Source organism: Musa acuminata, chromosome BXJ3-4 (genome assembly GCF_036884655.1).
Source record: "Musa acuminata AAA Group cultivar baxijiao chromosome BXJ3-4, Cavendish_Baxijiao_AAA, whole genome shotgun sequence".
Taxonomy (NCBI): Eukaryota; Viridiplantae; Streptophyta; class Magnoliopsida; order Zingiberales; family Musaceae; genus Musa; species Musa acuminata.
In genome coordinates this window covers 5635786-5706572 of record NC_088352.1, presented here as the reverse complement: position 1 = coordinate 5706572, position 70787 = coordinate 5635786, and the positions used below count along the sequence as shown (strand labels likewise).

The 70787-nt window shown below is 36.6% G+C and overlaps 6 protein-coding genes, 1 long non-coding RNA gene and 2 other non-coding genes across 18 annotated transcripts; 5 read left to right on the top strand and 4 right to left on the bottom strand.

The window, feature by feature from the left end:
* The first annotated feature begins 6529 nt into the window (after positions 1 to 6529).
* Positions 6530 to 7481, top strand: LOC135634834 (transcription repressor OFP12-like). Its single transcript, XM_065145483.1, has one exon. The coding sequence runs from the start codon at positions 6567 to 6569 to the stop codon at positions 7206 to 7208; it is 642 nt and encodes a 213-aa protein (XP_065001555.1). The 5' UTR covers positions 6530 to 6566; the 3' UTR covers positions 7209 to 7481.
* Positions 7482 to 14176: 6695 nt separating this feature from the next.
* Positions 14177 to 24410, top strand: LOC103980869 (myosin-12-like). 2 transcript variants are annotated; one of them, XM_009397394.3, is made up of 40 exons: positions 14177 to 14408; positions 14488 to 14616; positions 15333 to 15476; positions 15576 to 15721; positions 15804 to 15960; positions 16082 to 16140; positions 16236 to 16395; positions 16557 to 16706; positions 16787 to 16923; positions 17013 to 17159; positions 17385 to 17486; positions 17588 to 17645; positions 17726 to 17827; positions 17926 to 17963; positions 18197 to 18323; positions 18420 to 18590; positions 18672 to 18803; positions 18908 to 19014; positions 19116 to 19176; positions 19288 to 19465; positions 19542 to 19747; positions 19841 to 19960; positions 20078 to 20176; positions 20260 to 20475; positions 20658 to 20797; positions 20905 to 21006; positions 21112 to 21226; positions 21299 to 21346; positions 21444 to 21509; positions 21854 to 22024; positions 22120 to 22275; positions 22577 to 22783; positions 22870 to 23016; positions 23113 to 23183; positions 23312 to 23411; positions 23534 to 23590; positions 23670 to 23726; positions 23804 to 23884; positions 24055 to 24137; positions 24278 to 24410. In XM_009397394.3, the coding sequence occupies exons 1-40, from the start codon at positions 14406 to 14408 to the stop codon at positions 24408 to 24410; spliced, it is 4683 nt and encodes a 1560-aa protein (XP_009395669.2). In that variant the 5' UTR covers positions 14177 to 14405. The 2 variants fall into 2 exon arrangements, with proteins under 2 accessions (XP_009395669.2, XP_009395668.2); XM_009397393.3 differs by having other exon boundaries at positions 19107 to 19176.
* Positions 15190 to 24422, bottom strand: LOC103980868 (uncharacterized). Of its 4 annotated transcripts, XR_010495551.1 has the most exons (8): positions 24283 to 24422; positions 23310 to 23447; positions 21059 to 21167; positions 18429 to 19185; positions 17903 to 17999; positions 15801 to 16017; positions 15582 to 15725; positions 15190 to 15491 (listed from the first exon to the last, which is right to left on the bottom strand). It is a non-coding gene; the product is annotated as an uncharacterized LOC103980868 (long non-coding RNA). The 4 variants fall into 4 exon arrangements; XR_010495549.1 differs by having other exon boundaries at positions 15190 to 15725; XR_010495550.1 differs by having other exon boundaries at positions 15190 to 15725; positions 23310 to 23450; positions 24283 to 24420.
* Positions 24423 to 25382: 960 nt separating this feature from the next.
* LOC135634944 (probable NAD(P)H dehydrogenase (quinone) FQR1-like 2) lies at positions 25383 to 28647 on the bottom strand. 2 transcript variants are annotated; one of them, XM_065145702.1, is made up of 4 exons: positions 28490 to 28647; positions 28228 to 28392; positions 27422 to 28134; positions 25383 to 25866 (listed from the first exon to the last, which is right to left on the bottom strand). In XM_065145702.1, exons 3-4 carry the CDS (start codon positions 27961 to 27963, stop codon positions 25641 to 25643), a joined length of 768 nt encoding a protein of 255 aa, XP_065001774.1. In that variant the 5' UTR covers positions 27964 to 28134; positions 28228 to 28392; positions 28490 to 28647; the 3' UTR covers positions 25383 to 25640. The 2 variants fall into 2 exon arrangements, with proteins under 2 accessions (XP_065001774.1, XP_065001775.1); XM_065145703.1 differs by having other exon boundaries at positions 27422 to 28119.
* A 3634-nt stretch (positions 28648 to 32281) lies between these two features.
* On the bottom strand, positions 32282 to 33826 carry LOC135637205 (phosphoserine aminotransferase 2, chloroplastic-like). Its single transcript, XM_065149735.1, has one exon. The coding sequence runs from the start codon at positions 33731 to 33733 to the stop codon at positions 32468 to 32470; it is 1266 nt and encodes a 421-aa protein (XP_065005807.1). The 5' UTR covers positions 33734 to 33826; the 3' UTR covers positions 32282 to 32467.
* A 5372-nt stretch (positions 33827 to 39198) lies between these two features.
* LOC135636716 (DExH-box ATP-dependent RNA helicase DExH3-like) lies at positions 39199 to 52545 on the top strand. The gene is made up of 19 exons (XM_065148652.1): positions 39199 to 39555; positions 39941 to 40092; positions 40190 to 40277; positions 40365 to 40601; positions 41270 to 41365; positions 42395 to 42583; positions 42698 to 42857; positions 42966 to 43096; positions 43909 to 44079; positions 44152 to 44424; positions 45970 to 46164; positions 47495 to 47698; positions 48902 to 48971; positions 49123 to 49271; positions 49664 to 49972; positions 50068 to 50127; positions 51000 to 51152; positions 51229 to 51339; positions 51719 to 52545. The coding sequence occupies exons 1-19, from the start codon at positions 39319 to 39321 to the stop codon at positions 52202 to 52204; spliced, it is 3471 nt and encodes a 1156-aa protein (XP_065004724.1). The 5' UTR covers positions 39199 to 39318; the 3' UTR covers positions 52205 to 52545.
* A 3072-nt stretch (positions 52546 to 55617) lies between these two features.
* LOC135586426 (uncharacterized) lies at positions 55618 to 60870 on the top strand. 5 transcript variants are annotated; one of them, XM_065147031.1, is made up of 10 exons: positions 55618 to 55776; positions 56769 to 57030; positions 57133 to 57337; positions 58035 to 58125; positions 58236 to 58381; positions 58788 to 59031; positions 59114 to 59218; positions 59648 to 59830; positions 59916 to 60117; positions 60223 to 60870. In XM_065147031.1, exons 2-10 carry the CDS (start codon positions 56811 to 56813, stop codon positions 60699 to 60701), a joined length of 1875 nt encoding a protein of 624 aa, XP_065003103.1. In that variant the 5' UTR covers positions 55618 to 55776; positions 56769 to 56810; the 3' UTR covers positions 60702 to 60870. The 5 variants fall into 5 exon arrangements, with proteins under 5 accessions (XP_065003103.1, XP_065003105.1, XP_065003104.1 ...); XM_065147033.1 differs by having other exon boundaries at positions 55618 to 55805; positions 56811 to 57030; XM_065147032.1 differs by having other exon boundaries at positions 55619 to 55776; positions 56811 to 57030.
* A 2153-nt stretch (positions 60871 to 63023) lies between these two features.
* On the bottom strand, positions 63024 to 63096 carry TRNAR-CCU (transfer RNA arginine (anticodon CCU)). The gene has a single exon. It is a non-coding gene; the product is annotated as a tRNA-Arg (tRNA).
* A 420-nt stretch (positions 63097 to 63516) lies between these two features.
* LOC135637419 (U4 spliceosomal RNA) lies at positions 63517 to 63673 on the top strand. Its single transcript, XR_010496269.1, has one exon. It is a non-coding gene; the product is annotated as a U4 spliceosomal RNA (small nuclear RNA).
* The last annotated feature ends 7114 nt before the right edge of the window (positions 63674 to 70787 follow it).

Here is a 70787-nt window from a genome sequence, read left to right as displayed (position 1 = left end):
ATAAAAAATATATATAAAAAGAAGAAATATAAGGGGATATATCATGATTATTATTTATCATTGTTGAGCGAAAATATCGTTGATGTCATTGTCAGTACGACGTGGCTATGATCCACATGCGTAAAGTCATTCAAAGTAGACAATACATTCTCCCTAAGTGTCACCAATGCAAAATCGAAATCGAGAGAGGTTTCTTGAGCTTGTCTTTTCGATGTTTAAGTTAGTCCTGAGTTCAATTTTTCTATACCTAAATTCTTGATTTTAGTGCCCTTTATTTGAAGTTGAGAGTGTGTTTTTATTTCTGATCTTGAAAAGATAGTATATTTCATAGACTTTGCAAGGAGACAATTTGTAATAGACGTTAGTTGTTCCTTAGACTCCCGAGAATATTCTTATGAATATTTCAAAGATGAGACAATTTATAATCGATCCAAGCTACCCCTTATATTATTTCTAGGAATATTCCTATGAATATTTCAAAAGGGAGACAATTGGTAATTAACACAAACTATTCGTTGGAATCCTATCTACGCGAGCAAGTAGGTATCAGGTTCTCTAGGTCTCTTTCTCCTATGTGCCTTACATGGTGTTTACGTAGCAACTGATGATGGATTGGTTATATATTCCTTATCAATGATTATTGTTTTCTGATTGATAAAATATAAGTCATGTATATGCATTAACATAACTTATTTGGACACTTAATGTAGTTAGTAAACTCAAAATCAATTTGTATATAATATTCTTCCATATTTGCGATCTATTATCAACATACGCGATCTATTATCAATTACCTATTAAAATATGTACTACACACTGTTATAGGCATATTTATATGAGATTGGTCAGTCATATTGAGACCATAAATTTCTTGGACTTTGGGCCTATTCAACTCGCTTGTTTAATCATTTGTACTTATAACTATATTAAATTGGTTGATCCGGTTCGATTACTCTTTTTTATGTGTACTTATAACTATATTAAATTGGTTCTTTTTTGTCTTTCAAATGCATGCAATGGTTGGTATGGTTTAGTTCCAACTATTATTCTCATTTATTGTTGAGTTTATTTCAAGTTTTTGAGTTACAAAGATTAAAAGAAAAAGAAAAATTCTTTTCATATCTATCTAATGTCTATCAAGAAAATGCAATACAAAGATTTAAAGAGGATTAAAAAATTGTCCTCATCATAATCTTTATATACCTATCTAATATAAGATAATCTCTAATTTAGTTGTTGACAATCCTCCACTCTTTTCTCTTTTATCTATTTAAGTCTATGTATAGTCGAGATGAATATATATGTGATTCTGATTATAGCTAAAAAAATATGATCATAAAGAAATTTAATCGACTACACCAATCGTATTTTGATGAGACTAATTAAGCTAACATCTTCGTCCATATTGATTCTCATTATTATTAATCCTAATTTTTATATTGATTTATTTTAAGGAGATCTAATGGAAGATGAATCTTTTCTTTTGAGAAGACCTAAGGGAAGATGAATATTCCTACATGTGTCTCTTTCCGGAGATATCAATCGGTATCGGCTACCGAGGCCTTTTAGCTTCGTTGGAGTGTCCCTAAATCAAGCATTTCCTATCTAAGAGCATTATGAATGTTAAGTGTGGATCGTACGAATCTTAGCCATTTGTAGGCTATGTTATTAGATAAATAACATAGAGTAGTAGACACAATCGTCCATCATCACGCACATTCGTACACCAAAAAAATATTTAATTATACTTTCATGTTCAACAATATGGCCCAAAGAGAGACAACGGTGATTAGAAAATGATTTCTTCTTTTTATATTCCCAGTCATTGTTAGATGGGAAAAGGATCTTAATAGTCATCTCAAGATTCCTCTTTTTAGTGACTCTTATGGACATTGTTCGAAAGGATGAAAATGAAATGTTATGATATATATATATAATCAAATGAATGAGAAAAAGAAAAGGAAGTCGAATCAATGATGTTAGGATTATATGTATTAAGAGAGGGCTAATTATATATTACATATTATACTTCTATCATATTAGTATTATAATTTTTATATTTAAAAATTTATATTGGGATCCCTATAATTCTAAAAATAAAACAAATAATTCTATTTATCATAATGTCATCAATTGTATTGACAAAAAATATAACACGTGACACCATATATTAGATCGATGTAAAAATAATACGTAAAAAGATAATTTTAATATTCCTTTCATTTCTGATGATTTTACTAGTAAAAAAATAATTTCAATATCCCACATGTTGAAAATAAAAAAGAAGTTAAAATTATTTTTTTACGTGTCACTTTTGTGTCGATCCATAGTATTATTTTTCGTCAATGCAACTGATAATATTATAGTAAATAAGATTTATTTATTTTATTTTTTAAAATTATAGAAATCTCAATATAATTTTTTTAAATATAGGGACTACAATATTAATAGGATTCAAGTATAAGAGCTAATATATAATTAACCTATTAAAATATTGTATTATATTGATCAATTTACTGTTGCATTCTATTTTCCTATTGCTGTAATCAAATTAGACCATATGATGAATAACCATAGTAATAGTGATCTGTTAATTTGATATAGACAACTCGATTAGGTCAAACAAAGGAAGCCCGACCAAAAGCATAGAATCTCCTGCATCATCATCAGATATATAGGATTCGAATGAAATAAAAATGTAGTGTTGGGGATATCTATATACTGAAACAAATCTCTTGATCATGTTTAGGAATCGTGTTATTACAGTCTTGGCAAATCGATCAAGCTACCAGCTCCCATCATGCATGCATGAAGAAAACAACTCATATAGTACACGGAATGCTACAAAATTGATTGGAATATTGTAGACTTCAATAGTAGTAGTCAATGGAGAAGGCAGATAATGGAGGACACTACACTCTAAAATCTTACTTATCCTCACCACCTTCTCGTAGTTTTTCATCACTAACATATAATTGACATCCTTTGGAAATCAAATATTTGTTGTTAATAATAACTATTTATTTATGAAAATTTTATTATAAAAAAATATTTATTGTTATGACAGATCGTCACAAAATATATAGAATAGAGCATGACACAAAAATGATGAGCAGTTTGGTCAAAATGACTCTCGTGATGATCAATGAATAATTCTATAAAAAATAAATCAACAACTTTACATAGAAATTGTGGGTCTATTATTAGTAAGATTCAAATCGAAAGTGATACCAAATTACCTCCACTAGAATTCAGGGATCCGTTTCTTGATCTCTTTATTTAAGGCGACGACTTCGGTGTTGGAGCTAAGTTTGGTCTGTCAAAACAAGTCAATCTGTACCTGTTTTTACTACTTGTAGAACAAAACAAAAAAGAAATGTACAATTTTGCTATGATTGTTGAATGCTTACCTAATGGATCCAAATATATATACTGGTCATAGAGGATAAAGAAAAGAGTTATGTTCCTCTCATATTTGCAGCTCTTCGTCCAGTTCCTATCAATCCTCATCCCAATCCTGCAAGTTTGTCTTACATCTCAATCACCTGCCAACATGAGATGAACCCACCCACCATGACTGTGAGGTGATGGACTGTGCATCACCGCACCAGATCAAGAAGAAATCGATTTTACTGTTGGTTGTAATTAAGAGTTTTGTTAGGTATATTTTAATTATCTTTTTCGTGCAGAAATGAAAAGTCTTTCTTGCGAGTGTAAAGAATATAGAATTCTTTTGAACAGGACGCATATCTCTTCCATTCTAGGGTTTGTCATCAAAATGTGAAGAGAGGAGGGAGGGAGGGTGGAGAGAGGAGGTGTCGTTTCCGAACTCCATGTTTGGAAATGGGATCTGAACTGCGGATTCTGAGAGGGATCACAACGTCAGTGCATCATTAATGAACACAACGCAGCGCAACGTGACAATCATCGATAGCCACTGTTGAGGACTGTCGGTCAACCAACAAGCACACTCACTTGTCATTGTCTTCAACTAGCAGATCCCCGAGCGCCTCCTGCAACTAACATGCATGTAACGCTGCAAGCTCGTCCGCGCCTAACACACGTACCACGGCCTAAAACGACCCTTCAGAAAAGTAAGCGAGCAATCCTCCAAAGCCACACTGTCTCCCCTTGCAAATGAGACATGGCTGCAGCAGTAGTTAGACAGCGATAAGACGCGAGCAGCAGGGACCAGGCCAGTCAATACTTCACAGATGCCTTTTGATCCTTATCTGACTGCTCATTTTGTGAGGGAGTAGTGGACAGATGCATACAAGCTTGGAACTGCAGTCACGTACGTAGGAGCAATGGAGCATCAACTTTTGTGAGATGCTACTGCTGCTTCTCCCCCAACGCATACAGTCAAAACTCACGGAGGTTGTCTCTGAGATTACTGTCGCGGTGGGAGACAGAGACTGAGCTCGGTGTTGGCGGTTTGGCCGGTGGGGAGGCTTCTATAACCGACGACCTCTCACTCGTTCACTCACCCACCCACCCACTGTTCCTTCTTTTGGAGGAGCTGGAATGGCGAGCTCACGAGCAGCCAAAGGAGGCGAATCTCTCGTCGTACGAAGCTGTGCATTAAGGAAATGGAGCTTCTGTAGAAACCGAAATGATGGTAACGTGGATCAAGTGATCCATCCAACCGCGAATCACGGATCTTGCTCATATTAGATCTGTATATATATTGCACCTTGCGTTTTCACTCGCTGCTACTACTTACTTACTCCAAGCTCATAGGTAGCGTCAGTGTTGGCTTTTCCGGCTCTGATATTTTCTGTTGTCATCATTTTATCCTCTCGTAGGAAGATGTTAAGGTGTTCAGAAACAAAAATTGTCAGAACCTTTGTTGGGAGGAGGTGTTAAGGACGTGAAGGACAGATTCGATAGAGGATTTTTGGGCCAGCGGAGAATGAGCATAGATAGAGCTTAAAATGACGAGAGGATCGATGAGGAAACACACTACAGAAAAGTAAAAACATTTCGGTCCTAGAAACTGCGGTTCCCACTGGGCAAGGATCACGTTTCAGTAAGCTGCCATCAACCATATGAGCCACAGACTTGAAACCTTCCTTTAGACGTACATTTCCACCTCATGCATTACACTACTGTATGAGACGTTAAATTAGTCCATAATCTGTTGATATTTCTTCGTCGCGTCATCTGATCGATGGATGTCTTCATCTTCCTGTTAAAAGAGTCATATATTAACCACAAAAATTGGATGTGCATGGAGAACTGGTGATTTTTGTGCTTGTGAATGTTTGCTTCAGCGAGAAAAACGTAGAACACTGAGACTAACAAACAAGACAAGGATCTATTGTTTTCGGAATTAAGATGTCAACGGTTTGACCGAATCCATCATCCATCAAGTCATGTATCTCGACCGTCAAATTATCATCCAACGGTCAGAAACTTGTTAACAATCCATGTTTTCATGTACTAGTTGGAAAACACAGATCCCACCAAGAAAATAACTTTATCTAACAACAGATTCCATCCATCCTCAAGTCGTATGAGGTTTGTGCTGTCCTCTAAAAGGCTAATTATCACGTTGAAGCTCACTTGGTGGTACGATGAATCCACTAAAATTAATTTGTCGGGCTTAACCGATGCATTATGATTACAACGTAGGAGTCCACTCATCGAGCATGTTTCTGAGGAAGAGAAGAAACCTTCTAATTGCACAACTCAGTAACCAGGAAAAGGTAGGTCCGGTGTCAATCACGGTTTTCTTGCCTGTGTATATGATGGAATTTAATATTATGATTGATTTAAGAAAACAAAAAAATTGGTACAGTTGTAGAATCATAAATAGCTTTAATTAAATAAATATACTTTCATTACTGTAGACGGAGATGACTGCCCAACTCCCATCCCTCGTTCCTTTAACAGTACCAAGATCCACTTGATGGGACTCTGAACTTGCATTATGAGCTTCTCACAACATACGTGGATCCAAAAATGCATCTATAATGGTTGTTTTTATGATAATATATTGGTGGCTACGTGAAACTACATATATTTTGTATAGGTTAATTTAGCTAAAATTACTATATAGTTAGATAATTTAGCTAAATATGGTGTGACACTCATGATGAAACAATCGTTTGGAAATCATACCTAACAAAATTGGAGAGAGATCATATCCTACCGAATTTTTACTTTCATAGCATGCGCTGCATCTGAAGCATCTCCATGAAACATGGCAGACACGAAGATGCCGACAATTAATGACTGGATGCAATCTTACTACACACTGCATATATGGCCTCCTCAGATTTGATCTCATTCCGTGCAAAATGTGCCACGAAATTATTCTCTCTCTCTCTCTCTCTCTCTCTCTCTCTGTATTCGTGTAACTCGTGGGACCGTAATCGAGAACTTTTCCTAAGGAACATGATCCGCCGCCCATTTTTTGCTGTAAGTGAATCCCATCCGTCCATCGAATTGGATCGTGTGTTATTTATCTCCGCGGTTCTATAAATATAACGGCGACTCTCGCTTCGCTTTACATGGTTCGGTATTTGCTTACATTCATTCCAGGGAGGACAGAGGAAGAAGAGATGTTTGGCGATAGCTTGTACAGTTGCTTCTCCGGCCACCGCCGCCCTTCCCATTCTGCCCCTCTCCCGATTTCCCTGGACGCCCGCGCCGCCGCCGCCGCCACCACCTGCTGCTCATCCTCCTCCTCTTGTGCGTCCTCCGTTGCCTTCAAGAACTTTAATTCCCTGTATGACCCCGGGTCCGACACCGAGACCCTCGCGCTCACCCTCTCTTCCCCCGCCGCCGCCGCCGCCGGCTCCTCCTTCTCATCCTCTTGCGACGCCCCTGACGATGCCGACGCCGGTGGCTCCTGCCCCTCCGAGCGCGACCTCTCCACCGCCATCGCGTCGCGCCGCCTGCTGCCGGCTTCTCCCGGCCTGTCCAACTCCATCGTGGACTCCGCGGCGGTCACCGTAGGGGTGGGCGCGGGGGTGGCCGTGCCCACCTACTCGCCCGACCCGTACTGGGACTTCCGGCGGTCGATGGAGGAGATGGTGGCGGCGCTGGGCCTCGACGCCGGCGCCCACCGCGCCCACCTCCACGATCTCCTCCTCTGCTACCTCACCCTCAACCGGAAGCACGCCCACAAGTACATCATCAGCGCCTTCGCCGACCTGCTCCTCACCCTCGCCTCCGCCAAAGGCGCCCCCGGTGACGCCTGACTTGGCGAAGCGGATCACGCGGTTTGCAGGCCGTTGTCTTGCGCTCATACCTCTAACGGCGACCTTTTTTTGTTTCTGTTTCCTGTTTCTGATGTGTTATTTCGCTTATGTTTTCGTTTTTTATAGTATTCACTAATTTTGTGCATATTTTTGACATACAATTTTAAGATCACTACTGTCGATCATGCACGAAATTGACAGCTAATTCTGTAACATGATATTGTACTCCGTGATCCGATGTATTATTTGAGATGGACTTCTATTTTGCTCCTCTCTTCTTTTGGGAGCTTAAAGAGTTCGGTGGAATCTTCTTCCAAGGAAGAAAAAGTTGATATGATTGGTGGGGTTAACGGGTGCGGTTGCATTCGTTGTAGTCAGACTGACAGATTAAATGGTGGACAAGAATGATAGATTGGGTGGGTTACGCGTGGACTCAACTGAGAAGGTATTGGCGGTGGAGTTTGAGTTGCGGTGGTGGTAGTGGTGGTGGTGGTGGTGGTGGGCGCAGCCAAAGACTGTGTTTAAGTCAATGGGACTAAGTGCACTGCAACCGATGATGATGCTGTGCAGCATATTCTGGCATAAGCAAAATAATAATAATAATAATAATAATACATATCAAATAAGTTTTGAAAAATATATTTCATGGAGATAAAGATTAAAAATATATATCTTAATAATATATTATAAAATCTTAAGTTTGAATCTATCTTTGCCACTCCTCTTTAAAAATAATAATAATAATAATTTTTTGATATCCTCATCAAACTAAATGGTTAATACTATTATTTGTTGCAGGTTTTGTATTATTAAAGGACAGCTAATATTTCACATCTTTCGGCCATAAGAGTAAATATGTGGGAGAAAAATATAACTGTGTTTATTCCAGCATCAATATAATATAATATACATTAGAACATATTTAAGCTCTTGGAATTGTGAATAACCATCACGATTCTTCCTACTGTAGTGTCATTTCAACCCACAAAATTAGCGTGGCTGGATCCGTAGAGTCAACTTTAGCTCCATCAATTATAATATCTAATTTTCTGATATGAGTGATAAAAATATTTTACAATTCATTCATCAAATATACAGACACATGTTGTTACTTTACATAAATTTGATATATAATTTTGTTGACGGTATAATTATTGTTGATGTTTATTATAAGCTTAGTCCATCGCGTATTATAACATAAAAAAAGAACCCTAAATATATTCTTAACAACTGATTTTTTTTTTGACAAAGCAAAATATTCTTAACAATATATATTCTCTGACTAATGCTGTGTCTAGGAACATAATTATATTTTTAATATACAGTTGAAAAAAATGTTTTGAGTGAATGCCCAATTGTGAAATATTTTGAGTGCTGGGTAGATAATAGATGAAAATTATATTTTAAATATACATTGATATAAGTTTTGTTTGCTAAAATTATATCTCAAAAATCAATTGAATATTTTATGATAAATTTATTCTTTTTAATATTTTTAATATTTATTCAAAATAAATAAATAAATAAATAAATAAATAATGTAATCGTATAAAATTTTCATATGGCCTAAATATATAATAAATAAAAATTCGTATAAATAAATATAAAAATAATTTTAATATATATATAAAATATATTTTCTCCTTATAGAAAATATAAATTATGTTTGTTTATCATTAAATCATTTTGATAATTTTAAAATTTTAGATAAAATCATAAAGTACTTTTAAAATTTAAAAAATTATATTACCATCCAACAAATAGTAAAATACTAATGCTACCTTAACATAGCATTCGCATTTAAGTATTTCCAATACAGCATTATAGATGCGATTAAAAAAGAACAAATATCAATTCACATTTTAGATGTGCATTAGGCCTTCTATGCACATTTTGAATATGTTTCCAAACATACCTATATTTGATTGAATCTTTTGAACTCATACTAAAGTATTTAAAGAGTCTTATTAGATGCACTCCCAATACGGTGTTTATATGACATTGAATCAATTTCTCGATGCCTCAATTTGAAACATATTGAAGTAGATATCAACGACTCCAAACCCCCCATGTCAGATAACCACAATATATTTTGATAATTTTAAATTTTTTGATAAAATCATAAGGTACTTTCAAAATTAAAAAATTATATTAGTATCCTATAAATAGTGAAATGTTACTACTATCTTAATATAGCATTAGCATTTGAGTACTTCCAATACAATATTTAGGCTAGGTGTAATTTAAAAAATATAAAAAAAATCAATTCACATTTGAGATGTGCATTGGACTTTATATATATATTTTAAATGTGTTCCCAAACATACTTATATTTAATTGAATCATCTGAACTCAAATTAACTTAAGCATTGAAAGAGACTTATGAAATATATTCCCAATATAATTTTTATATGATATCGAATCAATTTTTTTAATTTTTTTAGATTTCAATTTGAAACATATTTGGAAATAGACAAGAACAACAATAAACCCAGCACGGATAACCACAATATATTTAGTCATAAGATTGTTAATCTTTCCTATATTACATGTTTAATTGTGATTAAAGGAATGAGTTATATAATAATATTCTAAAATAACTAATGATAGGGTTTACTATAACTTTTATTAGTTGATCACAAACTCAGTTGTAAGGTTTAACAATATAGAATTCAAGTTCTTAATTGATATTAATTATTTTTAATTTTTTTCTTTAATCATTAAGTAATTTATACCATAGAACTATAACTTAACAACTGAGGTCGATCGAAATATTTTATGATTAAGTACTTTAATCAACTGAGGTTGATCATACGAAGTCTTCGGATAGGATTTTATAATTATAAAGGTTAATTATTAGCCTCAAGACATGTCACCAAATTAACTTTTATTATTAATAATATAGTAATATATTATTTTATATTTTTCCTATAAATTGCTCCTTTAACTAACATAAATATAAATTGTAAAATAGACTTTCTACTATTAAGATAATTTATAAAATAAATATTTAAAATATTATTATTTTATTTCATATATGTGAGCATATAATTATTTGTTTTTTTCCATATAAATTGTATATACTCAAGTTATTTACAATAATTTAATCTAAAAATATAAAGATATTTATAAGAATGTAATAAATAAAGTACCACTATAAAAAATAAAATAACTTAATATTTTTAGTTTTTAAAATATAATAAACTATTATTATAATCTATATTTCATATTTAGGTAAAATATTAACATATATAATGTTAATATTAAAAAACGTTAAAAATGTTAAAAAACGTTGGGCATCACCACTGCCCAACACAGTTTCGAAACCTTCGACTACATGCGATTTCGGAAGACCAAATCCAGACCCTCCCGACAAAATCTAATGGGACGGCGGATGATTCACACTTGGAACAAGAGAAGCTAGTGGAGTTCATTCGGACAATGGCAATCGAGTCAGAAAAGCATAGTGGAGCGATTTGTTCACGCCCGTAGATTGAGATTAATATTTTCCTATATTTACGATGTGATCTTTTTTGTTCATACGTAAGAGATGGAAGCAACGAGATAATTTGATTCCCTTTATCCAGTTGGAAGCATGTCTCGATTCAATGAGCATTGGAGGATGTGTTTATTGGAGAAACAAAAAAAAAATATCGAATTAGAAAATAAAATTACAGCAATTAAGAGTATAAATATCTATCTTATTATCTTTGAAAGAGTATCATCTTTTACATAACGTAAAGACTTCTATTAACTCTAATGGTTTCGAGTTTTTATTGTCTGACTGACATGACCACTACTTGGCTTTGGGGACTTGTCCTGTTGTCCACTCGAAACATAAATGGAATACACAAGAACAAATTAGTTTTTGCTCACGTCTTCCTGCAGATAGCCAACAAATGGGAGAATCCAGCCTGACATGATGCAGCTTTTACTGCCTCCCTTTTCTGTCTCGGGTTAAATAGTTTAGTCACCGACCATCTTGCTAGTTTCTTTGCTGTGTAAATTCTCAGTAGACGGAAAGAACCCCACCGGTTTATCTCGACAAGGAAGCATGTGGTGGTGGAGTCCGTATTGCTGCTAAGCTTGAGAGATGGCTTTTTCTCTCTGTCTTTACTTTCCATGGTTATTCAGCGTTTGTTTCCTTACAGTAATTAAATATTCATCCTCTCCAATGTTTTCACGTCGAAGGTGTTTTTCTCCTGACAAGATCGGATAAAATGATTGCTGATGCAGAGGAGCAAAAAGGGATTATCGACTCGGTCCTTAACTAGTGGTGATGACAAGATCGAATAAGCATGACTGCAGCATCACATCCGTGGTGGATCCTACGAAGATAAAATGGTTCTTGACTCGGTCCTTGATTTCCATGGTGTTCACTCGAACTTGATCCTTCGCAAGAACAATATCATTCATCATCTCAGGGTGGAGATGAAGCCAAATCCCAGGATTTAGAGGGCATACAGCGTCAGTCCTTCCATGGTCGACAACCGTGTGCTATTTCGCCTTCGGATCATGTCGGTGCACGCTCTCTCGTCCGCGCCACTACTGCGAATCCAACTGATGGCTCACTGGTAATGACGGCACTACTGTGTTTCGGTGACCTGCCGATTGTCCCACAGGCAGTGTGATGGAGCCTTCCTCTTCACTCCATCCTCTCCTTTTCGTTGCCATTTCTACTCTCGGCTACTCTCCTCGGGATTGCATTTGCATTCCTACTTCTTCTCTCTTCGATCTTGTTCGTGCTTCAAAACATGGAAACTATAGACAATAGATGCAGAACACTGAGAGTATGATTGAGCACTGAATTGGCCGTGGGTTGAATGATTCAACAGCTTATAAAATAGCAGCTATTGGGTCCAGCCTAGATTCCTAACTTGTATCAGACTTTTGGTTTGTGATCATGCCGTATCATGTCATCGTGACCCCATTACTTCTTTCAATGACCACCCTGCTTGCCTTAGGCAATACCTGAACCTGTTCTGGGGGAGCTCCTGCTAACTCCTTCGTTTATTACCTCATTTCTCGGGGGAAAAAAAGAGAAATTTTACCCTCTGCTTACATGTTTCATTCTTCCTGCTCTCCCTCATGTATCGGTAAGCATGTGTATATATATAAACACTGGATGCTAGAGAATAAATGGTTGGATTAGGAGAACATGCTCCTTTTGCCATGTAAGAGCAGGTCAAGCACTGCTTTTCTGACCCCTTTATGAAAAGGTAATGCTTTTCACAACTCTAATCCAAAAGCAACAATGAGTCTTTGTTGGCAGTGCATTACAATCTAAGACAACAAGGTAAGGATTCTAATGCCCTGTTTCTGGATGGGAGGCAACCATCATTTCACTTTAGCAATCTTTTCACTAGTTGCTATTGGCAGGGAATTCTTTAATGTGCTCAGAGGATTTCCAGTTAGTGTTGCTTACATAATGAATTGGCTTTATGGAAAGTAAAAGTGTTGCTTACATAAAATTTCTGAGTGCAAGAAAATCGACCCTTCTCCGCATTCATTGTTCGAAGTCTTCAATGTGATAGTCCAAAATTGATAGTTGACCTAATTTTCCTATGAGCTGACTGGCCAAAGAAAGGAAAATATGCTGATCAAATTGGAAATAGAGATTTTATGTCGATTTCATGAGATCATCAGTTTTGGTTTAGAGTACTGATGAGATCTAGCTTGCTAGGTGGGGTTCCTCTGACTCAATTGTGGTGATACATACATTGGTTCCACAACAAGGACTAAACATCATTGGAAATTATTCTAGTTCATGTTAATTGCCAAAGCGTCCTAACACTACATTCACTAGATTTTGCTGTCCAATGAGACATAACATCTAATTTGAGAAAATATTCCTTTTTAGGGTTTCATGAAAGGTAAAGATTATAAATGAAAACTTTTGTGGCACTTCCACATGACACCATCCATAATCATGAAAATTTTATTTTAGGCTTTTGTTTAGTGTTTGAGCACATGCCGTGCACCCAACTCAAGGATGATCTGTATGCGGTCGCAATCTGATAAGCTCAGAATAGATGCAATCTTGAGTTTGCCTTGGTCACTTCTCCCGTTTCTGTTTACTATCTAATTGATATCATCATAAATGTTTCTAATTTCGCTGTACATTGCCTATTGCTATTGCTCATAATAAAAAAAGACTAGTCATGCTTAAGCTTGGATCTAATATATTGAATTGATGACCGATTAATGGAATTGAACCAATCATATTAAATAGAATTATCCAATATCATAACTATATGTAGGGAAAAAGTCCACCGATTCCATAATGTAGATATGAATTCCTCAAAACAACTCGAGAGAATCAATCACACAGCATCCAATTAGAGACCTCAAAATTACCAAACTGCAATAGAATATATTCATTCCTGAGGAAAGCTTGCAGCTTTAGAGTAGGCCCAAACTATTTATTTTATTTATTTTTCTTTTTATTTTGGGTGGGGTTAAGCTGGCGGGGAGCCAGCCAGCCAGCCACGCGGAGCCGGCGCCTTACGTAGCACGTGGGCGGGGGATGGGAGACGGTCCGATCCGACGGCCGTGATGTGAAGAGCAGAAAGGCTCGCCGGGGGCCACCACATGTCACAGCCCCAGAAAAGATCTCAGGGGCTAAAGAGGTGGGGCCACCTCATCCTTTAAATGTGGGAAACCTCTCCCCACCTGGAGGCAGATTTGCTCGGCTCGGCTCATAGCTGGCTTTAGTTGGGATCCAGTCTACTTGGATCTCGGATTTCCGTGGCCGTGGCTCACTGCGAATCCAGCAAGCAGCGGTGATAATCCAACCGCCGCCGACAACAAAATCTACTCACGCAACAGGGAATCCAAGTCCAAAACCTCCCACAGCGCGCGAAAACTAAGCCACGACTCCTGCCGCTGCGCCGCCATATCGATCCGCCACGTCAGCCTGCGTCCTGGCCTAGCTGATAGGTTGGCGCTCGACTGTCTCGTTCTCCCCTCAACTTTTCTTGATTTACGACCACATCACCACCCCCACCACCTTCGTTCCCTCCCTGCTTTCCTAACCCCTACCCACCTCTCCCCCTCGACCATTGCAGTCTCTCCTCTCATTTCCCATTCTCGTTAAAGATATCACACAAGTCTCTCTCTCTCTTTCGCTCTCGTTCTCCTTTCTCTGACGTTAGCGTTTCGTGTTTGAATGATCGATACGTGTATCGGGCTTGAATTATGGTAAGTTGTGGATCATCGAACTCTGTTCTTGGATTGTCTTGGAGTCTGCATCGGCTGATTGCTTGGATCTTTCCGCCAGGGGACTCCGGTCAACATCATCGTCGGGTCTCACGTGTGGGTGGAGGATCCCCAGGCCGCTTGGATCGATGGAGAGGTCACGGCGATCAAAGGCGGCGACGCCACCATTACCACCGCTGATGGGAAAACTGTATGTTTGACGTTCAGTATAATCGGCTGATGGAAGTCCTTTGGTTTTTGGGTCTATGATGGATGTCACGTCGATCTTCTTCTAGTGCATCAGTTCTTCTTTCTCCAAGTCGTTCTTGATTCGTATGACAGAACTAATAATTCTTCAAAGAAAACATTTGAGTTTTACTTGGAATAGTTAATATAATAAAGCAGAATGATTTCTCTGGCTCTGCTATTCTTAATGATCAGCAACCAGCAACCAGCTTCCAGTAACATATCAAATCTGAAGAAACTAACGAACACAAATGCCAGAATATACCTCGATGATGCCAGAACAATGTAGTGGTTCAAAGCTCACAATTGCGACTGATCTTGAGCTTCCTTGATTCAAATTATTTTGTCTCACTGTTTGTGAACTGCGTTCTTTGATAAACGATTTTTCAAACTTCGAATTCATCTAGTTTATGATATATTGTGTTTGAAGAGGGGGATATTGTGGTGACTCTGGTGCTTAAGATCTTGCCAGATCACATAGTTTCTTCTGAATTCGTTGCATTTCCGAACAATTGTCACAGTGATGTTCGTTGTGCAATTCAGATACAAATAGCATCATATTCTGCATTTCATATCTGCTTGATGTGTACAAATTCTGATACCAAAATGTGATAGTTTGCTCCACCTTACAGTAATTCAACACTAATCAAAGACAACTATTGTTGTTGATCCTATGCACAGGATGTGGCTAGTCTGTCGAGCATATACCCCAAAGACACAGAGGCTCCTCCAGCTGGGGTGGATGATATGACCAAGTTAGCTTACCTCCATGAACCAGGAGTGCTTCACAACCTTGCGTCCCGCTATGCTCTGAATGAGATATATGTATGTTTCTTCCTCCTAATCAACCTCAAAGCAACATTGTCTCACTAGTTAGAGACAGAGGAACCTGGTACCGAAACAATTTACTAACTTTTTTGACAGACATACACTGGAAATATATTGATAGCTGTGAACCCATTTCGGAGGCTTCCACATCTGTATGATGTCCACATGATGGAACAGTACAAGGGAGCTGCCTTCGGTGAGCTAAGTCCGCATCTTTTCGCCATCGCAGATGCTTGCTACAGGTATCTGCAAGGAATTTGAGTGCCATTGTCATAATTTACTTTGAAGTTTACTGATATGAAGCTGTCATTGAGTCTATACCAGGGCAATCATAAATGACCAGGGAAGCCAGTCAATCTTGGTTAGTGGCGAGAGTGGAGCTGGTAAAACAGAGACCACAAAGATGCTCATGAGATATTTGGCTTTCATGGGTGGGAGATCATGTACGGAGGGCCGAACAGTAGAGCAACAGGTCCTGGAGGTAAAATGCACTTCCTACTCAGCATTCATGTGATACCCATTATGATAATTTATGTCCCTGAAAAGCATATAAAAACAGAAAACAATGTCAATTTTGATGAATGTAATTCTGTATCATGCAGTCTAATCCAGTGCTTGAGGCATTTGGGAATGCCAAGACAGTAAAAAACAACAACTCAAGGTGATAGTAGGCTTCTGCATTTAATGTTCTGTAATTGCAAGCAAACAATTTGACTCGGTTGAGTTCTGATATGATGAAACAAACATTTTTTCCAGTCGGTTCGGTAAGTTTGTCGAGATCCAATTTGATAAGTATGGGAAGATTTCTGGAGCTGCAGTCCGTACATATATTCTTGAGCGCTCCCGAGTTTGTCAAGTATCTGACCCGGAAAGGAACTACCATTGTTTTTATATGCTGTGTGCTGCACCACCAGAGGTACTTGTATATTGTTGCTTATTTTCCAACTTTTCTTTGGGTAGCTGATCTTAATTGCAAAAACGTTACATGTAGTGTTCTATTTGTCTCAACGGTAAGTTACCAAGAAAGTAATTCTATGATCATCTAAGAAGGTTAGTTCCATTGTTTTCTGCTTTCAGGATGTGAAAAAGTTCAAGGTGGCTGATCCAAGAACATTCCATTACCTAAACCAAACAAACTGTTATGAAGTAGCAAATGTGGATGACGCAAGGGAGTACCTGGAGACCAGAAATGCTATGGATGTTGTTGGAATCAGTCAGGAAGACCAGGTTAACATCTGAGTTGTGGACTTGGATTGATCAAACAATATTATGATATCTGAATAAGCATAAGATGTCCCAAAATGCAGGAAGCTATCTTTCGTGTAGTAGCTGCAATTCTTCACCTGGGGAACATAAATTTTGACAAAGGGAAAGAAACTGATTCCTCGAAGTTGAAAGATGAGAAATCAGTCTACCATCTTGAAACAGCTGCAGAGTTGCTAATGTGTGACACAAGAATCTTGTGCATAAAAATATTTCTCAATGGTTTTATGTCCCTTCTTTTGCATGTGATAAAGATGATTGTTCTCTCAGGTGTGATGGTAAATCACTCGAGGATTCTCTTTGTAAGCGTGTGATTGTTACACCAGATGGCAACATCACAAAGCCTCTTGATCCAGAGTCCGCTGCACTAAGCCGTGATGCCTTAGCAAAGACAGTATACTCGAGGTTATTTGACTGGTATGACTGAATATGATCCAATGTTCATATTTATTTATTCTAGAATTTGCATGCTTAGTTTCAGCTATTTTAGCTTGAGTTGTCTTGCAGACAAACTTGATTATGACAATGATTAATTAAAGACAGTTTGACTCTACAATTCTGGCTGTCAGATATTTTATTGGTTTTGATTAATCATCAGCAATGCATTTGTGGTGAAAACCATGTTCCATAATATCATTGCAGGATAGTGGACAAGATCAATAGTTCAATTGGCCAGGATCAATCTGCAAAGAACATTATTGGAGTGCTTGATATATATGGTTTTGAAAGCTTCAAGATTAACAGGTAAGCTACCAAATAATTTTCCAGATAAAAGTGCATCAATTATATGATGAAGATTGTTATATCTAACATCAATCTTACCCGGAAATCAAATTGTCCGGCAGTTTTGAGCAACTATGTATCAACTTAACAAATGAGAAATTGCAACAGCATTTCAATCAAGTATGTACAAATTGCATTTCTTCTAATGCTTTGATTAATGAAGACAGCATCGTTATTAATACTAATTATGAAAATTACAGCATGTATTCAAGATGGAGCAAGAAGAATATACAAGGGAAGAAATTAATTGGAGTTATGTAGAATTTGTGGATAACCAAGATGTCCTAGATCTCATAGAAAAGGTGCATATCAACACAAAATCTATAGTAGCTACTAAATATGTTGCACTAATAGTGAAGAAACAAAATATTGCTTACTGATTCTTATCGTTTGAATGCAGAAACCTGGAGGAATAATTGCGCTACTTGATGAAGCATGGTACATCTGTTTCCTTCTTTTTGTGCAGAGAGTTCTCTGTGCACAAAAAATGTCACCATAAGATGAATATATTATTCTTACATAAAAAATCAAGATGAAATTTATGAGAATATAATTGTTAAGAGTTTAACTCTCTTGTGTAGCAACCAGTAAAAAATATTTCTTTTTCTGTTACAATTTAATGTTTCAGTACATCATATGATGGATATTGATTCAAATAAACTATATTGCAGCATGTTTCCAAAATCGACTCATGAAACATTTGCTCAGAAGATGTACCAAACATACAAAAATCACAAACGTTTTAGCAAGCCAAAACTTGCTCGCACTGCATTCACCATCAACCATTATGCTGGAGATGTAAGGAAAAGAAAAAGATGATAATCATGAGATAAGTAACTCTAAAGATCACTTGTGCTGTGTATGGAACTAAAAGAACAAGTTGGTTACTAACAGGTTGCTTACCAAGCTGATCAATTCCTTGACAAGAACAAAGACTATGTCGTTGCAGAACATCAAGCTCTATTAAATGCTTCAAAGTGTCCCTTTGTGGCAAATCTCTTTCTGCCATTAGCTGAGGAAACTTCAAAACAGTCCAAGTTCTCCTCAATAGGTACTCGTTTCAAGGTGTGCAGGTGATATAGATTTGAAATTCATCTGTCCAAGTGTCTTTCAAATTTCTGATAGTTCTGTAGGTGAATTTTGCAGCAACAACTTCAATCACTAATGGAAACTTTGAGCACAACAGAGCCACATTACATCAGATGTGTGAAGCCCAACTCAGTCTTAAAACCAGGCATCTTTGAAAACGTCAATGTACTCAACCAATTGAGATGTGGGGTCAGTAGCACATTTGCACTGGAATTTTATAGTAATTTATAGGAAACTATGTGGATTGAAATGCACCCGTAACATGTCTCACCACTTCTCTGCTCCAAATCTAGGGTGTGTTAGAGGCAATCAGGATCAGCTGTGCCGGCTATCCAACAAAGAGGACATTTGATGAATTCGTTGATCGTTTTGGAATTCTTGAACCAGATCTTATAGATGGGTACAAAACTTCTCCATAAGAAATTGAACTCAGCTTCTCTTAAGTGCATGAAACCATGGATGTTGTGACTGAATATACTGATTTCATACTAGATCATGCAGCTCCGACGAAAAAACAGCATGTGCAGCTATATGTGACAGGATGGGCTTGCAAGGCTATCAGGTGCATTCACTAAATAAACAAGAAACCAAGAAAATTTATAGCATAGGTAGAAAATATCTTAAGAACTATGAGTTATATATTCCAAACACAAGTTGCATATCTTGATGTTAGATTGGAAAGACAAAGGTGTTCCTCAGAGCTGGTCAGATGGCTGAGTTAGATGCCAGACGAATGGAAGTCTTGGCTAATGCAGCAAGACTTATCCAGAGGCTAATACGTACATATCTTGCTCGAAGAGAATTCCTCATACTTCGCAAAACCTCAATTCAAATGCAAAAGATGTGGAGAGGTTTGTTGCTATGACTGCCTTTGTAGTATAGCAAATTAGTTTAATAGATAACTTGATGTATTTTTATTTACTGCAGCACGTCTTGCACGAAAGCTATATGAAAGCATGAGGAGAGAACATGCCTCAATCCGCATACAGAAATATGCGCGTTCTTATGCGGCTAGAAAATCTTATACAAACCTAAGGTCATCTGCAATAGTTATACAAACAGGACTTCGAGCTATGGCTGCTTGTAATGACTACAGACATAAAAGGAGAACCAGGGCTGCTATTATCATACAAGTAAGTAATTAACTACAGGGCGGGAAATGCTGAATATTTTGTGAAAAGTAATGCGTGAACTGACGAGAAGTCTAATAAACCTATGACCTGCAGACGCAATGGCGTCTATATAAAGCTCTTTCTGCCTACAAACAGCAAAAGAAGGCAACTTTGACACTTCAGTGCCTCTGGAGAGGACGTATTGGGAGAAAGGAACTTCGAAAGTTAAGAATGGTATGCTGCCCTTAGATATTTAATATGTAGTTATCTCATGACAACTTTAATTTTTAAGTTGTGATGCATAGACTTTTTGAAAATGGAAGCACATATAATGACAACATATGTATATAGGCTGCAAGAGAGACGGGAGCACTCAAAGAGGCCAAGGACAAGCTAGAAAAGAAAGTCGAAGAACTCACTTGGAGATTAGAAGTTGAAAAACATATGAGGGTATGCAATCATCTTAAGTAGACATTATCTGCAGCATACTCGTATAATAATAGAATGAAGGATATTTCTACCTTATTATATAGATTGACCTAGAAGAAGCCAAACAGCAAGAGATTGCAAAGTTACAAACTGCATTACAAGAAATGCAGGAGAAGCTTGATGAAGCCCATGAAGCAATCATCAGAGAAAAAGAGGTTGCTAGAGTAGCAATTGAACAAGCACCACCAGTCATTAAAGAGGTTCCGGTAACAGACAACACCAAGCTAGACTTGTTGACAAGTCGCAATAAAGAACTAGAGGTAAATAACACATCAAGTTTCCGTATTGCTACTCAAATAACCTAATCTAGATATACCTGAATGAACTTGAAGGAATAAAACAAAGCAATGCTTTAGGTCATCTGAGTTGAAGCATGTCACATTCTGACAAGTAGCACAGAACATGTTCTCTTGTTAGCAATAAATTGTTTGATCTTTTACAGGATGAATTAAGTATATTCAAGACTAAGGCTGAGGAATTCGAGGGAAGATATACTGAGGTCCAACAACAGGTGGAAGAACTACTAAAAGACACAGAGGAGTCCAACTCAAAACTAAATCAACTGCAAGAGATGATAGAGAGGTAAAACATGAGAGTATCTTCTCGTCCTGCTGTTTGGACCAACAGAAATGCACCAAAATCAAAATGCAGTTTGCAGGATGCCACTAATTAGCTACATGATCATGCAGACTTGAAACAAATTTGTCTGGCCTAGAATCTGAAAACAAGGTTCTAAGGCAGCAAGCTTTAATTGCTTCAACAAATGAAGACTTCTCAGAACAAATTAAAAGGTACATCTGAAATGGGAAAACACATGCCTTAGCTTAGGCACTGAAGTTTTACCTCTAAAATGTATTCCTAATGAGCTTGACTTATGTATTGCAATTATCCTCCAGCCTTGAAAACAAGATCAGCACATTGGAGTCAGAGAATCGGTTGCTCCGTGATCAGCCTGTGGTAGTTTATCAACCATCAGTCACTTCTGAACTAATTAAACCACAGCCAATCAAGGTATACTAATCAGCATTCTATGCAAAATTTTAGTAATTGGTTCAAATTGTAAGTAATGATTTAATGATGCAGAACCTTGAGAATGGACATACAGATGGAGAACCTAATTTAAGCAAAAAGGTTTGTCAGATATCTACTGAAGTATTTCATGATTATAAAGGTAATAAACTGGAATCTAAAGCAGAAATTTCACCAAATGACATACTTCAACTTGCAGGAACCAGAAGCCACACCCCTTGCACCAGATTTAAGCAAACAGAAGTCTCTAACTGATCGACGACAAGTATGTAATAGAAATCTAAATTTAGCATGACAGCGATGACAGTTAAACTTGTAGATGTAACAGTAATTTACTTAAAGGAAGGATATAAGAGGCATAGATACGAACGATGTGTTATGGCCCTATACAAAACAAGGGCACGTGCTTCGCGCAAGAACATTTCTGTGTGGTCCTTATTGTACTACACTGTGTGTTTTGTTCCAGTAGTTGAGAGGTACCATAGGACATATGGAGTGCCTAAATCCTTAATAATTTCATTTCAGCCATATCTAAAAGGAACCATGCTTTCTCAGATATTACTCTTTTTCCATTCTCTGATTACATGATTTACTGCTTTATACTTACAGGAAAATCATGATGCACTTGTCAAATGTCTCATGGAATATAAGAGGTTTGACAAGAAGAGACCTGCAGCAGCATGTATTGTCTATCAATCATTGCTTCAATGGCACTCATTTGAAGCAGAGAAGACAAACATTTTCGATCGGATCATTCAAACAATCAGGTCGTCCATTGAGGTTGTGATCTGACTTAATCATTTGGAACTCCCACAAAATTTCTTCTCCTTACAGACAAGGAACTCTTTTATGTGACTATTTTTTTCTATGCACAGAACCAGGAGAATGTTGGTGAACTTGCATATTGGCTTTCAACAACATCTACCCTTCTATTTCTTTTACAAAGGACTCTTAAAGCAAGCAATGCATCAAATACAGGATCACACCGCAGTCGAGCAACAGCAGTCACATTGTTCAGTAGATTGGCATGGGTAAGAAAATTGAAACAGAAGTTAGATATGTTTCTGAGAACCACAGTAATGAACATAGTATGCAATTGATTCTTTGGCTATTCAGTCACAATTGGTGTTATTATCTAACACTACCAGCACTTAATCTTAAGCCTGCCCAAATAAGGAATTGGTAGATTTGGAAACATCATATTTCCATTTTTCTTTTAAATTGACTGAAGATAGACCTATTCTCAAAAGATATCTGATAAAACATCAGTAGTTTTTATGTGATTCCTTACCATTTTCAATGTTTATATTGTTGGTCAAAATATAATTTCAGAGTACCCGTTCATCTTCATCTGGAATGGGCATTTCGAGTGGCTACAGTGGAATGGTAGGCAAGTCTGAAGACCAATCCAGGATGGAAGCTAAGTATCCAGCGATACTTTTTAAGCAACAACTAACAGCCTATGTTGAGAAAATTTATGGAATGATACGAGACAGTCTGAAAAAAGAGATCAGTCCATTCTTAACTTTGTGCATACAGGTTTGCCCCAGGAGCAGGTGCATAATAGTGATCAGTATCATCTAGTGTCTGCTGTTAAATGAAGTTGTAAAAATCCTTATCTGCAGGCGCCAAGGTCTGCCAGAGCTAGATCAATTCGAGGATCATCTAAGAGCATTCTTTCCGGTATTGTAGCAAAGCAAGCATCAAGCATTCACTGGCAAAGCATTGTCAAAAGTATGGATTGTTCATTGAATACATTCTGTGAAAACTATGTAAGCTGGCCTTTCACCTTTTTTAAACACTTCATCAAGGGGTTAAAACTATAAGATATGCACTATTTCATAATATTTTCAACATAATTGTCACAGGTGCCTTCTATGATAATAAGGAAGACTTTCAGCCAAGTGTTTGCATTCATCAATGTACAATTATTTAATAGGTACCATTCCCCATCTTCTCTATTATGCATTATTTACAGTGGCTAGATGAACAGGTTTGAGTACTGTGGTTTGATAAAAATAGATCAAGATTTGCATCTCATATGAACATAATGTAACTGACGTACAGCTTGCTACTCCGCCGAGAATGCTGTTCATTTAGCAATGCAGAATTTGTCAAGGCTGGCTTGCAGGAGTTGGAACAATGGTGCTCCAAAACAACAGACCAGGTCAGTCAGTATGACAAGCATCAAGCAGAGTCACTGCTGCTGCCACAAATGCACAAAAGAACAAATAAACAGTGGTAGATGGGAATTCTAATACAGTGCTAATAGCAACTATCTACTTGCAGTTTGCTGGGACCTCATGGGATGAGCTCCAACATATAAGACAGGCAGTCGGATTCTTGGTAAGTGTGATATCATAACCATTGTCAACTACCGATAGTAAATACCAGACAGGTAACCAAAACACACTGTTTTATGCAGGTTTTGCACCAGAAACCCAACAAATCCTTGGTGGAGATCACGAATGAGATCTGCCCGGTAAGTCGGAAGCGAAATCCTGGGGACAAAAACTATTGGTTTTCACAATATAATAAGATCAATTGCGTTCGTTCCAGGTATTGAGTGTTCCTCAAATCTATCGGATTGGAACTATGTTTTGGGATGACAAGTACGGTACACATGGTGTATCTCAGGATGTGAGTATAATCATCCCACTTCCTTCTCATTATAAATATCTCCTCTTGCACCCTTCGAAAACAAACGAAAAAAAAATTAAACCTGTTGATACCTCTTCGACCAACTCAAGTTCGCAGGCAAACATAATATTTTTCCTATATAATCAACCTATTTAATCTTTTGATTTCAGGTCATTGCCAACATGAGAACTATGATGACCGACGACTCCATCACCATGCCAAACAATTCCTTCTTGTTGGATGATGACTCGAGGTAAGAGCAGCATAATCCCTTTATGTTCAACACAATAGAAAGAGAAAAAGACAGCCTTTTGATGGTGGTATCATGGACTAGACATCGATTGATTCAACTTGTATCTAAAATTGAAACGAAAGTTACAACTACGATGGCAGCATACCATTCTCTCTGGACGACATATCGCGATCAGGGCTCGACATCAGCCTCACCGACTTGGAGGAGCCGCCGCCGCCGCTTCTCCGGGAGAACCCTGAGTTCCTCTTCCTGTTGCAGCAGCACCAAGGTTGAGGAATTTACCTTTTCTTTCTTCTTTTATTTTTTCCAGCAAAAGAAGAAAAGGAATGCAGAATGCGCAGTTATGTGGTGCAATTCTTTTTGAGTGTTAAAAAATGTGTCCCTTTTACTTTTCATTTTGGATAATTTTATTTTAATATTTTCTTGTTTTGGAAAACCTTCACATATTCTTTTTTTCCCTTTTTTTTTTAAGATGTGTTGTGGGGAGATGGATTTGTTGAAGTTTCACTTTAAAAACTACAAATTATGCTAAATAGAGAGAGAGAGAGAGAGAGAGAGAGAGAGAGAGAGAGAGAGAGAGAGAGAGAGCACTGAAAGGAATTTTTTTATCCAAATAAGAATGATGCAAAATTTGGGATTATATGTTTTGTGTTGTAGTTTTTTCACAGGATTATATGTTGTGTTCTCTAAAACTTTAATTAGTTTGTAAATATTTCCAGTCTCTTGTGATGATCTCCTTGGCAGAACTCTTTATCAATCAAATGTTGTCTTACTTTTTCCTTTATTTAATTAAGGCGAGCATGACAAATCAGCATCAATTTGAAATTTTGATTACTAATAAAAAGAAGAAAAAAAAGGATGACTCTTTCTTCTTGTTTACATATAATAACAACAACTTATAATATTCCAATTATTTGGAGTGTATCCTTTACACCAATTAACTCTATAAAAATAATATGCTCAATCTGAAAATCTTGTTAGTTTTCAGTGTAAAGAGTTGAAAAAGGAGGAGGAGTTCCTCATCTGCTACAATTTCCATGTCATTTTCAGATTCACTTTTGTATATCATATTAAAGTACAACAATTAAATCAACTCTGGGAACTTAAGCTCAGAGATGATGTAATGGCCAATGGTGCCATAAGGATCTCATATGGACCAAACTAAACAAGAAAGAGACGCATTTGTCCCAACAGCAACTGAAGACTCTGCAACACAACCAAATCCAGAATCTGGACATACCGAAAAAAAAAAAAAGACTGAATACAGCAACTCAAATGTCAAATTATCATTCCGAGGACAGAATTATCATACACTCATCACTTCAGATATACACTACCAACCAAAAAAAAGGACCAAGGAAATGCACAACCAAGATTGGACAAATTTAGGGTGAGAGATGAAAAAAATGCAGCAATGAGGGTTTGGAGAAATAGGAATTAGCCAGAAGATACACATGAATTCATTACTGAGACAATTAGTTTGCTCATGAGCATGATTAATCATTAGTGTGCCAACCTCTTGACTACATTAGCCATATACTTTCCCTGGTGCTCAGCAAGAGCAAGCTCCATATCACCAGGTTCTCTTGTGCCATCACCCGCGAAAACTCCAGCACCATATGGGGAACCACCTCTAATCTCATCCATCTTGAACATCCCAGCTCCAAATGTGTATCCAATGGGAACAAAGATCATTCCATGGTGCACTAGTTGGGTAATGGCAGTCCAGCTGCAACACAAAAAAATAACAAAACCGAATTAACAGCATCAACTTGTTTATCAATGAAAAATTTTAATGAGCTCCTGAAGTTTGGCAATGCTCAAGATTGTGATAACCTGGAGAATCACATAAGAAACAGAAAAGAACCTGCACTACCAAATGTCACAAAGTTGCCAGTCACTGCAGCTTCAAGGTTTCATGAATTTTTAAAAGAGAATGCGCAGAGATTGCCTGCTCCATATGATGTGGGAATTGCATACACAAACGTGCATCCTTTTAGAAGCTGCTAAAGTTAACAGTTTCAGTACTGACATAGTTGTGTCACACTAGTGACGTTTATAAAAGATTGTAACATCGAAGGACAATGAATATCCTTAAAATATTAAGCAAATCTTAACTTGTCTGTTCCTTACCCTTAACTTGATGTGTTGCTGTCACTTCAAATTATCTAAGTGTAAGACCAAAAAAATTGAGAATTTATCAATGCTCTCTTGAAATTTGCTGATGGATTTCATGAAGAAGGATGGTACAACCTAAAGCCAAGAAGATCTCATGATTGTAAAGGAGAAAGTAGGTTTCCAAAAAAAATCTGTCCATCTTATTTTTGGTTAATCTATTAAATGAAAATGATCAATAGAATTGGAAAGGAAAATGATCTTTTTCTTCCAAAAGAAAGAAGGTAAAAGGAAGGTACCATTTTGGTCGAGTACTAAAAACTAAGCATAAAATCTTATTAGCATATAACAAAATGATGCTTATTTACGTATGAAAGAATGAAGTATGCACAAGGCCAACCATGAGCCTTGCAGACATGGCGACTCATAGCATTCATCATAGAAGAATGATTGAACATGCTAGCAAGTGCCATTCATTCTGTCAACCTCTTCTATTCTTTCTTACCTTCCCTTAACTTCTGTTCAATGGAACAAAGGCTAATGACATCAACACTTGGAAAAAGAAAAGATACTGTGTATGAATGGGTTTTCCATTCTTTCTTACCTTACTTACAACTGTTCTATAACGGATAACAGGCTAATAAGATCAACACTTGGAACATGAAACAATAATGTGTATGAATGGGGTCTTAGACAAAGGTACCAGATGAAATCAAACGAGGACAAGACACGAGAATAAAAGATAAAGAAACACTTTGGTTATTGTTCTTTTTATTTCATTTGATTCACTGAGAGGCAAAAACAAAAATATGAGTAGGAACATATAAACAAGAAGATGCTTTATGAACATAAACAGTAAACATATCGAAGAAGTACATATTTTTTATCTGCAGTACATTAACGACGATGACAACAATAACAAGCAAACCATTTTTAAATCTGATATTCCAAGCTATTTTTCATTTGTTCCCAATTGGGTCTTAGTTTTCCTACCTCTATTGTGACACCTTTAGTACTTGATCCGTTCCAGTTATGCAAAACTAAAAGATAAATTGACCTTTTTTCCTAGATAATGAAGATGTTGTTCTTAGTACTCTGATCTCTTAGTTATACGAAAATGAGAAGGAAAGGCATATGAATCAAAATATTAATGGCAGAAAGACTCTTACGCAGTAGTTTCCTGCCCTCCCCCTTGAGTCCCGGTGCTCACGAAAAACCCGGCCGGCTTTCCAGCGAGCTTCTGCTCCCTCCAGAGCTGGCCTGTGGAATCAAAGAACGCCTTCATCTGCGCGGCCATGCTCCCGAACCTCGTCGGGAACCCAAACAGTATCCCATCTGCCTCAACCAGTTCCGCAGCGGAAATCTCGGGAATCGCCGGGTCCTTCGGCGGAGCCTTCATCTGCTCCAGGACCTCCGGTGGAAGTGTCTCAGGGACGTGGTACAGGACACCTTCGACACCTTCGATGCCGTCCACCCCAATCTTCATCCGCCTCGCCAGGCCCTCGATGTGTCCGTACATGGAGTAGAACACGATGAAGACCTTGAGGTTGAGGTTGGCCGGTGGCCGCGCAATGGCTTCGACGAACTCGGCGCTGCTTCGGCTCCTCTCCTCGGTCGGAACGGGAGCATCCGTCGGGACGGCGGCCGCACTATTGGAGACCACCGCCGGCTGCCGCTTCTTGCTTGGAACACAACCTCCCCCTTTCCCCATTGCGCTCTTATCTCTCGCCAGTAGTTGTAGAACAGTGGTGATCAGAACAGAACACTTCCAAGGAGCTCAGATCTCTGGAGAAAAGGCCTGGTGGATCGAGAATTGTGTTCCGCGCCTGTCGTCCATTTCCCAAGGCGCCTTTGTTCTCTTAATTTCCTTCAAATTGATCCCCTAAAAGCCAATTTAGCTTAAATTCAACCGAGAATCTGTCTGGCGATCGATTTAGAACCTCAAATCTTATCAGAAAAGAGAAAAATTACACACAAGAGAGTTCAATTCGCACGGGGTAGCGGTTTTCTGAATCAATTCGATCCAACAATTGGACAACGGCCAAGAACAGATCTTTAGCGCAACTGGAAGGCGATCTCTCCGATTTAAATCGATTCTCACCCAGTAGAAACACCGGGATCCAATCGCGCTCCTCCTTATCTGGACCAAAAAAAGATAAAATATAGAAAAATTGAAGATTTTTCAAAATCACACCAACATCGAATTATAGTTAAACCTCCTATCTCGAAGTTCTCACCTTGAGAAGAAAACCACGATAGTGTCTCTTGCAATCGCCTCTGGGATCTGATTGGCCTCGGAGTTCGCCCCAGGAATAAGGATCCCGCCGGGAATGAAGTATTCTCGAGCTCCTTGCCAGGCTGTCATCCGTCATGTCTCGACGGCCACAGACGACTGGATCAGCTGTCCGCGAATGGACAGCGGAGCGCCATACTGTAGCCACTGGTTTCGTGTTACGTCGTGCGGCGTCCAAGAGTTGATTCCGTGGATACGGCTGTCGTGACGTCAGAATCTTGTAGGTCCCGCTCAACATAATCATTTTATTTCAAATATATCAGTTGTATTTTTTATATGAATAATTAGAATAAATGAACAGATACAAACTAATGAAGAATAATATAATTTTCTAATTAATAAAGTCAAATATAAACCATTGAGATAAATTGATATTCTATCCACTTGGATATGAAATATTTTTTTGACCTTCTCTTAACCCTAGCAATTAAGAATATATTTTTAATAAAAATAAATGATGAATATGAGATTCAAATTTAAGATCTTATAATAAACTGTTAAAATTTTGTACTCTAACTTTGGCAAATAGATCAAATACATCATCACCTAATCAAAATTTAACAAGAATATATTCTTATATAATTTTATATAAACAATAAAAATATAGTTTTTTACTCACAAGTAGAGGCTTCATTCCCTTAGTTTTCCTTAAAAATGTAAACATATAATACTCATTTTCCGATGTTTGAGGCTTTTATTGTCAACCAAAACCATAAACACATGTAAGAAAACACAATTGGAGTGTCATGACCAGAAACGATGAAGCATAACCACAAACACAGGAAACAGTGAAGCATCAACTTTTGCAGGTTGCAGCACTATGAAACCAAACTCCCGTTATGTACAGGTACAGTAAACCTTCACCAAGGAAAGAAAAAACATTCCGAGAACAAACTTGAACACATCATAGGTTAAGAGTCTTTTCAGGTAACTATAATCTTGTCAGACAAATGAACATGCTACTTTGTTCCAGGATCCACTACGGCAAGTATCATGCTTGTTAACCACAATTGCAGATTTCATTCTGGAATGTGAAGTATAATTATAATATTTTTGGGTAGAATTATGTGATGTGAAGTTATTATATAACAAGCTGTAGTGATGGATTTGTCATTTGGATTCATGGATGTAGAAGAGAAATATTTTCTGCCGAATTGCTGATTTAACTTAAGAATTTAACTATAATCTCTCTCTCTCTCTCTCTCTCTCTCTCTCTCTCTCTATATATATATATATATATATATATCAAGGTTCATAATTTTGTATCGAACCAAAGTTTCAAACTTATTTTGGCACAATACGATATAACTATACCGAGCGATACATTTCGGTATATTGCTTAGTATATATATATATATATATATATATATATATATATATATATATATATATATATATAACCCCCACGCTCTGCTCGTGTGAGGAGGAGGTTTCATTCTCCCCGCGGGAAAAAAAAAAAAAAGCGACATCACTCGATTTCTGCCCGTGTGGGGAGAAAAAACCGTTTCTTTCTCCCTACGCAAAAAAAAAAAAGAGAAAGGCGATGTTACCCGATTTTCCCATGAAAAAAAAAAGGAGAAAGGTGATGTCGCCTCAGTTTCTGCCCGCGTGGGGAGAAAAAACCGTTTCTTCTCTCCGCACAAAAAAAAAAAAGTGATGTCACTCGGTTTCTAGTCGCGTGGAGGGTTCCTTCTCCCTACGCAAAAAAGTAAAAAAAAAAAAAACACCTTGTTCCTTCTACCTGCATGGGAAGAAGAAATCGCTTCTCCCCGCGACATCACCGAGGCTTCTTCTCTCCCCGCACGAATGAGGAGAAGTCGTCGGGGCCTCGTTGCCTCAGACAAGGAGGCGACATCATCTGCGACGTCCAACAAGGGAGGGTATCAACGAATCGAGATCGTCGAGGGAGAGCGACGCTGGATCTTCAAGTTTTCTCTTTTCTTCTCCCTCTGCTAATACAGATATCGATTTAGGGTGATAATGAAGCGGAAACAATCTCAATCGACGCCACCGCTTGGTAGCGAGCAGTCAGCATACCGATCTGTTGACGAACCGAAACGTATCATCTGAAATTAAAATCATTGATATATATATATATATATAATCTTTGGGAAGAATTCATAAACAAAATGAATGGAGAAAGGCATACTCTATTAACTATTAATCCAGCAGAATTATAAATGAAAGAAGTGCCCTAAAAAAGAGAAGTTAAATACCTGAAATATTTTCTGCTGCAATTTTAAGACAAGAAGCCTTAAGTTCCATAGCATGACAGTGATCAGTCAATGCGAGAGTGCTGGCCACCGAATTGACAGATATTTCTTTAAATAAATGAGCCTCGTACCGAAGTTGAAGCCTTCTCAAGCCATATTTGTCAGCTGTATCTAACAGTGTGGTGCCAGTATGTTTGATATAGAACATTCAAGAACATATGATATAACAAGATCTGCCATCTTGCACAAGAGTGTCTCTGTAAAGAAAAATATAGCACTGCCTAGTCGGGAGGAAACAAACAAGCCATGAGTTACATAAGCAGAAGTATGGTTCAGATATCTCCAACTTATTTGTCCAAAATACATCCATAAACTAGAAAAAGAAACTCATTCAGAGGGATACTACGGGCAAGCACTGGAGGGGGACATCATTTATATGAGTGGATTCCATGTTTAACAGACCATACCACCTGATGCAGATCAAATACTTCCAACAAAAATAACCCTCTTGCAACTAATAAAGCAGAACTATAATATCTATGAATGAGTACACAATGTCAAGAGAGAAAACAAGAACAAAACAATTAAGCTTTCTATCCTTCAAGCATTTAAAAAGGAAAAAGTTATATATCAATGGTCATCCTGATTAAATCCAAAATGATAGGCAGGAACCTGCATTGGTCAAAAAGATAGAAGTAAGACCATTTGTCTCAAAGACAATATTTCAGCAATTGAGCTCTAGAATCTCATTGACAAACAGATTTAGCACCATAACAAAGGAGAAGCAGAAGCATACATTGACCATCTTCCATGCCAAAGTTTTTCTTTCCTTTTGGGTCAGGGCATCCACAAGGACATCTATAGATGTTGCAGATAAACAAGATGAGCCACTAGGATTAGTGATGTAAGGAAAGGTAGAGGGTGACAAGAAAAACTGCAGAATCAGTGAGACAAGCGGCTTTTTCAGAAAATCCCAAGGGGCAGACTGCAATGAACAGCAACATCTAGTAATGTAGTAACTGCATTATTCATCGATCTACACAAAACGAACTCTATGCTTCATACTAGCAACTTTTAACTCAAGCCTAGAATAAATAAAGTACAATGCAATTCTAATGCTAGATAATGATTAAGATTCAGATAAAGAGATGATAATTAATGCATCACATTATCAGCAAAAATTTGAATTAAAAATGCAATTATTTAGAAAAGCTCATAGTTGCATATAATGGAAGCAATTTGCAAATGCAATGCTACAAAACCTCCAAACTAAAAATATAGTTCCTGCAAGGATAAATCCAACTAGTACAGGCAGACAATTTTGATTGAATCTCTCCACAGCATTCAAGTCTGAACAATGTAGTAAGCCCATGCAACATACCTTGAGGTTAAAATCAGAAAACAGCACAAGGTGCTCCCATATGAACAAAATCAGCAGGCAGAAATATCACCTGATTTCACAAACAAGCAATTTCCACACAAAAACTCCAGTACCATTAGGACTGAGTAGATGAGTCATGATATGCAGCTGCCTAAAGTATCTATATTTTATCCAAATCCATAACTGATTAAATGCCATTATTTCTAGAACTTGACCAGAAGAAAAATGACAAAACCAAACTAAGATTTGAGCTTGATGCATCTGAAAACAGCCAACAAACAGCAGAAAAAAGCCTCATTCACGACAATAAGGTTTTAAGGCATCCAGTTCAAAGGTGCCTGCCTTGGAAATCCTTCATGAAAGCAACAAGCTTCTCCACTCCTGCCAACGGCATTGCATTGTATATGGAAGCCCGAACACCACCCACTGAGCGATGACCCTTGAGTTGAATCATCCCTTCTTTGGCAGCCTCCTCGATGAATTTCTTCTCAAGATCTGTCTTCTCAAGTGTAAACGGCACGTTCATCAGTGATCTAACTGATTTCTCAACCGGGCACACATAGAACCCGTCACTCCCATCAATAGCATCATAGAGAATTCCTGCCTTCTTGGCGTTCTTCTTCTCCACCTCTACCAAGCCACCCTGCTCCAGCAGGTCCGCAAACACAAGTCCACAAATGTAGATCGTGAAGCATGGGGGAGTGTTGTAGAGGGAAGCGCTATCGGCATGGATTTTGTAGTCCAGCATCACGGGTGTGATCGGTTGGGCGTTGCCAATAAGATCTTTTCGGACTATCACGATCGTGACACCGGACGGACCGACGTTCTTCTGCGCGCCAGCATAGATCACGCCGAACTTCGATACGTCAACGGGCTTCGAGCAGAAATTGGATGACATATCGGCCACCAAGATTGCATCTTTATTGTTTGGCGTGGGGTAGTTCTTGAACTCCACCCCGTGGATCGTCTCGTTGGCGCAAATGTGCAGGTACTTGGCGTTGGGGTTCTGCTCGAGGCCTTCAAAAGGCGGGATCTTGGTGTATTTGTCAGATTTACCAGACCAGATGAGATTAGGCTTGCAGAACTTCTGGGCTTCTTTGAAGGCCTTGTCGCCCCACGATCCGGTGACGATGTAGTCCGCAGCATCGTCGGGTGCGCAGAGGTTGAGGGGAACGGCGGCAAACTGGGTGGTGGCGCCGCCCTGGAGGAAGAGGACGGCGTAGTCGTCAGGGACGGCGAGGAGGCGGCGGAGGTCGGACTCAGCGTTCTTGATGACGGCATCGAACTCCTTGCCGCGGTGGCTCATCTCCATAATACTCATGCCGGAGCCATGGTAGTTGTACAGCTCCGACTGGGCCTTCAGGATCACGGACTCCGGAAGGGTGGCCGGTCCCGCGGCGAAGTTAAAGATGCGGCCCTGATCCTTGGTGACGGAGACGGAGGCGGGAGCAGGGTGGACGGCGGTGCAGGAGACGGTGGACAGGCGGGGTCTTGGTCGGAGGTGCTGCTTGGAGGGGATGTAAGAGAGGGTTTTGAGAGAGGGATAAAGGGGGTGTTGGAGGAGGAAAGATTGAGGAGTAGAGGCAGCAGCCATTGGAAGAGAGTGAGAAGAGAGGTAAGGATCGGTGGGAGAGGAGAAGAAGAGGAGCAAAAGAAGGAACTTTTTCGGATCTAGCAATCGAAGTGGACTTTGGTTGATATAGGGAAACAGGGGAAGGAGGTAGCGGCAAGGGGGAGGGATTCCGAGTTGGAAATGTTCGTCGCCTTTTCCAAGATGACCAAAATGTCCTTCCTTATTTCTCCATTCTCAAATTATAATGTTTCACATATTTATTTATTTTTTTCCTTTTTTTATTGTTTATTTTAGCACATCTAATTATTATAAATTAGAAAATTAGGTTTATTTGAGTATAGAATATAAGATAAATATTTCGATTGTTATATTGGAAGAGTTGATCGACACACATCATGTAAGAAAACTGGCAGAACATGATAGAATATAAGTGAGTTGTGTTTATTGTGTATAAACTTGGATTTATATACAAGTGATAAAGAACTAAATTGCATTTAAAGATAATAAAAAGAATAATTATATATATATTATTATTAAATGTAGACCACATTAATCGAATGATTATTTCCTTCTTTTTTAAATTATTATTTATTTTTCAATGTACGTTTTCTTTTATAAATGAATCGATCAAGTGATCGTTTACAATTTTTTTTTTTTATTGTGGATCACAATATTCACAATATCGATAAGCATGGAACAACGAATAAAAGCACAAGAATTGGTAGAACAAATATCCAGAAAAAAAAAACTATTTTTTTAATGATTGGATTGATTTGCTTCCCGAATGAACACCAAGCTTTTATCTAATTGATAATCGTAGTACCATCTTCTTTCTTCTGAATGCAACCCAAGTTCTCTTCATGGCTACGTTTGGGAATTGGCAGAAGTAGACAAACACGCCTTTGATGAGAAGAAAGAAGACGGGGAAAAGGAAAGGTCAGGTTCCGGTTGACATCACAGTGAGTGGCAAAACCACGGCTGGTGGATCTAAGTAGTTGTAATGATCCAAGTGATGTCAAGTAGGGACATGTCCACCCACAGATTTTTCTGACGTATGAATCAACAAAGGAGAAAAGGATACGTTATTTTATGTCAACCTTTTCCCCTAAAGTCCGCCATTTTCTCTACCTGATCCAAGTGACAGGGATGCTTCACCAGAAAAGAGAGAGTAGATGGTAGATGTCATTCCATCTTGACTTGTTAGATGCCACAGATGTGTTATTGACGAACTCTGGTCGCTGAGCTGAGACAAAGGAGGACAACAAAATCTGTCGAACACTTGATCAACTGCAAAGAAGCAAAGAGAAGAATGAAAATTTTCAAGAATAGTCACCCCAAAACAAGGATAATGAGAACAAGGTATCCATTTCACCACCAAACCCACTTTTCTGTGGGTTTGTCATGCTATTTGCACAGCTTTGTTGTGTACAGCCATCAACTTTAGTACTCGGCTCTTAACGTGTTCAAAGGTTGACAAAATAATATGCAGTCGTTTACTTGGTTAAAATATTGAAAGATAGATAGAACAGGGCGGTGAAGGCGTGAACGCGGCTCTCGTTTTGTCCAGCGGCGACACGAAATCCGCCGGGTTTTCCTTCCCCGTCCCGTGGCCCCTCTCGCCCTGACACTGGAGTTTCATCTCAGGTAATTTTTTTTTCTTATTATTATTATTATTTTTTTTTTTTTTTGAAAATATGAATGGTTACGGATCCTCTTCCACAACCGCCCAAAATATGAATGATTTATTTTATTTTTTTAGTTCTCAATCTCTTGCAAAAATAAATATAGTATTCACGTCCTGAGTGGGGCTTCTTCGGTCATGTTCGTGATGTCGATGCATGAAAGTTTTCAGTAAAATTAGAAGAAAAATCGAATCGTATATAAACATCATGAAATCTAGAACTGATTTTGAACGAAAAAAAAAAGATAGATAATATTAGCAAAACTTGATCTATTAATCGGAAAAACATCCTTTCTTGATTTTTTTTAGAATTTATCAAGAAATGAGGTATTTTTTTCTCCCCATCATACTATAGACCTTTGCCTCTAATTTTTTTTGCTTTCCCTTTATGAATGAGAAGGATTTCACCCTGTGAGAAGGTTCTCACAGGAGGACCTTGGTTTCTCGAAGGCCAAGCATTATCTTTATTTCCTTAGAGACAAGAATTTCAACGCTTGGGTTTAATTTTTTAAATTATTTATTAAATTATTTACTTTTATTTTATTTCTATAAATAGCCTTAGTGATCGGAAAGTCCCTAACGATAAATGATATCATGATAACTAATTTTTTATGAAAAAATTATTATATCTTAATGGATTTTTCTAAGTCATTATTGTAAGATTTTTGGATAAGAGATGGATCCAATAAGATTTTTCAAACTATTGCTTATCAGAATATCCCTAATCTTTGTTTTAATTATGGTATAGTGGGTCACCATTTAGAGTATTATGTTTCACATAAGCTTATTGTTTTTCCCAAATTGCATAGTGATAATATACATAAGATTTCTAAACCGATACCTAGAGAAAAAGATGATACCTTATACAAGCCTTGGATCAAGGTTCAAAGGAGTAACCGGGTCAGATTGGAGTAGGTCAACCTTGAAGGGCACCTTAGGTCGTTGTCCAAGCCCAATAGGGAGTCTAACGATCATGGGTCGATCTCTAATAATGACTTTATCTCTGATTCGGCTGATCATGTTTATGAGTTCACTCAAAGTAGGAACTGATCCTTTGACTAACAAAGACAACAAACCTACTCATCTTAAGTGGGCCACTATGAAACTAAAGGTAAATGAAGGCTTTAATGGTAAGTAGGTTACTTCTTATTTGAGACATATGGGAGGTATGGTAGACGATGCCTATGTATAGCATGCGAAGATAGCTCTTAGCACATCTATATCTCCGTTCAGTAAGGTATTTTCTACCCTTAAGAACAATGTACAATTATATAGCTTTGACACCTTTTCGAGTGATCTAAAGGGCATAAACCTAGAGATATCTACCCTATGGTTTATATTGTGAAAGAGTAACATTCACTTCCAAACATAAGATAAAGAATAATGAACAAAGGTGATTTGAGGCCCCCACCTCCTTTATTAAGGAAGTTGGGTTAAACTTCTAGGAATTAGTGATGTAGGTGATTGAGGCATTTTATTCAGCAAAAACAGTCTTAGACTTAGGTGATAGATATTTTCTTTTGAAAGAGGATGACCTAGAATAGGCTAGAGAAACTAAATCAGAAGACATGATGTATAAGAATTTAAGGAATCCTGAATTCTTATTTTATTACTTTAAAATAAAAAAATAAAAAGAAGAAGATCTCTGTGCTTCTCCATTTAAAAGTCCGACTCGATCCTAAATGTTACTTTTTTATAACAATTTTGTTTATACTGTTCTTAACATAGAATTACAGGAGCGCACAATAAAAGAAGGGGCAAAGTCATTTAAGACTATTAATTAAGACTCATAATTTATCCCTAATAGTACTATTAGAAATATACTTTAATAAAAATAAAAGTTTTAGCTCGATAAGAAGGCTGAATATTTATGAGAAGAAGTCATATGCTACTATATTTGTTATTTAGAGAAAGAATCACTTGCTGACTATAAAAATATATAAGAATCAACAAGTATATACCTGATAATTGAGGAGTATAATAAAAACTCTTGGCTTTTTACTTCTCTTTATGTCAGTAATCATGCTTATATTCATCACTCCCTCATGAATTGATTATTTAGTATTAATTTTGACTTTATTTCATAGATTGTTTGTGGTAACTTAAACTATATCATTTTTCGTATGAGAAATTAAGAGGCAAACCTTTTCAGTCGAATCACTCAGTGCTTAACTTTTATAATTTTTTGTTTAAGTTCGAGTTGATTGGCTTTTGGGTTTTATGGCAATCGGTTTATCTAGACTAATAAAAATATTAGATGATCTTTGCTAAGTTTGATAGAGCCATAATAAATGATTACTGGTTTTCTTTGTTTCTATATGTTTTTATTCGACATCATCCAAAAGTTTTATTCGACCATGCTCAATATAAATCCCACCCCAAATGCTCCTCATAAGCCACTTATTTTTAGATAAGAGGCATTAGACTAGAGGTATCTCTTAGATTGTTATTGAGACTACAACTTATTCTCCTATTATCTCTAATCTCATAGTCCACATCCACTCGATGTTTGACAGTCGAGCAGAAAGATGGCTGCTTAGAGTAAGTAAAACTATTGATGAAATTGCTACCTTTAAAAATAAAGAAAACTTAAGTCCACTACTATCCAGACAATGATTGTGTCAACCTTTTTATATGCTTAACAGGAAGCTTATGACCCTTTAAAGATACTTGAAATAGTGGTCTAGAGTTAAAACTCAATGGATGAATGAGATTGATAATAATACTAAAATTTTTCATAAAATGGTTAGTCACGGGATTAAGAAAAATAATATTCAATTTATTCTTCTTTAATCTGATCTTTGATGTTAAAGAAATATTACATGAATTTGTTAGCTAGTATCATTTACTTGCTAAATGATACTAGCTCAGTTGCTCAGTTGTACTTGGTCTTTTTTATTTGCCCTCACTTCCACGGGCATATATTGGAATCCGATGGATTTATGATTGAATTCTTTTATTATTTTTAGAAAATTCTCAATCCCTATATATTTGTTGCATTTAATTTTTTTTATAATTCTATCATTATTCCTCCTAGCTGGAATAATTTTTTTCTAATATTTATTCCTAAAGTCATTAGCCCTAAAAGGATATATGATTTGAGACACATAGTTTTTTTTAATATTATCTATAAGATTTTTACTACGGTACTATCACTTAAACTTATTCCTATTCTATAATCAATTATAGTCCATCTGTTTTCATCGAGGTCACACCATTCATGATAATATAATTATTACTAATAAGGTTGTCCACACCATATTTAAATTTGGAAGCAAAAAACTCTCTTATTGATGTTATTTATACTAAGAATAACCTACTATTTATATTTGGTAATAAAAAACCTACTACTAATATACACATACATTTATGAGCCCTCCATTCTTTCGTTAAAAAAAAAATCAAAATAAATATTCGAATAGGCTTATCGTAACATATAAGCATCAAAGGAGCCTAAGATTGTTCATCTACTGCAGTCAAACAGTCTTTAATTGCCGCAATCCTTCATTTTCAAACCAAACTCTCAAAGTAAATGACTCCACGATAAGATTGTTCATCTACTGCAGTCAAAACAGTCTTATATACTCCATAATATTTCCTCGTCCACTCAGATTTGCCCACGCAATATCTTAATCGAGACAGGGTTTAGCTTTCTTTCTCCTGATCTCTGCCGCGGGGCCCACGGTCCAGTTACACTGCCATGCGATAGAAGTTTTGCCTGCGATGGAAAGAGTGAACCGTGGCTCACGCCGCACTGCTAAGCCGTACCCAACGGCGCACCGCTAAATTCCGTCTCTTGTTCACTTCCCCGTCAAAATAAAGAAGAACCCTAGCGGGAAGTCCCCACCTTTCAATCTCTACGACGACTGTTCCCCGGCGTCGGCGACCTGGAAGCGCAAGGGTTGGGTCACCATGACCCCATAGCATGATGCGCCGCGGATTAGGGTTCGGCTTAGCGTCGCTTCTTAGACCCGAGAGGTTCGCGGCAACGTCATTGGGTCGAAAGGTCGGAGCCTTGCCTTTCCTCTCGCGGCGTTCGATCTCCTCGACTGGTGGAGATGTTAATGCTGGATGCTGCTATCGGTGGCAGCGCGGTTTCTGCGGCTACGCCGTGGAACAGTTCTCCGACGACGAGTATGAGTGCGAATTCGAGAGCCACAAGGTATGGATTGTGGTTTGTTCCACAAGTTCTTTTGCTTGCTAAGTCGTGTGTGCTTTAGTTAAGTTAAGGTCCATTAAATATTGAATTTTGGATTTAATAGCTCTTGGAATTGTTCTATGAAGTGGAAAATTGGTCGATTCACTTTCCAGAGAGTACTTTATGTTTCAGAGTATCAAAATGACCATATCCGAGGTTGCTCACTTTCCTGGACTTTTGATAGACTCTGGGCGTTTACGAAATGTATTTAAGCTGTCAGGATGTCAACTGATCTTCTTGTTTAGTTAAATTACTAATGGAAACTTTGAACTTTCGAATTCAAAAGCTTAGTTGTTTCTCGAGCCCTTTTTCTGTTATTTTAGTAATCAGGACGATAATTTGTCTGCAGCCTTCTTCAGAGGCCAACATTGATGAATGGAGATGGAAACTTAGTTTGCTCTTACGCGGCACTGAAGAGCAAGAGATTATTTCCAGGGACAAAAGAGACCGACGTGATTATGAACAAATATCAAATCTTGCAAAACGAATGGGTCTCTACAGGTGACAACCGCTGCACATCCTTCAGTTGTGTCCTAAAAGCAAATTATTGCTTGCCAGCATATTGTTATCCTTAATATGCATTTTATTATTTGCACAGTGAGCTTTATGGAAAAGTGGTGGTTGCCAGCAAGGTTCCTCTGCCTAATTATAGACCTGATCTTGATGATAAACGGCCACAAAGAGAAGTATGTAGTGTGTCAAAGGTTAATAATTTTATTTGTTGTTTCTGAACCAGCAAGTTCACTGTTCTGGAGTGAGTGCTTGTGTTACAGGTGATGATCCCTCTTAGCTTGCAGAGGAGGGTTGAAGGTTTACTGCAAGAACACCTTGATAGGGTGCTATTAGCATCCAACATTGCCAATGATGAATTGGGACGTAGTTCTTCCAGCAAGGATGTGGAAGATGTAGATGTTGATGAAAACCAGGATTCCTTGGTTGACAGTTCAGTCATGGAAAAGATACTTCAGAGAAAGAGCATACGAATGAGGAACTTGCAAAGAACTTGGCAGGTTGATCTTAATGCTTGGTGGTGTGCTGGTCTTCACTAGTAGCAGAGGCACAGTTTTACCTTTGCATTTATGACATAATCTGAAATATGGTGATCTCGTATGGTTGAAACAAGGGTTTTTGTCACCCGTACATTTTTTTGGAATCAGTATCATATAGGAAGCCAATTATGGTGTTCTAAAAGTATTTAATGAATCGATTTATGAAGTCAACCCTGTTGTTCTTAGGAAAGTCTTAACATGAAATGAATAAGTAAATAGCATGGAAGGAGAGAAGGTCGCTTTAACTTTATTTTCTTATAAGTTGTGGGCCCTACATTTGGAAATACAAGTCGAACCATTATTTGTCAGGTTGGCAAATCCTTCCGAACAGTTATAAAATGATGCCTTGGAATTCCAGTTCATATTAAATGTTTTATTCCACAAATGGGGATTAAACCCCAGAGGTTAGAATTCCTAAAAATAACGATTTCTAAACAAAGTTGTTGGGAAACCAGGTGGTCTATATTGGGTGTGAAGTTGTGATACTAGAAACCTACATTAGATCTTTTTTTTTTCTTCTCTAAATTAAGATAGTGTGTTTGCAAGTAAGCTAAATCTTTTTTCTTTCTTGTTCCGAGAATTTAGTTTATATATATAAGAAAAAATGGTATGACCTTTATGTTAAACAGGACTCACCGGAGGGTGTGAAGATGCTGAATTTTAGAAACTCACTTCCAGCATACAAGGAGAAGGACGGACTCCTCTCTGCTATTGCACGCAATCAGGTCTTACTTTAAGCCAAGATACCTTTTAGAGTGTTTTTCATGAAAATATGTCGCATTTCATATTTAAATATCATGCCTGTTTGATTGCTACAAGTTGCATTGTGGAAGAGAACTATCTTCAAGTTGAAGGGTTTATTTTAGCATTACTAGGACAAGGAACTTTCATTTAAATGGAAAAAAGATAGTCCATTTGCAGCCAGGGTGCCAAGTATTTGAATCACTGGAATATTCTCTTTGCTTATGAGGATAAGACTGTACATTGACCTCATTGGTGGAAACCATGTACGGGTTTTGTCCTTCTTTGAGCTGTTACTGGAGTTCAATTATGCACAATGAGACCTTTATTTTTCTTGTTTACAAACTCATTTTGGTAACACTTTTGACAGTGGCAGTTTATGGTTCAGCACTAACCAATTAGGCTTTGAGGTAGAAAAGGAAACTAACTTAACATTGTTATATTTTACCCCATCACGTGGAGAAAATTGAATTTTCTGACATGGGGATGTTGATATGAAGAAGTATTTATGATAAATTGGAGGTAGTACTAGTTGAAGAAAGATGGTAAACATTTGTTTATTATGCTGTCCATATGGGCTGAAGTGGACATGGATAGACGATTTTTCAACTAAAGTTGGATGTGCTGCAAAGTGTGGATATGATCAACCCGAGGATGATTTTTATTTACTGTTTATTTCATGATTTTTTTATATACATTGAATTTTTTTTTCTGTAGTTGATTGGCGGCCATTAATTTTCCTTGACTTTCAAAGTTTTCCATTATTTTAAGGCATGCCAAGCTTTTCTGTTTCTGGAGATTTTCATAACAATAAGAGTAGATTCAAGTACTTGTGTTACATATTATGTATAACTGGTTTCTGCTGAGATGACTAGACAATTATGTTGTACCATTTTGTTTAACCCTTTTATGTCTGAAAACATTGTCTAAATTTTCATGTTTATACTTCTCAGTTTGTGACTGCTTGATTTGTTTGGTAGTCTTTTGCTACTTACCATCTATGTCCTCATCAGGTCATAGTAATTTCTGGGGAAACTGGATGTGGTAAAACAACTCAACTTCCTCAGTATGTTCTAGAATCTGAGATAGAATCTGGGCGTGGGGCATTTTGCAGCATCATTTGTACACAACCGCGAAGAATATCTGCTATGGCTGTTGCTGAAAGAGTTTCAGCAGAAAGAGGAGAAAATCTTGGTGAAACAGTAAGTTTTTGCATATTCATGTTCTCCAGTTGGTTGTATACAACTAGTTTAAATATGCTTACTAGGAAATTTTCTGTACAATCTTTTGTTCTAGACATTACCCTTTTGTGGTAGGTTGGTTACAAAGTTCGATTAGAGGGAATGAAGGGAAAGAATACACATCTCCTCTTTTGTACCAGTGGAATTCTGCTAAGAAGATTGCTTGGAGACCGAAATTTGAATGGTGTAACTCATGTTTTTGTTGATGAAATTCATGAACGAGGCATGAATGAAGGTGCATGGCATTTATAATACAAACAGATTTGCCTCCCTTTTTTGCAAGAATTATTTGAGCCCAGCTTACTGCTTGTAAAGATTGCATATATGCCTCTGTGATGTGCAGATTTCTTGTTGATTGTGTTAAAGGACCTTCTTCCACGTCGCCGTGATTTGAGATTAATTTTGATGAGTGCAACTTTGAATGCTGAATTGTTTTCAAACTACTTTGGAGGAGCTCCAACAATCCATATTCCAGTATGCTAATGTCTAGTACATACTTTAGTACTCTTTGAACATCTACCTGTCTCTTTATCTTTCTATATTATTTATTTATTTCATTTACCATGAACTCCTTACTGTTTGAAAATTCTTGTGATTCCTTAGAAAGAGTTGTGATTTATATTTACAAAACTTCTTAACTTACAGGAATTTTGTTGAAGATGGATCAGATTCTATTATCAGGAACCCACTCTTCACTAAATAAATGTTATCTAGATTGGTTAAAAGTGCACTTTTTTTAAAAGGAAAATTCTGTTTATGATCCTGCAAATGTTGAAAATTTGTTCCTTGATAAATTGAATATAACTGGTATATTGCTTTAAAACTCAGAAACTATCATAGATACCACACTCAGCGGTATTTTTGATAGTTTGCTATGTGTCAAAAACTATCAAATATACCCCCATCTATGATTGTTTTCGAGTTTCAGGGTGATCTGCATAATACTTAACTGTTCAACTAGTATCTAAATTCTAGACGTTTATATGCTATCTGCTGGAATTATAGATCCTATATCTTTTACTTTCTATATTGTCATGCATAATATTTCTTCTGAACCTCACCTTTTTATGGTATGTATCAGAAAAGCTATATCTAACCACCTTTATCTCTGTGCTCTTAGCATGCTTGACTCAAAATTCCATAGATTAGCTTTTTGTAGATTCCAATTTGAGACCATTCATTAACATCATTTTCATCAACATTATGTCTACAATTTGTTCTGAGCCTTGATTGAAAGTTGAGTGCTTGTGAAGCTATGATAAAAGAAAATCTTCTGTTGGCTTCAGGGTTTCACATATCCTGTAAGGGCGCAGTTTCTTGAAGATATACTTGAGAAAACTGGATACAAACTGACTTCTTTTAACCAAATTGATGACTATGGCCAAGAGAAACTTTGGAAGACTCAGAGGCAGCTAATGCCACGTAAAAGAAAAAATCAGATTACTGCACTCGTTGAGGTACTAGTATGCATGGCAGAATCTGATGAATAAGTGACATTTTTTTTATATGTTGCTGCTTTTCCGATGCAGGATGCTCTTCAAAATTCAAGTTTTGAGGGATACAGTTCCAGAGCACGTGATTCTTTGGCCTCCTGGACACCTGATTGCATAGGTTTTAATCTTATTGAGGCTATTCTGTGTCATATATGTCGTAAGGAACGACCAGGTGCTGTCCTTGTATTTATGACTGGTTGGGATGACATTAGTTGCTTGAGGGATCAGCTGAGGGCTCATCCTCTCTTAGGAGATCCAAACAGGGTTTTGGTACTTACATGTCATGGTTCTATGGCTACTTCTGAGCAGGTAATTTTTCAATGGTGAAGATTCCATCATTTTGTTTTTTCAATTGCATCTTATGCTACTTTTTAGTAGTCTTCAATTGCTAATTGTAAATGAGAAATTCTTATTTTTGTCATGGCTGAACTCCTACTTTCGTCATTATTGGTCATTCTCATAGATTTGAAGGGTAATAATTTTTATGATCTGCATTGAAACATATAAAAACATACATTACTGGAAATCACATTCCATAATCTTCCAGTGTTGGTTATAAAGCTATTTAGTTTGGGTATTTCACATAGTTTTGGGCGCTAGTCATTTAGGAAACTAGAACTTGAATGCCACTGTATGCTGGTAAAATCAACAGTGAATATCATTTTCATTGGTATGTCTCAGAACTTTGTTCATACTTCATATACACTTGTTCCATATTGTGGAATGTTAACTATAGGTGTCATCGCCCAGGTCTGGTTCCCATTAATATAAGATTGGATCTACGGAGCAACTCAAAGTTGAAAAATACTTGACGGAAATTTTGACCAAGTTATATAATTAGCTATGTAGCTTATGTTGAGTCTCTCAGGTTGGTTCCAAACTCTCCTGAGTCTGGGTTACTAGTGGAACTTGAGTAATTATACAGATAGTAAATTTCAACTTAAATAACAAGGCTTTGATTTAGTGGTTAAGTTCCTAATGGAAAAGTTTGTAGGGTCAAATCTCACCGATTATGCTTCTTTAATATTGGACATTGTTACTGCTGTTGTTGGGCCCTGTAGGTCTACCTAGAATTAGAATAATTGTTGTTATTGCAAAAAACATTGATAGAATTATTGTTGTTATTGGACATTGTTACTGCTGATGTTGAGTCCTGTAGGTCTTCCTAGAATTAGAATAATTGCTATTATTGCAAAAAACATTGATTAGATGATGCTAATGTCCCTCTTTGATCAAGTATGATGGTATATACATAATGCTAATAACCATTAGGCATTAGTTTTTGTAATGCTATATTTATTTGTTAAAACATCTCTACCTACTTAAGTTGTGCTGGTTGCAGTTATTTCAACCATATTTGAGTTTTTATTAGATTTTCATACCATGTCATTTATTTAAGCCTTTTAAATTTACCTGCTCAAGCCAAAGTTTATTAACCCTCTTTCTTGAGACTTGAGGGTACAACCCAATATCCTTTCAGATGTGAAACAAGCTGCGGGAGAAAAAGAAATCTATAAAAATTAGAAGGGGTGATGAAGGAATGTGTTATTAGATTGTAATATTGCAAAGTATGCTTCTCTGGTTGAAGAATCATAGGCCTATTGGGTAGCATGATTTACTTGTTATTGGCCCCTCTTGAAAGATCATGATGTGCATCTATTGGCCTGAGGGACTAAATTAATTGTCCAATGCAAAGCTTATAACTTCATGTTGATGAAATATTTTGGTATTCTAATTGTTCTCCCAATAATAAAAATATATGTCGGATAAGAAAACTCTGTCGTTCATAGTCATTCAATTTGATGCTGCACTTTTCTCTTTTGCAGTCACTTACTGTCCATTGGTAATATGCAGAAACTCATATTTGAAAATCCACCACCTAATATACGAAAGATAGTCCTTGCGACAAACATGGCTGAAGCAAGTATTACAATCAATGATATTGTGTTTGTTGTTGACTGTGGTAAAGCAAAAGAGACCACCTATGATGCACTGAATAATACGCCTTGCTTGCTGCCATCCTGGATCTCTAAAGCTTCTGCCCGCCAAGTAAGATATTTCCCTCAAACTTTCTTGTTTTTGTTGGTGATTCATCTGTTGATTTTCTTTTGAATTTTGAAATAAGAATGATTGTCATTTTCATTGCTTATTCATATGCAAATTATATTTTCTTCCCTATCTTTGAATAACTTTATTTAGTGGGATATCCATAAGACAGTTGATTTGGCATTATGTGGGACTCCACATCCACCTGCAACAATCTGCATGTGATAATTGTATCCATGAGTTTGACACCAGACCCTTCTATTGCAAAACAGGTCAAAGGAATAAAATTGAAGGACGTTGACATTAACAGTGGACTTATTTGATTTATGAGGCTTCTATTCTTGCCTACATAAAAAATTATGTATCCTATATAATTAAAGTCTTATATGTACCCAATTTTTATCCTTTTCTGTCACAGGTGACGGCCTGTAAATTTAGAAATATGTGTAAATGCAATTTCATTTCACCTACATGCTGCCATCCATCAATTTAAATAGCTGACAAAACTGAAGGTTGATTCTTAATCCTATAAGAAGTGGTGGTGCTGTCTCAATGGATGGTTAATGAAGTACTCCATAGTCCATACATCTAAACACAAGAAGGAATTTTTTAATGGTACTAAACAGAAGCATCTGAATACACCATGGTGACAGTATGGTGCAAAAAAGAGGGCATTCTTCTCTATGCCTTGCACCAAGAAAAGAACTACTATTACATGATCCTCACGGTAAACCACTTTTAGGTGTAGATAATTCCATCAACTATGATCATTAACCCGTTATATCCATGACTACTGTGCTTGTTGGGCAATGTGCAGCATAAATCCGTCAGGAAAAAGCAACAGTTTGATCACTTATATTTATCTTAATTCTCTTGTTTGAATCAATTTCATATACTGCCTTATGTTGAATTTCGTAGTTGTAGCTTGGAGAAGATAGAACTTGAATTTCTTGACATTTTCTTTTATAGTATATGACTCTAACCATTTGATTGTTTAATTATGTAATAAAGAATACCTGATAAATAAGAGCAAATCGAGGTTATATATTCAACTGATGAAAATGTGTGGCTGCGTGTTTTGTGAATGATATTGTTATCAAAAGCTACATCTTTAACAACAATATCTGTAAGAGGGTCAAATCACTCAAATATTTTGGCAACTTAGAATTTTATCAGATGATGCCATCCTTGACTTCCTACCAAAGGAGACATCCTTGATCTGCTCAAAACTGCATAAATTCATTATACTTTTAATCTTTTGGTTGATTGTTTGTCTCTTTGTCTCTCCATCTTGTTTGCTAATTCTTTTATTTTCTCTATGATGAGATTGCAGAGGCGGGGTAGAGCTGGTCGTGTGCAGCCTGGGGAGTGCTACCATCTCTATCCTAGATGTGTATATGATGCCTTCGCAGAATATCAGCTTCCTGAGCTTTTAAGAACTCCATTGAACTCCTTATGTTTGCAAATAAAAAGTTTGCAGGTTGGTAGCATTGGGGAGTTCTTATCTGCTGCCTTGCAGCCACCAGAACCACTCACTGTAAGTGATGCAAAAGCTCACTTATAAGATCACTAGTTCCTAAACAATTTTCTCTTCTTCAGAACATTCATGCATAATCTTGTATAATATGGAAAATATATTTTTTGAGGAAGAGGTATTTGGTATATGATCCCTTGTTACTTGGTTATAGGAAATTAAGAAGTTATGTATAATTGGATTAATGTAACAAAATCAGAATGACATGAGCTTTAGAAGTAAATGTTTAAACCCAAGGAATTCAATTCTGGGTACCAGTCCTGTGCTGGTCCCTGATGGTACTCTGCCACTGGCGGCTGCAACATGCCGATAACAACCACTAAGTCCACTATGTCTTTGCATCTTTTCATGTACTGCCCAGTAGTTGTACAAACACTTTGTGAGTCATTCCGTTGGTCGACATTCCTGCATGGCTGAAATTGGCCAACTAACCTCACAGCCTATACTATGACAGGGAAATTTCTAGGGCTGAATTTCAGTGTGGAACAACAGTTTCAGGACCATGGAACCTCCTGGGTGACACATGGCTGGATAGGATATCAGAGTGGTCTGGGAGGGGTAGTTGACAGTCTTTAGTGGGTCCTCTTGTCGAGAAGGCTTCAAGTGAATTGGGCACGGCTGATGAAACTTTCAAATGTCCTTTTTTGTGCCTAAGAAAGTTCTTTGCTTGTCCTTTGCTTGTTTGGTTCCTGTCCGGAGTGACGACAATTTTTTTACAGTAGTTTGTTTCTTGAGATATCAACTTGAGTTTTCCTTTTTAGCTTGTTCTCAACAAGATTGTGTTTTATAGCATCAAAACATGTTTTTTTCTGTAAATTATGGTTTTATTGATGTGGTTAATATGTTTGTTCTCCGAATGGTGAAGGCATGAGCTGGTTGTGCCTGTGGTTTCAAATATCGATTGTGCTGGTATATTCTGACTGTTATTTACCAATCTGAGGAAGGATTGGTACTGGACCATATAGCTCAATGCTAATCAGCATTTGTTTTCCCTATTTTATTAATGAAAGAAAGCAATATAAGTCGGTGTTACTGAACCGATCCAACAATGTGTCAGATGTAGTGTTGGACTGGTGTTTAAGAAATCATGGTTTCACCTGCTGTCCATCCTATCATTGGCCACCAGCAAAAATCCTTCTTTCCCATATTGGCTGGTTTCTGGCAGTTCAGTGCACTGCTTGGAGTTGAATTTCTTGATATATGCAGGTCCAAAATGCTGTTGAATTTCTGAAGATGATTGGAGCATTAGATGAACAGGAAAATCTTACGAATCTTGGTATGATGTTGAATTAATATGAAACCTGAGGTGTCCTCCCCAGCTTATATATATTTCTACTTTGTCTCCCATATGCAGGGTTTTATATTTTGTTGCATCATGGAGTATTCTGGATTTTATGTTTCTTAAACTTTGACTTTGCACTGTGTAGGTCGATATCTATCAGTGCTTCCGGTTGATCCAAAGCTAGGAAAGATGCTTATCATGGGTGCTGTCTTTCGTTGCCTTGATCCAGTTCTTACGGTAGTGTCTGGATTAAGTGTCAGAGACCCTTTTCTCTTACCGCAGGACAAGAAGGATGTAAGTCCGTATCTTTATTCGTCAAAATCCAAAAAGAAGAATATGTAATACATTGGGTTTCACATGTGTTAGTGTTCTTCATAAAGTGTAATTACTTTTTGGAATTTCCTGGTTGTTGTCATGTAGAGACTGTAGCCAATATAACCTCCTCTGCACTTTCACAAAACCCTTCTGATATTCTGAACATTTTCTGTCATCCTGAAACATTTGGATTGGTTTGTTGCTTTTAATTTTTTTATCCTCATTTAGTCATCTAACTATTGACATCCGTGCGACATTTTATCACTATATTTGTACTCTACAGCTTATTGTAATTAGAGAGATGCATCTTGAATCATTGTACTGTTAGAATGAAATATATGCTTAACGTTCAGTTTGTATCTCCTGTTCAGTTGGCAGGAACTGCAAAATCAAGATTCTCAGCTAAGGACTACAGTGATCATATGGCTCTTGTCCGTGCATATGAGGGATGGAAAGATGCAGAGAGAGAAGGTTCTGCATATGAGTACTGCTGGAGGAACTTCCTTTCAGCCCAAACTCTTCAGGCTATCCATTCACTTAGGAAGCAATTTAGTTTTATTCTAAAAGATTCTGGTCTTTTAGATGCTGACTCCAGCATCAATAACAGCTTAAGCCATAATCAGCCACTGGTTCGTGCTATCATATGCTCCGGACTCTTTCCTGGGATAGCATCAGTTGTGGTAAAGGGCTGATCATATTTCTTTCTGTAATTGCTTGTACAATTTTTCCTTCTTATGTATGCACTTCATTTTTCATTTGTGTTATGCTTGTGTAGCACAGAGAGAAGTCTCTGTCTTTCAAAACGATGGATGATGGCCAGGTCCTACTTTATGCTGTAAGTGCAGACTTGTAAATTGATTTTTTTTTCTGTCTTTAATAGTCATTTCATTTATCATATTATAGGGGAAAAATATGGCAATGATTGCTACATTTTGTCTGTCCTTTTGAGTATATAGATACTGCATCCAATTTTACTTTTTAGAAACTAGAAGGCAAGAGATTCATTGGAACTATAGAAATTAACATTACTGCAGGTTGCTGTATGATGCATGCATATATAATTTTTAGGATGAAAGCTGTGAACCATGGAAATCGATTTGAAATCTGGACATTACAAGATATTATAAGATCTTGCACAAACTCTTGAATGGACAGATATGATGATAAGAAACTCTTGATTGGACAGATTTGATGATGATGAACTTTTGAACTAACTTGTTTACATCATGAAACTATAGGGCAACAGTGACGTTCATCTACTAGTATTTGACTCTATATATTCAATTTTCAATGTATGTACACTTCACCAGGATTTCATGTTTGTTACCTGTGTTAATTAGTTAACATTTGTGTCAGACCGGAAAATTTGTACTAGGTGTATGCCACATGGGACCATGATTTGCCATATTTAGCATACAACGCTCTATATACTGCCATTAACTAGCCATGACCACCCTGCTGGGTGTCCAATCGTTACTGCAGTGCATACAAAATGTGTCTAGGCACCTGCTTGTGTGATTTAACTGACTTTGATGTAATATATGAACACTGTTTCTAGTAATTGACTATGTCTGCTTTAGATGCATACAGAATTTATCTAGTTGTTGAAGTTGTGTTGACCTTTTGTTTACAAAAGCTAGTTCTATTCACTTTTGGCATTTGGTTGGAGTCATTCATTCTGACTGAAGCTGGTTTTTATTGCATCAGAATTCTGTAAATGCGAAGTACCAGACAATCCCTTATCCATGGTTGGTCTTTAGTGAGAAGGTCAAAGTGAATACTGTTTTTATTCGTGATTCTACAGGTGTATCTGATTCAGTACTGATCTTGTTTGGTGGAACCCTCATCAGGGGAGAAATGGTAGTCTTCTCTCTGGATTATATACCTTTCAGTGATTTAATGACTGTGCTATAGCTGACTTGATATTTGTGGCTAGGCTGGGCACTTAAAGATGTTAGATGGCTACATTGATTTCTTCATGGATCCAAGTTTAACAGAATGCTACTGGAACCTCAAGGCGGAACTTGATAACCTTGTACAAAGAAAGGTAAACATGAATCTAATATTAAAATATGTTATCCAGCAATAAGTTAAATGAATTTTGTTATTGTGATTTTTTTCAATGTTGTAAGTGCATGTTTTACGTTCCTTCTATTAAGCTACAAGCAAATGAATCTTCCAAGAGCTTCCAAAAGGTGATGTTATATAAAGTAACATCCCATATCACGTCACTAATTTAAATATTTTATGCGTCAATCTCAGTTAAGCTGACCACAAATAGGACACTACGGCTTTGTCTTGTTCTTATTATATTTTTAAAATTCAGTTGGTTGTATTTATTGACTAATTACCTGATGGTTGGATCCATTGTTGAATTTACTTGTATATAACTTTCACTACATTAATATACCCTGATGTGAATGCAGCTTCTAGATCCGAGAACAGATATCCACAAAGAAGGCAGGTACCTAATGCTTGCCGTGCAGGATCTCGTCTCAGGTGACCTGTGTGAAGGAAGGTTTGTATTTGGACGGGAAACAAGAAGGACCAGATTTAGCGGCAACGAGGGCAACAAGAACAATATTGTGAAAGATGGGACCAACCCAAAAAGCTTGCTGCAAACCTTGTTGATGAGGGCAGGCCACAGCCCACCAAAGTACAAGACGAAGCATCTGAAGACGAATGAATTCCGGGCAATAGTGGAATTCAAAGGGATGCAATTTGTGGGAAAACCAAAGAAGAACAAGCAGCTTGCTGAGAGGGATGCTGCTATAGAAGCTTTGGAATGGTTGACCCACACTACGGACAAGAGCCACCAGGTTGAAGATGATGACTCCCCACTTGATATCACTGAGAATATGCTGAAGCTTCTTAACAGACCAAGGCGAAGGTCAAGGCGTCGTTCGGGCTGATGGTGACGCCTGGAGAATCCAGCAGACCGCAGATGCTGCTAGTATTATTACTAGAGGCATGCGTCTAATTGTGCCAGATTCTTTTTCACCTGGGGAGGCTCTCATCATTCTTTTGCTTACTGGGGCAATTCTGAGTAAGTGATAATAAGACCAAGAGCCAAACGGTCATTGATGCGGCATGACACATGGATGACGAGATTGGTAACAATAGATCATCTTGATCAAGGCAGATAAAACTTTTCAGAATGCATCAATGTAATCTGTAGGCTAATTCAGGAAATTATAGTCTGTTTATATATTATATCTTTTTTACGGGGGCAAAGGAGTTTAATCAATTCTTATGTTGTTGTGACAGTTATATACACAGGAGGCAATAGGTAATATTAAACAGGACATGAGCATGTCCAGGTGTAAAATGCATTCTAGTTCGTTGGCTGCTACATTGGCAGTTTATTTTTTGGAGACATTTATTTAAACAAGTGAGCTTTCAGAATCACTGTAAACTAAAATTTGGGATACATTTGACAGGATGTCTTGTACGGAACGATCACAATCTTTTGGTTCCCCATGTCTATGAAACAATGCCTACGTCACTGCTTACCTCTGTTCTGTCGTCTTATCTTAATAGATAGATAAAGGCAGGCAGAATCCAACATTCCATATCTTTATTATTATTATTATTAAAATAACAGACTATATTAAAGCTTAATCAGGTGGATGTAAAATGGATATCAGATTATGGTAACTGAATGTCATCATGTCAAAATCTAGAAACACCTTCACATCTGGCAAAAGAAGCTGGAGAATGAGCCTGCAAATTATATTATTCTTTGGGTAAAAAATAAATTATATTTTTTTGGGTTAAAAATCACAATTAACCATTGATAAAAAAAAAAACAAACAGTCAAGCGAAGTGTTTTTCAAAAATCAAAGCATAGCCTCAAAATTGTTAAGAGAATTCATATATTTCCTCAGCCATTTTCTGTTGCAAAATATAATCATCCAAAAATTGCTTCGCTCTCCGTAAGTGAAACTGCTCTACTAGCTCTCGAAGAATAACCTCCAACCACCAAATTAATTCCCTTGTCGGTCTTCGAGAATGAATCCTAATCCTGCACAAACATTACAACTCACAAAGGATGCATTAGTTTCAATAGAAAACTCGAAGTTAGTAGGGTAGCATATCAATTCCTTGTACATCCAGTGTTCCCCATCGCCCTCAGGCAGGTGCACATCATTCACCTCGTTGACTAAAGCACACAGCTTGCACCAAAGTGTTGTAACATAGGCCCTACAATTGCAGAAATGACGGTCATTATGGTGGTTCCAAATGAGTCCAAAGGAAAGTGGTAATGACAGCGTGCATGCAGTCACTCTGTTCCTTCTTAAGCCCGTCACTCTCTTCTAACCATCTACCATTCTTTCACTCAACAAAGAACTTGAAACTATGCTGCAGTTTTTGCTAGACAAATAACTGGTAATCCAAGGCAAAGGCGAATTCAAAAAGGAAATGCACAACTAAATCAATAAACCCCAAAAACACAGGACAAGCAAGCAAGCAAGGGATTGCTAGAGAATTTAGAAAACCATTCGGATGTAGGAAGACTGCCCCACGCTAATTTTCTCAAAAATATTTTGATATTTGGAACCACGACAATCTTCCAAATCGCCTTTTAGCCAGCCCTAACGTTAACTGGTGATTGGTGCATATTATCGAGAACACTGTAGGCACTCCGAGCCATCATGATCCCCTTTGGATGAGGAGACCAACACCAGATGTTATCACTAGAGCTAAGGGATACATAAATAGCAGCTACCTTCTCGACTAGGCTAGAATAAAATATTCTAGGTAAAGCAGTTCTATCCCATTGATTAGAGGAACCCATTGTCGCCCCTTTAATTAGTCATCTATAATGCTATTTACTATTGTGCTGCCATTAGACAAGTAATGATGCCCACATCAGGTGATAAAAGGGTGCTCACATCGGGTGGTAGAGGAAAGTTTCGACTGACCTGTTACGGGACTACCGAAGTGGCCACATCGAACAATGGAGATTGGGTCTTAAATCGATCTAGCACCGTGTTATTGTGATAGCCACTTCGAGTAACAGAGTTTGGGTCTCAACTAATCTAGCACAATTTCATTGGGATGCCAACTTCAAGAAGGAGGCTGGATCTCAGCTTATCTAGCATAATACTACTGAGAAGCCCACTTGAAAAGGAGATTGGGTCTCGATAGATTGGGTATAATGTCGCTAAGATGTCTTTCTTAAATGATCAATATACTCGGACGGATCTGTTATGCATTGAGGATTCTTCAAAGATACTTTAGATGTTATGTTAGTAAAGGATACGTTAGATGTTATGATGTTATGTTAGTAAAAGATACATTAGATACTTCATATGTTTTTATCCATGAAGAATATATCGGACATTGAAAAATACTTATGTTAATAAAAAATATTTATTTGATTTTTATTAATAACACAGATGATATGATCCAACTAAAATCAAAATATTTTTTACTAATAAAAAAAATGATGATAATAAAGTTAGGTGGCTTCAAATATGTTCTATATATCCCCATATAAACTCATCCGATTTCTTTGAAGAAAAGCATTAATATTGTGAGACTAATGACCAACCATTCTCCTCAACTGACGGTAGCAAAGTTACTGCGGTATTAAAAGGTGCTGTGGTTGCCCTGTAAATCACATAATAAATCCCTCTCAAATATGCAAACAAATTTAAATTACGATTTTTGCTAATTTTATTGAGTCTCTTCCCATAATAACTAGCACAAATCTCGCATGATAAAAGATTAAAGAGCCATCACATCACGTCTTGCCCACTTAATTTTTCTTTGCAATTAATCTTTGTTCTTACCCTGTATGCGAAACCGATTAAATAAATATTCGTATCAACTGAAAAGTGGAAGCAATTCAAATTCCACTGACGGCGTGATGGAATACACGACGATGATGTGGGTCAACGTGAGCTGTGAGCTGGAGTTAGCCTAAGCAACAAGAGTACGACTGTTCCACAGCAGACGTCACGCACGTTACTGACGTGGATGAAACCACCTCTGCAGACATGGGCAACGTGCAGAGATCCATCCAACCCCAACGGCTATGTTTTTGCCGACCCCCAATTGTCTTCCTATTCCGTGCGATCGGGGCCCCACGCTGTCCAACGTTACCCCACAAAGCTGATGTCGATCTAACGGCTGGGAACGACGGACTCGCGACCAAACTAAAGAATGGCAGGGGTAATATCGGTATAAGAAATGTTTCAAACCCTTCCGGTAGTCTCCACCCGCCACCATCATCCCCACCCACGACCCAAATCGCATCTCCAACTCCCAACCTTGAGCACTAAAATCAAACGATTATTTATCCGTTTAACGTTATACTTCCACTTTTCGCAGTCTTCATCTGTCTCCGGCGCGTCTATAAATGAAGCATCGGCCTATTTTGATGGCTACTAGCTTGGTGGTACTCGGAAAGGAGTGTATTTGAACGAAAAGCCCGGCTCTTGGAGGAGTTTCCCTTTTTTATCATTTCTTGTTTGAGGTTTCTCCTCCTCCTTCTGGCTTTAATCAGTAATGATTTCATTCTTTTCTCTCTTTTTTTCGTATAAATATTATTCTAGCTTCGTTTATCGAGTTCAATCTTCGATCTCTTGTTTTATTGTTGTCTTCTTGATGTGAAAGTTCGTGTTTTTAGGTTTTTTCTGTACCTCGGATTGCTTCCTAGTTGTTAAAATCGTCCGCTTCATAGGAACGATTGCTTTTTTATGTTTGGCGATCGTTTCTTCTAATCGCGAATGCTACTAAGAACAAAATCGTGGATCATACATCCATAAACACGCAAAAAGACTCTGCCATCCGAATACTAGTGAAACTTGATCCGAGACACATTTCCACTCGTCTCTTTGAACTACTCTGCTTTCTCGCAACAGATCCTTTTCTTCAACTTATAGCTAACTGCTGCACTGCTTTCAGTCTCAAAGCACTTGAATAAACGACTATCGGAATGTAGTTTTTGTGAATCTATATGGGGGCTGTTGGCCAATGTGCCATTTCGAAGAAAGAATTTAGAATTTGTGACTTGTAAACCGACAGAGAAAGTTTTGGAAAGGCATACAATTTTTGGATAGTTCACAATCCTTTGTCTTTACTTCTTGCTATCCTGGTGGTGTTTCTTGTTGTAACTTGGGTCTTACCTACCTATCCTATCATCTGTGAGTGCTTGGTACCCGATCTTTTCTCTTGTACAAAGTGTGAATTCACCTGTTCTTTGACCTTTCCATTGAAGCATTCATCATTTGACCTGCTTGATATGGCTGTTATCTTTGTTCTCATCGTCCCACAACATTTTCTATCTAATTTCTTGACGAGATTGATATCATCATATGTATACGTCCATATGTGGTTTGTCTTTTGCTATTCTCAGTTTCTGATTTGCTGAGTGAGAGCTTTCTGATAATTAAGGGCTCGGCCCTTTGCATCTTCTTGCATCCTTTGCTTTGTCTATATCCTCACTTCATGAATTTATAGTATCAGATTTGTTGAAAGGATCTGAAAAAGTTATTGCTGCATCTGAAGATGGGAACTTGGCGGACACCAATGCTTGGAATTCTGTTCCTGATGTGCTGGGCGGCAACCATACAAGCAGAGTACATGAAATACAAAGACCCCAACCAGCCAGTGAATGTTCGAGTCAAAGATCTGATGAAGCGCATGACTCTTGCTGAAAAAATTGGTCAGATGACACAGATCGAGCGAAAAGATGCCTCACCTCAAGTCTTGAAGGACTACTTAATTGGTGAGTGTCAATGACTAATGCATTCATCTTGTCTTTGTAATGTCATGGGAAGATAAGAAGAGAAGCTGGCTACACATATAATGAATCACATACGTCTTACAGGTAGCATTCTTAGTGGTGGGGGAAGTGTTCCTGCTCCTCAGGCATCTGCTAAGGACTGGGTTAATATGATAAATGAATACCAGAAAGCTTGCCTGTCGACACGATTGGGAATTCCCATGATTTATGGGATTGATGCTGTTCATGGCCACAATAATGTCTATAATGCAACCATATTCCCTCATAATGTTGGTCTTGGAGCCACAAGGCAAGTTTCATGTTTACTTCCATTTGTTGCATAATGTGATTTTAGGTTTCTTCCAAATATTGACATTCTGTTAAAGCTAGAAACTTAATTCTCTGAACTTAGTGCATGAAGTACCAACATTCTTCCTTAAATTAGCTCTCGGTTTGCCAAACTACCACTTGATGAAAATTGATTTGAGATAATCACATCTGTCTATATTTTCTATTCCTTGTACTGTGTGTCAAGAAGATTTTGTTGCTGTTGCTTGGAAAATTATCTTGTCTCTTGTGTTAACCTATCCTACAGCATTTGTTAGTTGAAACACAGGTTGGCCATTCAAGTATTAACTTTATAATTTATTAGTGAAAGGTTTGGAAAGTACTCCTGGTTTGCTTTTCATATGGTTAAGAAGGATCTGAGATTTACTTCTCTGCTCTATGGCACTGCATGCATTCAATTGAGAAAATATCATTCTAGCTTTTCCTATTTTACTCATTCTCTCTTTTGTTTTTTTTTTTTGTTGATACTGTTGGCATACTCATGAGCAATGAAGGCTCAGTGAAATCACTATTGTTCATCTCATCGTATCTTGACTTACAGCCTAATGACACTCATTAAGAATTGTTTGATACTGCCTAATTATGAGACTCTTGCAAGTGAAATCCAACACAATTTGGTCATCCTGATCTCTGATTCTTGGACCTTAATCGTTGTGTAGGGATCCCGATCTTGTAAAGAGGATTGGCGTGGCAACTGCTCTTGAAGTCAGAGCAACAGGCATTCCTTACACTTTTGCGCCATGTATCGCGGTATGCTCAGTTAATTTTATTTGCATTTTTGGTGTTCTGAAATTCAAAATTTGAGTTGGAACTGCATGTGTTATTTTCTGTTGATTTGATATTCCTCCTTCCTAATTCAGGTTTGTAGAGATCCAAGGTGGGGCAGGTGCTATGAGAGTTACAGTGAGGATCACAGGGTTGTGCAGGCAATGACCCAAATTATTCTTGGTTTACAGGGAGATATCCCCGCAAACTACACAAAGAACTTCCCTTATGTTTCCGGAAAGTAAGGATTCATAATTTTACTTAAACTACAATGTGTCATCTGCCTGTAGTTGTTGCTAAACAAAAAAACAAGTCTGCTTAACAAAAAAAACTTGTAGCATAGGCTCTGTAGTTCATCACAAAAAAAATACAAGTTGTGTAATCAGTTCCTAATAGAGAATCTTAAGATGTTCAAGGTACTATAACTAAATGTAAACCATCCATAAATAATCCCTTTGATATCACAGAGTCTCTGTTTGCTAAATGCAGCCAGTAAGTAGTATAATTTCAATTTTCTTCTTCGTGAGTATTGATAGTTCTTTGTTTCCTTGTGCCAAAAAAATGCAGTTGGCTATTCTAACATTTTTACTGCTAAATTATGATAATGCTACTCAATCAAACCACAAGTAACCTCATGTGCTTCTCAGGAAGCATGTTGCAGCTTGCGCCAAGCACTTTGTTGGTGATGGTGGGACACAAAAAGGAATCAATGAGAATAATACTATTATCGACTTCCATGGACTCCTCAGCATCCATATGCCTGCTTATTATGACTCCGTCGCAAAGGGTGTGTCCACAATCATGGCATCTTATTCAAGTTGGAATGGAATTAAAATGCATGCCAACCGTTACCTAATCACTGACTTCCTCAAGAAGAAGCTTGGTTTCAAGGTACATTTTGAAATTAGTCCATATACTTCTTATTGGCTACTTCGGAATATGTCACAACTCAATACGCTCAAACCATCATCAGGGATTCGTGATCTCAGACTGGCAGGGCATAGATCGGATCACCACTCCACCTGATGCAAATTACACTTACTCCGTTCAAGTGTCAGTAAACGCTGGTATCGACATGGTGAGCATTTATGTCGAAGAACGAGTGTCATTGATCAATCTTATATCATTAAGTAATAGTTTGTCAAAGACTGCATAATATAGCAGCATTTCTGAATTAAGTTCAATCAAATGCATGAGAATATATAGCAGAGAAAGCTACTAGACATAGGAAGTTTCTCTATTGTTTTGATGATGCATTTCTGAATTAAGTTCAATCAAATGAATGAGAATATATATCAGAGAAAGCTACTAGACATAGGAAGTTTCTCTATTGTTTTGATGGTGCCTGCCCATTCGAGTCACAGAAGATATATATTAGTTTTAGGCTCTTTACCATGGTGTTCTATGTTTAATTTCCCATCAATCTTGACACCAACTATTGCAACTTGACTCCTGAGAAATTTATTTATTAGCCTTGCATATCCTTGATGCTGATGTGCTTTTGCAGGTGATGGTTCCAGATGACTATCCTGGGTTCTTCAATACTCTGACAACTCTGGTTAATGCCAAAGTGATCCCCATGAGCCGAATTGATGATGCTGTAAGAAGGATCTTGCGGGTGAAGTTTGTCATGGGTCTTTTCGACAATCCTCTGGCTGACTACAACTTGGTTGATCAGCTTGGAAAGAAGGTCAGTTGGTTCTCCGTCTCTTTGCTTGCAATCAACATACTCCAATTTCGATTTCCATCTCCTGACAATCCTTGGCCGCATCCAGGAGCACAGGGAGTTGGCAAGGGAAGCTGTAAGGAAATCACTTGTGCTGCTGAAGAATGGAAAGTCTAGTAAGAAGCCATTGCTGCCACTGCCAAAGAAGGCCGGGAAGATTCTTGTTGCTGGAAGCCATGCAGACAACCTTGGCTACCAGTGTGGTGGTTGGACCATAGAGTGGCAAGGAAGTAGTGGAAGAATCACTGGTGGTATGTCTCAGCTCTGCTTGCTCCTCCCATTTCATGCATAGGATGACAGACAATAATACACCTTGATCTGAACGCTAAATGAAAGCTATATTCCTTCTTTTACAGGTACCACGATCCTGGAGGCCATCAAGTCCACAGTAGATCCATCAACCAATGTAGCGTTCTCTGAGAACCCTGATGCCGGCTTCGTTAAGAGCAACAACTTCTCCTATGCCATTGTCGTCGTCGGGGAGCCGCCCTACTCTGAGACTGCTGGAGACAGCCTCAACCTCACCATTCCTGAGCCTGGGCCGAGCACAATCCAATCTGTGTGCGGCGCGGTGAAGTGCGTGGTGGTTATCATCTCCGGCAGGCCCGTGGTCGTCGAGCCGTATGTGCCCCTGATGGACGCGCTTGTGGCTGCCTGGCTGCCGGGATCCGAAGGCCAAGGGGTCGCTGACGTGCTCTTCGGGGACTTCGGCTTCACCGGGAAGCTGCCTCGCACTTGGTTCAAGTCGGTGGACCAGCTCCCCATGAACGTTGGTGACAAGAACTACGACCCCCTGTTCCCGTTTGGTTTTGGGTTGACAACGTCAACAGTGTAGGGTCTTGAGTAGCAGCGAAGAATCTAGAATCGGATCCGGCATCATTCTATATATATATAATCAACGTTGATTTGCTCATCCATCCAAACTTCTGTGAACTTGCATGTATGTATATGTTGATCTTGATTAATGGAATTTCTAAGAGATGTGGCCTATTGGAAGGATTCAATCTCTTGGTTTTTTTTTCTTTAATTAATACACACGTCGTGTCTTAGCAGGATATCTCCTTCGAGATACGTGCCTTGGCACCTGACGAGATTTTAAATATTGCAAGCGAATGAGGTATACGGAGTGGTGATCACAGTTAGGTTTGAATCCCAAATCAAATGGTAACTAAACTAATAGAATTAAAATTAAAATTAATCAATGATTTTATGATTCGGAATCAATTTATGATTCTATTATTCTAAATCGAATCAGAATAAATCAACTATTTTGAATCAAACTAAAACTGTGGATGATATTTTATTTTTGTTTTTATATCATAAAATCGAAACTAGTAAAACCATTGGTATAAATAGATAGTAGGGAAACAAAGGAGACGAGCTAGCATCGTTATCACCACGGTGACCTCGATTGCATATAATATTTCATTTTATTATTATGGTACTTCAAATAGTTTCTAAGAGAAATGTTAAATACCTCATGATATCCAATTGAGGTCATTTGTTATATGGAAGTTCGAATTGTTAATGACCATTATATAATTTTATCTTTTTAATTATTATTATTTATTATGTTGTAATGATTCAAAGTTAACGGTTAAATATTTTAATTATAATTTTATGATGTTATAATTTAAATTTAAAAGAATTGATTAATATTTGAGTTGAAAGTAGACTAGGCCCAACTAACAAGCTAAGCCCAACTAATAGGTTGAACTTAATGCAAACTAAGTCTAACCGGTAGGCTAGGCCCAACTTGTAGATTAGCATAGCTCAACTTAAATGGGTAATCATGTACAATGTATATGATCAGTCCATGGATTGGCCTAGCTTATATGATGTATATATAAATATGCACTACATATAACCAGTATATAGGTTCACCCAACCTAACCTAATGCTAAGTAGTATAGCATATTGCCATTACTTTATCTGTTTGACTCAAATATTGATTGAATCAATTCAAATTTAATTAGTTTAGATTGAATCATTATAATTCTAAACTTGTTTGACTTATTAAAGTCTTTTTACATAAATTAAATCAAATCTAGTCCAAATTATATCAGTAGTTTAGGATGATTCGAGATCAACTAAATGAGGATTAGAGATCGATTTAGTTAGATTTTAGTTAATTCGAGTTCAACTGAATTGATTGAGTTAGGGTTCAAATAGACTAATTTATTTGATATTAATGATATTTAAAAAATAAATTAAGATATTTTAATAAATTATTTCATCATGATATAGACATAACTAGTATCATATGATTTTGTTTTATGCGAAGAACAAGTAGGGTGATTCCTTTCAAGGATTAATGGACCGTTAGATGTAATGATTACACGATTCCTCTATTTGTTATTGGGAAGAATATGTCCCTACTTTGGCATATGAAGGATATTATTTCATCCGCTATTAGGAGTGTGATATGAATTTATTTAAAACATAAATTTATCTCATGTGATATAATTTCTCTATCCATGTTGGGAGAGTGCTCTTTTAGGTATTTGATATACGTTAATAGGATGATTGATTTTTGGATATGAAATCATTTTACAATTGACTTATAGGGTTCCTACTTGTTGAATTTTTTTTTTTTAATTTTTAGAGTAATCTCCTAATAACACTAAATCATATCACAATAGAAAGTAAACCTTCCTCTATCATTAAATAGAGTTAGTTGAATTTTATTTTTAAGTTAATATTACTATGTTTCTCAATAAAACATATAGTTACTTTCAACTTTTATTTTGATTTATAAATAAATTATAATAAATATTTATAATTTATGTATATTAATAAAAAAATATTTATTTATTTGACTCTTACATGTAATTCAGTGAAAAAAATCCATGATGTGATAGTAATATATCACAATCCTTGTTGTATTTGTGCCATCTATTATTAATAAACAACGGACATACTGGTTTAATACAAATGTCCTATCGAATTAATACGATATAAGATTTTACAATCCATAAAGTCTAATGTTCGAATAACATATGTAATTAAAATTTAAATTAAAATCCACCATACTCATGTTAATTACTGAAATCATTATAAAAATCTCCATAATATAAAAAATTTCCATAATACTATCTGAGAGATCTTTGGTTAATATTAATTTTTTTGGTAAGTAACATAAATATATTTTTCACCTCGCGCCAGGTAGGGGTCGAACCTACGACTTTCTGCTTAGGAAACAGACGCTCTATCCACTGAGCTACAGGCGCTTTGTTTCTTTGTTAATATTACATATTTATTATTTTTAACTTCCTTTTTAGTTTAAGTATCCTGATAAAATATTATAGAAAATCTAATCGAATTAAACTATTTTCTGACGCCTAAACTTACCACAAGTCCTAACGTTAAATTTAGCTCAAAATTCTTTATATAATGGGCGTCATAATCTATTGCAACACTAATGGTAATATAATAAAACTTGAGGAATAGGTTGAAACTTCAATTTTGGTTTTCCTATCAAGATAAGAAAGAAATTAGATAGAATACCAAAAGACTAACTCTATGTTTCATAACAAGGAGAGGCTTCAGTTATCATCAACCGGCGCAGTTTTAGTCCCACATTGAGAACAACGAAGACAGAAGGGAGGAGGCTGGGCTATAAAAGCGGAGGCGCTTCTAATTGGTAGGTTATCTTTGCGCTTGGGGCAATGTCGCAGCTTGTGAGGTTATAACCGAGGCGCGACAATTGCTGGTTGAAAACTATTTCCAAACCCCCTCTTTGGTCTGGGTTTGACCCAGCGCCAACGAGAATTTCTGGAAGGGCTCCCTCTAACCCAGGGAAAAGCTCTATCAATGCTAATCGCAAAATTATACTTGCTCTATCACATGATTATACTTTAGTGGAGGCAAAGATAAATAAATGTAATGACTTATCTATTATTTTTGTTCAACAAGTAATAATAGATATATCAAATAGATAATTAGGATAATTATTCTTATTTAGATTTTCAAAAGAATTATTTCGTCTCTATGTGGGAATTAGTTAAAATCATATAATATAATTTTTTTATTCATTAATTAATAAAATAAAATTTTATTTAAAAATAATTATACTTAATTAGATTTAAAAAAATTTAAAAATCTTTTACATGTATGTATGAATTTTATAAAATAGGCTAAGTTCAATAAATATAATAATACTATATTAGTCTAATTATAAATATGAAGCATATTATATCATCAATATCATATTTTTGAACCATAACATTGTTGACCTTTTTTAATACAGTATAAAATGATTACTATAGTCAAGACAATCTTATTATCATCAAATTTTTCATGAGTTACTTATAAATTCAATCATAAAACATGTTCTTTCCATCACTTTATATTGTAAATCCTAAATGAATGAATTAGTAGTCAAATACACTAAAACTTAAGCTCTTAACCGATATTAATTGTTTATAGATTTTTTTTAAAATCATTAAGTACTTTATACATGTAACAATACTTGTTATTTTTAAAGAAAAACTACTACGATATGTCAAAAATATCTTTATCGACTTGATAATTGAGTTTGACCATACCAATTCATAAGATAAAATTTTATAATCATAAAACTTGATTGGTAACCTCAAAACATATCTCAAAATTAGCTTGTATTAATAATAATATAATAATATATTATTTTATATATTTTCTATAAATTATCCTTCTAACTAATATAAATATAAAATACAAAATGGACTTCCTACTTTATTGAGATAATTTACATAATCAACATATGAAAATATCATAATTTTAGATTAATCTAATTTCATATATGTGAATATATAATCCTTCATCTATTTCATATATCTTATTGCTTTCTTTTTTTAACCTTTTTAGTATTTCAATCCTAGGTAACTCTAGTATATACCCAGTATTCTAACTATAAAATTGATAATTGGTTTGATATACTCTTGAGTATATAGTATATTTCCAACTTTGCATATATAATGAATTTTTTTTTATTCCTTAATAAAATTATTTTAAAAATATTTATTTTGATTAAAAAAATTTATTTTTATCATTTATTGAATAAAGTTGTATACTAAATCTCTCCAAAACTCGATAAATATTTTCTTTTAGACACTCATAATAATCCTTGAAATATATCCCTAAATATCTCAATACTAATAATATAAGATACTTTATTCATATCAATCATTTTAAAACTCTTAATAAGAAATTTTTTGGTTTAGCATAATAAACCAAGATTACTACTGGTATACAAAATATTATCCACACATAGACCAATATAATAAACTAGCTCTCATTGACCTTTAAATATAAACATTGAATAATATTATTTTTCTTAAATATGAAGAAAGTAATAGTATTATGATATTTTATATATCATTATCTGAAAGCTTGTTTAAGTTTATAAATAATTTTTAATTTATATGTCAAATTTTATATTTCTTTTATTTTCTCTTATTTAGGTTAATCCATAGAAAACTATATCCCTAATTAGAAAACTTGTTATGATTCTTAATGAATTCATTTTCAAAACTAAAAAAAATACCTCCTTATTGTAGATGCATTCTTTATGAGTAAACATTTGATCAAAACTCTAACTATTATATCGTTTGATATTATATTTTGAGTGATGTTTATATAATAGTCTTTTTTATAGTTATTGGATGATTTATTGAGTTTTCAGATACCATTCTAGTTCATTGATTTCAACTATTTTTTCATCACATCCTACCACTTTTCATAACTTATGAAAACAATGAGAGATCATTTTTATTCCTATATCATAATATGATTATTATAGATAAATCATATAATAATAAAAAATGATAAACCTCCTTTCTATATAAGATCTTCTCGACTATTAGTTATGATTGTTTTACAAGATTATTACCAATGACATTAACATCATGTAGGAGTTCATCAATGCTATTTTGTTATTCTCTCATTAATTATTTTAGTAACTTGAACAACAATAATCTCTCAAATTTAAAATAATAAAAGAGCATCAATATTTATTTTTTAATATCAAAATTAAAATTAGAGATTTTTATTCATACTGTACCTAGTTTAAGATTTTTCTCAATATTAAGGCTGTGTTGTCATGCCTATGTGCGATTATGCATCAACTAACGACCGTACCATTGTCGTGGTGCTCGATGGTGCTTACGAGTATGTCGTGCAACCATTGGCTATTGCAGCCTTTGACGTCCAATCGATACTGGTCATGGCTTGTAAGTATCACAATGACGTTTATGCAATTATCATAGCCATGGCACTACTTTAGTCATCGTAGTCGTTGCATGAATTTTGTTGCAGTTGCCACAATAATGATGTCGTATCCCATAGTGCTTATGTTCCGTACGCAATTGCTACCCACGATTGGAATGGCGATCACCAGATATCGCCACCTTTAATAATACTATTGCTAACAATAAATTGTCAACAATGATCCATCAATCAAATATGAGGAATCTTGTATCATTTATAAGCATGTGATAAGATGGATGAGATATGAAAGTATATCAAAAATACAAATAGATCGTTCAACCATCATAAATCAAAATTAAATAATATATTTTTGTAAGCGAATGATACTAATAAACGGATCTAAATATAAAATAAATCTGAAATACTTTTACGATCTAAAGTATCTGATTTTAAAGCATGGTTGTGATACCAATTGTAAATATAAAAAACTTTAATGCTAGAAATTGTAATCAAATAACAATATATCAAATTTATGATTTGTACCTTCCAAAGCTACTTAGAAAACTTTTATCTGATTTACACGTGTATCGTTGTCAGTGTAGGAAAATCTAGGGGCAACATCACATGCGCAGCGGAATAACAGAAAACAAAAACCCCAAATTTTTCAAAAAGGTGTTCGTCATCATACAAAGATTGGTGCGTAAAAACTCGTAAAACTTGAATCCACGTGTGAGATAGTATTTTACCAAGGGATCGTATATCCCTGAAATCCTGCATATCTGTAAGAGAGGATGAAGGAGGTCAAGTGTCCTCCTCTCTAGCGGTGATCTACATAGTAGAGCTGCGACGACACTCTTCAAATCGCTACCTAAATCTCTACACATGTTATCTAAGGAGGAGAATGAGAGAGGAGAATAAAAGGTAGCAACCAAGAAGCTTCTAGTCTATAGGTCTTTGGTTCCCTCCTCTTGCCCTATTGGGTATTATATCTCCATTCAACTACCCAGACCTCTTAGATTAGTGAATTTTTATCCAATAATTTCTCATTGGCTCTTATTGGATCTCATCCATAGGATCCAATAATTCAAGGGCTTATTGGATATCCAATAAGATAGGGGCTTCGGTGGATATCTCATATTCGAACCTCTACTCGTCAAAATGCTTACCTTATATGTGTGACCCTCTAGGCCCAATATCGAGCTGGCCATGAGTCATACTTATTAGAACTCATTCTGGCTCAGTGAATTATTACCCTCATAATAATTCACTCAACTCATCGACTACGGGCGTACTATGCCACTATGTCGTAGTCTCAAACGATATAGAAGAATTCAATCCTTTGGACCTATCTGTCCTCAATTATCGTGTATCTATAATTCATCATCCATCTAATATCTCAGAGACTATATACCAGGTATGGTACTATAAGACCCATATAGTTTCTACTCGAGTCTCGCTCTAATCAGATTCTCCCGTAGAACTCTTTCTCTCTCAATCCGAATGACCCTGGCAAGAGATTTGTCTTAGCAAGAATACATGGGATATTCCTCGCATGACACCGAGAGCGGATGATCCTCTATCAACACTTAATAGCACTCATAAGGTTGGCTACCACTCCCGATGACTAATTGTCTTAGATCTGAAACTTTCAAACCTAAAGTAGAGTATCAAAGAGTGAAGTACTCATATAGTACATCCTTGGTGTCTCAAGTCTAAGGACCAAGCATACTACTAGGATAACAGAATCACTGTTTGATAATGAGGTATTATTAATCATCCAGCAGTCCGTGAGCAGATCAACTAGTGAACTTATTTTCCAATGAACATCTACACTATAGCCATACTGTCCCCACACGAGTAGCTATGGGATCAACTGTCTCTATCATATGGACGGGTGTACAGCATACCAATCTATCTAGTTATCTCGATGTTCCTCTTGAGTAACCTATGATTATGATTATCTAGGGTGTGTGTTTAAAGGTGAATCAGTCTCATTATCGTAATCTCATCACATTCTAATTCTCATTGTACAGATCCATGAGCATCACTATATATATATATATATATGCCACAAGCATATAAAGTGATAAAATATCAAATAATATAATAAATATAAAAAAAAAGTGTATCATGTCATTTTTTTTAATCAAAATCATCTCTTAAGAAATCCTATCATAATTGGACTTTTTTAATGTTACTGATAATCATAACTAGAATCCAATCAAATTTATAATATATCTTATCCGATTAGATAGAACTATATAATCTAATAGCCTTTTCCTATTTAATCTCATTATCATACCTCAATACTAAGTTGGCTTTGATGACTCATCGATGATAACTTCATTAAGCCAAAATTACTAACCAAAATATTTAAGCTAAAATTAATAATAACAAACTCATCAAACTCATATATGTCAATCTTAGTCATATCATATTTTCGATGTAGGATTAATTGGTGTATTACATAAAAACATGTATATTAGGGCCCACAATTGTGAATGTTAAATTATATGAAATACTAAATATAACTTCATGAACTATACAACACGAAAAGAGTATACCCAACTATATAAACTTCATGAGGAAGACATTCGGACCTTAGTAAGAGTGTGAAAAGTCAAAAGGTCGAAGAGCATTAAAGTATCTAAAAGTTAGAATACCTCAAGAATAGCTAACTGCATGAAAGGAGCAAAAAAAACTTGAGGGGCTATTTATAGTGCTCGAGTAACCCTTCGACTAACCACCTCGTTGCTCGTCACTTTGGTTGATTAACAACATTGCGACATGCCATTAGATGAGGCTGGGCATTGCAACTATTATGATCATTTGAATCCCGAAAGGCACATGTAACCACATATAGACACCCGAGCAAGCGCCATGTCACACATGTATCAAGCCATAATTACAAGGATAAAATTTTATCGGGTTCAATAGGCGACCGAATCAATGTGACTATCAAATAATGGGATGAATAATGCACACGAGCATACATGGCCAGACTCATTGGGTAAGTCAATGACCTTTGCATAGTCGAAGGGTCAAACACAACGCACGGCCATAAGGCCAAATGCGTATTTCGATAATGCATAACCTAAGGGCTAAATGTGTACCTCAATAATTAACAGTCGAATGACTAAACACATATTTCAATAACACAATCTAAGGGTCAAATGTGCAAGCCAATGACCCTTGCAAAGCCGAAGGGTCAAACACGACGCATAACCAAAAGACCAAATGCGTATTTTGATGATACATAGCCTAAGGGCTAAATATGCACCTTGATGATTAACCGTCAAAAGGCTAAACACACATTTCAGTGATGCACAACCTAAAGGCCAAATGTGCATCTCGATGATGCATAATCGAAACACTAATATACATAGATAAAATTATGAATATATATTTCGATGACGCATAGTCGAAAGGTGGAACATTCATTTTGACAATACATAATCTAAGGCCCAAATGTGCATTACTACAACACCATAACTAAAGTGCAGGACTCACATTTAAATAACTCTTAGTTGACGACCTAACTAGTAGACATTTAAATAACTCTTAGTTGACGACCTAACTAGTAGACACCCCTTCATTAAAATTAATGATGCTAGATACAATAATTTTTAGGGGGGGGGGGGGGGAGGGGCGGGGCTGGGGTGCTAGTGATAGGTAAGGTACGACATAAAAGACACAATGTCGTAACAAGTGGTCGATCAATGTGTGTTGGACGCCACAGACATAGAATCATGATTCAGCTCCAAACACTTCACATTTGCTTCCAACCACCAATAATCTCGAACATAAAGGTCTTTATGGTCCACCCATAAAAGGGACTCCCAAATACACTTTCATAACTAAATAATTCTGTAATAATTTCTGACTAATTTGATCAGTCCAAACCCCAAATCTAATCGTCAGAGAGATATTTATCGAGAACATCCCCAAGTTAAATTAGAACAGATCTCATTTCTCGTTCCAACTCGAACAACTAAAATCTACAATAACATTTATTGAGTTCAATTTTGGATGAATCTGGTTTTTTAGTGCATGCATCTACCTGAGATTGCTTCGTTTTGTGTCTTGTTGATGCTAATTTTTTTATTTTTAGGGTTTTTTTTTCTGTTTGCTTTTTATAGGGAAGATTGGTTTTTATTGTGTGGTGATCATTTCTTCTTATTTTACTTAATGATAAGAACAAAATCGTGTAACAGATTGTAACTACTTAAATAATTAGTGTCTTGATAATTTGAATATTTTATTATCGTATTTGTTATATGTGATTAATAAAATAATTAAAATTAATTTTCTTAAGTAAGAAATTTAGTAACTACTTAAATAATCAAACAATCCAAAATTTACTAATTAATTTATTTCCTAATCAGTGAAATAAATATTTAAAATATACTTTGTATAAAAAATAAAATATAAATAAAAATAAATTAAAAAAATAAATTATTTCTGACCTTATTGGGAGTGCTCATCTTTTCCTATAAAAAGGTTGCCTCTCCCTCATTACTTATCCGGCTTGGCTTAGAGGAACGGAGGAACGAATTCTATTAGAGTGGTATGTATTCTATCTTTTCTTATAAAGTTTTGATTTATATTTTAAAATATTTTATATTAGAATTATTATATTTTGTAATGCATAATAATATTTTAATTTCGAAATTATAGATATTTAAAATTCGATGTTAAAATAATTATTTAATTTCATGATGATGTTGCATGA

What these genes read in the sequence shown, in the direction of transcription:
- LOC135634834 (XM_065145483.1), top strand. Translation starts at nt 6,567, where the DNA reads ATGTTTGGCGATAGCTTGTACAGTTGCTTCTCCGGCCACCGCCGCCCT.
- LOC103980869 (XM_009397393.3), top strand. An exon ending in TCAACCAATTGAGATGTGGG is followed by an intron (nt 18,804 to 18,907) that starts GTCAGTAGCACA and finishes CTCCAAATCTAG; the next exon opens with GGTGTGTTAGAGGCAATCAG. An exon ending in AACCTAATTTAAGCAAAAAG is followed by an intron (nt 21,347 to 21,443) that starts GTTTGTCAGATA and finishes TTCAACTTGCAG; the next exon opens with GAACCAGAAGCCACACCCCT.
- LOC135634944 (XM_065145702.1), bottom strand. Translation starts at nt 27,963, where the DNA reads ATGGGGAAAGGGGGAGGTTGTGTTCCAAGCAAGAAGCGGCAGCCGGCG. An exon ending in GGAGGGCAGGAAACTACTGC is followed by an intron (nt 25,867 to 27,421) that starts GTAAGAGTCTTT and finishes TTTGTGTTGCAG; the next exon opens with CTGGACTGCCATTACCCAAC.
- LOC135637205 (XM_065149735.1), bottom strand. Translation starts at nt 33,733, where the DNA reads ATGGCTGCTGCCTCTACTCCTCAATCTTTCCTCCTCCAACACCCCCTT.
- LOC135636716 (XM_065148652.1), top strand. Translation starts at nt 39,319, where the DNA reads ATGATGCGCCGCGGATTAGGGTTCGGCTTAGCGTCGCTTCTTAGACCC. An exon ending in CTGCTATTGCACGCAATCAG is followed by an intron (nt 41,366 to 42,394) that starts GTCTTACTTTAA and finishes TGTCCTCATCAG; the next exon opens with GTCATAGTAATTTCTGGGGA. An exon ending in ATAACCTTGTACAAAGAAAG is followed by an intron (nt 51,340 to 51,718) that starts GTAAACATGAAT and finishes ATGTGAATGCAG; the next exon opens with CTTCTAGATCCGAGAACAGA.
- LOC135586426 (XM_065147031.1), top strand. Translation starts at nt 56,811, where the DNA reads ATGGGAACTTGGCGGACACCAATGCTTGGAATTCTGTTCCTGATGTGC. An exon ending in CTTTTGCGCCATGTATCGCG is followed by an intron (nt 58,126 to 58,235) that starts GTATGCTCAGTT and finishes TTCCTAATTCAG; the next exon opens with GTTTGTAGAGATCCAAGGTG. An exon ending in AGAAGAAGCTTGGTTTCAAG is followed by an intron (nt 59,032 to 59,113) that starts GTACATTTTGAA and finishes AACCATCATCAG; the next exon opens with GGATTCGTGATCTCAGACTG.